We start from the raw sequence: 72,089 nt of genomic DNA on the forward strand, positions 1-72,089 counted from the left end.
ATGAAGTGTTGTATTTTCGTGAGCAGTAGTTTGATACACTAAGATGTGAATTTTTTATGATCATGTAATGCTTCCAAAGGTATCAAACTATTTTCTTGGTCCTTGAATCCTAGAGTCAATAAAACCAATATAGTCATGGCATGATTTGGATTGAAGAGCCTCCAAAAGAATTAGAACAAGTCATCCCATTCATAAATACACACATCTACACAAATAAGTCAATGTTGCCAAAGATGCTCATTAAGATACAAACCACCACCATAAGAAGACAAAAATTTCAAATGAAAAGATATTTTTGCACGTCTTTGCAAAGCCATCATCTTAGAAGATCCTCAGGATCTTCTACCCTTCACATGTAACCAAACGACACATCTAGCATTGAGGTCACCAACTAACAGCCTTATAAAGTCTACAAAAAAGCCCTCAATTGACTCTTTCAATTAGGTGCATGATATTAGTTAATGTACAAGTTTGCCCTACATGATCATTGCTGCCAAGAAATTTTACAATAGAAAACCATATTACATCTAAATAGATCCTATGGAGCATCTTTGAAAGCTAGGGAAGATATTGATTAACACAAAACAACACTACATTTAATGCGTTGCTTACATTGGTCTACCTCTACTTGCGAGAGGCTCCAAACTACAATTTCTTGCATATGCACATCCCCTCAAGACAAGAAAGCAATGCTATAGAGCAAAATGTATAATTTTGTGCATAAGCACATCCCCTCAAGACAAAGGAACAATTCTTGTAGAGCAAAAGGTGCCATTAGCCATGCTTGAGCTACAAACCGTTGATATTTTATTCAATGTAGTGTGCACACAAATATATTGCGTATAGTGACTTTTGCTTTGGCTAAGAGTGCCATCAAAGACAAGCTAACCAAGCTCCAAAACTACACATCATATGGTAAATCAACTATAACAAGCTAAAAGACTTCAAAAGACGATGCTTGCTCCATCTACCGTTCAATCTTGTTAAAAATGTGTTGAAGTTTGAGACCATGTCAAAGTGAAAACCTATATGAAGATATCATACAATATATTCTCATGAACTCACAAAACCGATAGGCCCCACTATGGGAATAAGTCTCAATGGATTCCATGAGTGAATCCCTTGCCGCACAAACAATACCACAAGTGACTTCTATGACATTGCATAAGAACTTGACATGCCTTGCTCCACAAGAGAAGCCACATATACATACAATGTCATGTGAAACAAAGGCTACTGTGCTAGCTCGTGTAAACTTAACATGCAACAAAGAATGCTTTGCAAGCACAAGCAAAACATTCACTCTTCTTCTAGTGTGTTTGCTTTTTTATTTTTACAATTAGACAAGTGCCACTTCTACACATCCCAATCTTGCTTCTCGTGGCTTGCAATGCCAAACCAACATAGAACATCAATGGTAGTTGATGCTAGAACTTGCAATAACTAGTTGTCTAATTGACATGCGCACAATCACAAGGCATAGGGCCACATAATGACTATTTAGCATTTAGCACTTTACACATAGAAACACATGGTTTAGCTTAAACATCAACCTTGAGTCCATGATTGGAAGAATCTTTACTTGTTAAAAACAGTGTCTTCACAAGTGAAGGTGAATGCCTTGGTACAAATAGAGGATGTTGAGTTCACACCACCCAATGAGAATACAAATATGCAATCCTCCTAACCATAAAAGTGACTAGACATTGCACAATTTCTCACCACAATCTCTTGCATGCGCGCAACACTCTTGCATAAGAGAAGCTCACCTAATTTGAAATAATTTGCTTTCAACAAGCACAAAACCTAGAGTAGACACTATAACTAGGCAACTTCTGTCAAATTCCTACCACTACACTAATAGCTTGGCTATCTATTGCAACGAACATATATTGCTCTAGAGCTACACTACCTTCTTGTTGTTAGGCATGGAGATGCTAGTAGCAAGTTTCAACACAACTAGTTTTGGGATGCACACCATATTCAATGTGTACAAACCCCAACAAAGAAAACTAAGCCCTCAGTGAGCACACTTACGTAAGAAACAAGTGACCTCTAGTAGGTAGACTTATCAAATATACAAGGGTTTCCATGCACACATCCATAGCACAAAGTATAGTTATTGGTGCACATTCTTCTCCATTTTCTATTTTCTTCCTATCACATGAGCGAGCAAAGTGCAATCGGAATGCTCATGTAATATGGCAAAAGGTCTTTAGAGTGCATGCATGTGTAATCACCTATACACAACATTAGACCTATTACTACCAACATTATATTTTTCACATGTGTCTGTTTTGAGCAAGTGGTATTGGAATGACGACTTGTTTTGCAAAAAGAAGATTTCATAAATTTTACGATCCTGTGATAAGAGCTTTACAGCATTTTGCTTTGGCGGAGCAAAGTAGATGGAGGCACCATCCAGAGAAGACATGGGACACGAAAAGGGTGGAGGGTGGCAGGGAGAAGAGTACAGGGATGAGAGAAAAGTCTCACACACACACACACACACACCATCCTTCAGATTCATCAGTAGATTTAAGCACTGGATTTACTCCATGTAGAGTAGTTTATTTTAGTGATCACAACCATCAACTCATACAGGCGTTAAGGTCAGATAACTCCTCTATTTGCAATGTGCTTTAGGCTACAAAACAAGCACCTGTAAGGCAAATCAGTTTGACAAGCTGGGGAATCTGTGGATGGAGAGTAGTGCCTTTGCATGCACCCAAAAAGTAGTGTTATATAAATTGAGGAGCATCCACAATCTCCACCCAAGGTTTCCTACAATTCCTTCCAACAAATGCTGGGCTGGGAGGTGCATTCAGAGCTTGATGATTCTCCGTGTACCTGTTTTCTTCTTTTGCTAACTTGATATGCAATGTTTACTGTACTGCAAAGTCAATCTACTCTTTAGCTTTTAGCTTACATATCAATACATTTTAGGAAGTAAAATCTACTTTACCTCAATGGTTAGCATTCCTGCTATATGAGAATCCAGTATTCTCTTTCGTATTTCTTGCTTGGCTGTAAGAAGTTTTAGCATTGCTCATCGGTGCTCATGTATACATCCACGTACCAAATTATTAAGAGGGCTCTCCTCTCATACTTTGGTATGTTCTTATTTTATCCTTGAGAGCACAAAATCTGAACCTTTAGGCTCTGAGAATTTTACTTCCAAGTGCTAAATGGCTGGATCTTCAGCTTCACTCTCGTAAAGAAGCAGCCATGCATAGCCACAATCATTTTGTATCTAAATTAAACACCAGTTTGTGACTTCTTTACCTTCAGAAAACAGAGCCATGTATTTACAATGACAACGTCCAAGTCCTTATCACTCACACACATTTGTCAAGTAAAGGAAGTTCGTTGTTCACTGTATTCAAAAGCATCAAGAAAAGCAAAAGGAGTGCTCTATTTGGTCATTCTCAAGCACACTGCTGTGTTTTTGGAACTCTAGTATCAAATGTTACAAGTTATTAGGAATGTTAGGTGAGGACCTCCTAACACACTGACTACAAAAAAACATCGGAAAAGAATCAAATATTAATGAGTATCATTGTAAGTTTCTGGTGATTGGTTATCATCATGAACAATTGAGTATTGTTACACTAGCAGCCAAGACTGCAAGTAGCAGAGAACTTGCTTTGATATTTCACTGACTTGAGCATTGCCAGCAAGGAGTGTAATATGATCACTGCATCCCATTGAGGGTTCTGTGTAGTGCACATGCCAACCTGGAGGGCATCTTAGAAATGGAAGCCCCGAAGTTCTTGAGACCGCAGCTTGTGCAGCTTCCGCCTTCAATTCTCAATTTCCAACCAGGGACATGACTACTGAAACAATGCAAGCCATTTGCAGTCAGGCATCAAATTTCCATGGAAGGACACTTTGAGATCCAACCGAGGCAACCTTGGCTGTTGAAGGGCCTTCCCAGTTGCGATATTCTGCCGTGCTTTATTGACTATCATACATAGTCCTCATTCTGCAGGAAGTGCTCGAACTTGGACCCTTTCAAAGTATTGTAGACTTCTTGCCAGTTTTCAATCTGATCCTTAAGTGGTTTTCTATGGATCTTTACGTGTTGACTATCAAGTTTCATTTGAGGGACACCTAAGAATGCCAGGACTCTGTCCAAAATCTGAAAAATAAATATGATGTGAAAACTTGTGATAGGAAGTATGAAAGAACAATGATAAAGGAAGTGTCAGCTGGTATCTTTCATTCAATCACTAAACTGGACTTGTATCTTTGTGTGGCTGCTAATTTTGTGAAATTGATGCTGCAAGCAAATATCCACCTTACCATGGTTGCAACTTGCTAGGTGCTGTAAGCAAATACACAGTGTGGTTTGGTGCAGTGAATCACAGCAGGCCACAGGTTTTATCATTAGTCTTTTTATGAGAAGTTGAATCATTTTCAACACTTAATTACAACCTTCATGCAGTCAAGTATGATGTTGCTGAGGATGTATTCTTTTTTACTACTAGTGGAACTATCAACTTCTCAACACAGCTTTACTAGTTTGTTCAACACAAAACGTGAATAATCAAACTTATGCCAGAAAACATAAGCTCAGAATCTCTTATGGAGAAGTAGAAATAACACATCTCAAACTCGCTGTATGTGAAAGGGAAAAGAGCATACCTCACCATCTTTCACAAGATCTTCATAGTAGAGTATCGAGTGCCGAGTGGTGTTGAATAATCGAATAGCATCATTAGTAACATCCTCAATCCGTTGTAAATGATCAATCAAAACATGTGTGTTGATCACGGGCCTGTAAGCAGCCAGCATCTCTGCCTGCAGCAATCAACTGTACACATCAAGAAAAGCTCTTCCTTGCACTCTCAAATCCCTCTTTCATCAAGAAGATTACCATCCTAGACTATACAATGTTAAGAAAAATACCCTAACACAGAAACACAAACAGAAACCGTATGACAAAGCATAGTTTGATAAAAAGAACACAGTTAGGGTTAGGGTTAGAGTAACTCAGAGACAATGAACACACTGAATAAATGAAATGATATGACTACTAATAATACGATGCTCATGCGGCAAACACACTATGCAGTGAATGAATACTGAACCTCGAACTCCTGTATCTCTAGGATCAGGGCAGTGTTAATGAGCTGGAGAGTGTGTCGTACTCCGAACGGATCCGGAATCGCAGCAAGGCAGCCTCCGGATGTCGAACACCAGCAAACGCAACAGTGAGAAGCTAGATCTGATGCAAACAGCAGTGAGGAGAGAGAAAGACTAAAAATGGAGCTTGCAAGAGAGAAAGACTGAAAACGGAGCCTGCAAGAGAGAGAAAGACTGAAAACGCAAGCAGGACAGCCTGCAGGAGAGAGAAATACTGCAGCGACTACAGACAGGAGAGAGAAAACTGTCAGGGTGGCAGCTGGAGCCTGCAAACGCAGCAATTTGCTGGCGTGGCAGGCTGTACGATAGTAGTGCAGATGAACAGCAGTCAATCGCCAGGCAGAAACAGCAGAAATCAATGTACGGAGGGCTGGAAGCGAAAAATCCACTTTATCCCGATGACTTTTTTGTGGCTCGGATGATCCACCAATGTCCAAGTCTCATTTCGGTCAATACTCTCTAACTCCCTTTCCATGGCCTCTCGCCATTGAGGGTGCTAAAGAGCCTCCTGCTAGATATGCTGAAATCAACTTCGAACAGTGTGTGATAGGATGGAAACAGGTGCCAGAATGTTGTAGACAGCAATGGCCAGCTTGGACTGCGATGTCCTCCGTGTTTGGGGTGTGGGCAGCAAGCTGAAATACCTGAAATCTGCAAAAACGAGATTGTTTTCTGAATGGAGAGTGATCAGCAACAGTCACTCTGCTGTAAACAGCTACAAACTGCGGGTGCCAGGCTGGAAACAGGTGTCAAACTATAGGGAATAGTGATAGACAGCAAGGGCTGAGATGTCCTCTGCAAACGGGGTGTGGGCAGCAAGCTGAAAACACCTGAAACCTGCAAAAACGAGATTTTGATGCAGTGGAAGAATAAGAGAAGTGGATGCCAAACCCGCCACCGGTCTTTGCCTTCACTAAAGTGGAGGATCTTTGCCACTGTTTGAGCAGATCTAGCTCTGATAACATGTCAAAAGATGACGTACCAACGAGACAGTAGGGTTTGCGGGGAGGAACAAGGAGTGAACTCAGCAAACGTGGAGAAGAGAAAAGAAGAGAGAAGAAACTCTGATGAATGGAATGATGGAGTTCCAAATCATGGAATGAATGTGATACAAGGGACCAAGGGCGCCGTAGCAGAAGGAAGATGATGAAGACAACCACGAACCACGAACCGCAATGTCCTCCTAAAGGGGTGTGAGGGTAGTGGAGATGTTGGTGACGTACCAGCGAGACAGTAGGGTTTGCGGGGAGGAACAAGGAGTGAACTCGGTAAACGTGGAGAAGAGAAGAGAAGAGAGAAGAAACTCTGATGAATGGAATGATGAAGTTCCGAATCATGGAGTGAATGTGAAGTGGAGAGGTTGGAGAGAAGAGGTGACGGACTGAATGAATCAGCCGTGAAGAATGAATGAGAGAGTGGCCTATAAATAGGCACAGTCAGTCTAGGATGGTGCCCCTTTTTGGGGCCCCAAACCCTAAATGCAAAACACAGAATTGCAAAAAGCGCAAACTGCGGGTGAAGGGTTTCTCAACACCGATTTGAGCTTGGTAAAGTTGTCCAAAGCCAAGTGAAAGCCGATTTTGAGTATGGTTATGGCCGGATAATGTTGTTCTAAGACTACTTCAGTAGTCTCAGTGTTTGTCTTGCGCTTATTTTCAGTGGTTTGAGGCATTCTGGAGAGATTTGTTACAAAAAATTCTGTCGGATAGGGTTTTACTGGCAAGATTCCATGTCAAGCAAATTGTTCTTCTTGCACCTCCATGAATCATAGTTGTTTTACTCAGATTTGGTGTTCTTGCTCTTAGCTGGCGAGAGCAGTTGGAGACAAGTACTTGAGCACTGTAGATCCATTCACAATTGTATTTGGATTGGCCTACTTGAGGGCTGAGTTTGGAAAGCTACTGACATCATTTAGGAGTTGTAATATCTCCGCACAATAAAAGTTAGTTGGTTAGTTCGAAAGTTAGTTAGTCAATTAATAAGTTAGTAAGTTTACTAACTAAAGACTAATTAAGGTAAAAACTAACTAACATTAATTATTAGTAATTTTTATTTAATTTAAAATATTTTATTTAGAAAAATCAAGAGTCATAAATCCGATATTTTTCTCGGATTGAAAAGGACCATAGTCACCCTTCACGTAAATTACAACGTGAACGAGACTTATGAGTTATATTAATCACTAAGTTCATGAGTATAGTTTGGATGGTCCAAAAACATTAGATTTTGGGCAAAGCTAGTATATTTTAGATATTATCCTAAAAGAAAAAATAATATGGAGATTTTAGAATTGGATGTCATTTAAAAGAAAAGACAAGTGATATTTTAGTTAGTTTGGAGATTTTATAAAAAGAAAAAAATAAAGAGAGGATTTGCGAAATCGCGCGCGCCGCGATCGCAGTTTACAAGCAGTGGACAACACTTTGAACAGAGAAAAGAAGGAGTGAACTAAGAGCTTTCTAACCAAGCATCTTGGAATTTTACCCCCCTTTCGGAGCCAATGGAACCATCAAATTTATGATCTGAGCATCAGATCACTGATCTTTCCAAGATCCCCCTCCACAAAGAGCTCAACTTCTCAACCACAAGCCCTCTTCTCTAATTCACTATAAATATGAGGCATGGGAGAGGCATAAGAAGCATAAGGAGACCCCGAGAGGCTACCAGAGAGAGGTAGAGAGGAGGATACTCCTCCAAGAGATTGTGAGGAAGAGCTTGAAAGAGAGCTTGAGAGAGAAAGAGAGAGAAGAGTCACCCCGAGAGGCTGCAAGGAAGAGAATTAGCTCAATTCCCTCTATCTCGATCCTCGACTTAACGATCTTCTCTTACGCTCTTCCATCTTGAATCTATTCTACCTTCTTAATCTCTTGAGTCTATTTGCGGATGATGGTCTCCAAGCGAAGAATGTCACGTGCGGATGATAATCCTGCAACCAGCAACAAGGCTTCGGGCAAAGGCATCACCGTCAATCCAACTGCGGTTCCGGTCGTAAGTAATATATTTTCAAATTGATAGATGCTTGCTTTGATTCTCGTATGAGATACGTTAGGTCCCATACTACGATGCATGAGTATAGGTCATGGGAAAGGATAAATTTCATCTCACCTACTTGGAAGATGGAGTTTGTGAAGTGCATATATCAAGGGAAGAGAATTGCATCTAGTTACATATGACTTATTTGCTAGTAGAGCAATTACAAGGAAGAATTAGTCAAGCGTTATGAATAGCATAGTCATCAAAAGAATGACATTAAAAGCTTGTGCATACAAGTGCTAGATTAAAATATAGTCAAGGGTTACAAATAGCACAATTACTAAAAGAATACGACATTAAGAATCATGAATAGAGAAGTACTAGTTTAAAGTTTAGGTACTTCAAAGGTACTTAGCCTAAGAGCCCAAATATTAAGAAAAACTAGATTCTAGCTCAATGCACGACCTATTGGAGTCTAATTACTTGAGATCATCTCGCACTTATCTTATTAAGTATTCACACGTTATGCCTATAACATGTTTGATATATGAGGATAATTTTCTAGTTGCCTCATGACTTGACTAAGGGCTAGTACAAGAAATTGATCATAAGGGTTAAAACTAGGATGTCTTGAGTTCCGTCGGATAACGATGACTTTTGCCAATCCAAACCCAAGGTTGGGTTGTCAATCAAGGTAAGTGACCTATAGAACTTACATCATGAATAGTGTTTGAACCCTTAACATATGCCCTAGCCAAAGGAAGGAAGTGTTAAGATCATGTTTGCATAGTATTGCTCTTAGATCCCAAGGGAAAGAGCAAATATAGGATGGAAATGTTATATCGTCTATTCTTGTATTGTTTGAAAAGAATGCAATTGGTTTTGTTGATTGATCGAACAACATCCTAAATGTTTTTACATCAACTGGTTGTTAGTTGTTGTTTGGATGATTATTCCAAGTGCTTGTGATTTATGGTAAATGCATGGCAAGGGTCTGTGATGACAAGTCGCCATGGGAATAAAGGAATGTTTTCTTGGAAAATGATATTAGGTTGAATGCCTTGTTTGTGCTTGATTCTTAAAGGATTTAATTAAGGAAGGATATATTATACGGGTGGATTACCTCCATGGTCGCACCGCATATTAACCCGAGAGGGCACTGCTCGATTCATGGGCCGAAGGTCGAGTGGTGAAAAGACCAACCACGAGAATGATGTTTCGCTCCTAGACAGCTTGTGGGTCAGTTGGAGCTCTGGACACCCCTTGCTAGGTCAAGAATGGAGTTGATTGAAGACCTCCGTGGCCCCCAACATCTGGGCATGTTGGGAGATCCTATTCTAGATAAAGAATTGAGTTTGTGGTGCCATGTGAATTGGACCAGTTACTTCTGCAGGGCAGAAGGGTTACTTCTGTTGAACAGAAGCGAAACATAATTTCTCCTGTATGGGCAGGAGACAAAGATTAACTTGAAGATAAGTTAAGGAACTTGTTTGATCTTGTTGGTCAATAGATTGCTTTGCTCTATTTTCGTGTCTGTGCTATAAGTTATGCGAACGAACCCTGTTCCTTAAAAGGCTTAATTAATGAAGCTGGCTTTAAGTGTCACACATAAATGTGGTAGGACCTAATTAGAAAACTAAAGCTATTAAGGGAAGCGGGTGGGCGGATCCCCCAACGAGTCCGTCCTACGGCAGGGTGGTCCCAGAGAACTGGGAGGCTTCTCACAAGTTTTATCGTCATTCGACTTTTAGGTATTGTTAGGTTAGAACCCGGTTCATGCCATTTTAGGGGACCGGAATGGGACTATGCCCTATGGGCAGAGAGGTTGAGCAACGCATCCCTCTCGTTTCCCATTCTCTTTGAACCAAGTGCGGCATGGATCTGCTTCGGATTGGGTATCTCTGCGTAAAGTAGGATGTCCAAAACCCGACGCTAGAATGCTAACAGGAGACCTTGACAACTAGGAACCCGAATTTCAGGTCGATCCTAGTGGGTTCGGTCGTGAACGTTCCGTTGCGAGGCGGATTCGGGAAACCCTAGGCGACAAAACTCGGAACATTCTCTGGGAGTGCCGGGCAGCGACGCTTAGATTTGTTTCTCAATAGACCGCTAAAAGAGTGCCTGGAAAGCCGATGGGCGGGCACCTCACAGGAGTAATAAAGAAATACCACAGGGGCACCAAGCTTGGGGGAGTATTCTAGCTCCACTAATTGATTCATTTTTTATTGCTAAATTTTTGTTTTTTATGATCAAGTGCTTGCAAGTTAAATTTCACTACCCTTGATTCACACAAGGCCAGTTTCAATGCTCAATATTAGAGAATGCCCATGACTAAGCAAGCTGCAGATATGAGGGCCAAGCACTAGGTGAACAAGAGTTTAGTGCTCCAGTATCATGTAGAAAGTGTGATGTGCTCCAAAGAGATCAAGGGAATAGAGAGTGTGAATGCAAACATTGTCAAAAAATTCATGTACATAGTGACAAGACCATGCCAAGCATAAACAAGAGAAATGAGGGTAAATAAAAAAACTAACCCTACTAAGTATACACTCATACACGTGTTTCAAAGTGAGATACCACATACTGTTACACAAGTGGACAGCACCAAGACAACAACATGGCCACGAGAAAGTATCAATGGAAGAATGTCTGACTATGTGGGAGTCCCGAGCAATTGCCATTATCAATTTCAATGCCATCTCATCATCAGAGCCAGAAGCAAATGAGATCACTATGGAATGTCTACATGTATATTGAGCACATGATGTTTTCAATAAAGCTGTTCAAGTTTAGTGTGAAGCATTGAGTAGTGAAACAAATCACTTAAGAGCACATATGACAAATACCTCCTCTTCAGAATGCACATGAGCTTTGTGTGTGCCATTGAGAAGCTTCATGTTTCTATCATAAGCATTAGCAAGGACAGAAACCAGTCGCTTCAGAAGATTACGCCTGAATAAGAAAATGATAGACACCCCTTTATCTTGAAAGTATGCTAATGCTTCCTTATTATACTCCATCAAACCCTGCAATAAAAAAGCCACAAAAACAGAATCAGAAGAATTTATGTTGCAAATAAGAAATGCACATCATGTACAAGCATAGGAAACCTATTGACAGCTAGTAATGGCTTCAACCACTCTAGTTACTTGGCTTTACTTTTGGACAGTTTTTCCCCCCCTGAAGTGAGACACACAAACATCCAAATACCCACAAGGCAGGGTGCTTCCCCCTCCACACATTAGCAAAGAGAGCAGGCAAGAGCCACGTTGGCATTTTTTGTATGCACAGATAGGCTAGCTTGCAAGCCAAATGAATAGCAGAACCTGATTGCATTGGGACCCTCTTCCCGGGTGACCCTACCAAGGAGGACAAACCTACTGTGGGAGTGGGTAAGAACCCAAGCTTACACAAACATATACGAATGTAGGTGTCCAACCAAGTGATGCACTCAGCAAGACTTGAAACCCACAACCTCGTGATGATGAGACCGAGTGTCAATTGCTAGGCCATCATCTGTGGTACTGCTTGGTTTTACAATTGAAGCAATAATATTTCCACACAGCGTGCAAAAGCATGGGTATGAAAAAAAGTAAACACTCTCTTCATATTGGCCTAACCTGGTTAAGCATCCACTTGAATCCAACAGCACTTGTGCAATCATTCTTCAAAGCACTGCTGACCCAATCAAGATCATATATCCTGTCCAGCGTGCCTGAAATGGTGGAAAAATTTGCTCGCCTCGATTTCACAGAGAAAATTTCACCATGAGAACTTATGTTTTGGTGACTGTTCAATAGTGTCTCAAACCAACCACTTCCTGACCTTTGCATGGACAATATCACAAAGTTGTGTACAGGTGTGCAAGAACATATACCCCTGAAAATTCAGACATAGAGAGAGAGATATTCAAAATCTCATAGCACCCACAACGTAGCAATAAACCAATACCGTCTTTGGATCGCATGTTATACTGTTCCAAGATGCATCTGTGCTTCACCCAAAACTGACATTTCAGGGGGTTGAGGGAGAGATGGTATAAGTGACACCAGGTACATGTAAGAATATAAGATAAAATTACATCCACATCAACATTGAAGGATTCAAAGTCTGCTGTTGACAAGAGCACTGATTATTACCTTCCATGTAAAAGGGATTTGGGATAATGTACAATAAATTCTGAACCAGTAATTTCCGCACACAAATCATTTATATACATTGCTACAGGTTGCCATGCCAATTTTTTATTGGAGAACTTGTAGTCGACTCCCATCCAGCACAAATAAATTCCACAAAATCCCAGAACTATAAGCATAAGCAACTTCCACACCGATGTACCTTTCTTTGACATTGCAACATAGATTCAACCTGTAGGTAATACAAGAACATGCAGCCAAAAGTCATGTCAACAATCACAACTTAATGATTTTGAACAAGTGCAAAAGAAAACTGAATAATCAATCAGTAACAAAAGGAAAAGATCAAGACTTTGTAGATCCTCAACTCATACATACTAGACGCTCCATGCCTATGACCTGTGCAAGCATGGGTCAGTAGGGTACTTGTAAAGCAACATTGTTTAAACCCTCCCCCTTTTCCCTCTCCCCTCCCCCCCCCCCCCCCCCCCGCTCTCTCTCAAAATATCTTTTCCATTAGCTATACCCTGAAACTTAAACTTACTTCACACGAATGCCGATCATTAGGGCTCCTGTAAACTCATTTGAGTCACTTTTTGGTTGATTACTCAATGGTTTAAAGGGCAACCGCCATATTTGCACCAATTGAACTATTCCATAATAAAGAGAAACACCTACATATACTCAACTTGCACTCATTGGGTGTGATCTTCACTTACACTTTGCACACTACTTGCACTTGATTAATGCTTGCAAATGCAAATCATGCATATAGATTGCTCCAATTTAATTCATATGAACTTTGGGGGGGGGGGGGGGGGGGGGGGGGGGGGGTAGTATTTAAAAAAGGTTTCAAATGCTTTGACTGCATGAGAGAGAGAGAGAGAGAGAGAGAAGAGAGATGAATCTATTAAAAAAGTAGAGAGAGAACCATAGGTGGTGCATATAGATTGAAGCAATGTTCCATAAGGTGGCCCACATGCAAGATTTGGGGTTTTTTTAGGGAGAGAGAGAGAGCTGAATCCATTAAAAAAGTAGAGAAACCTAAAAAAAACGAGATAATTAAAAAAAGGTTTGAGATGCGTCAATTATATGCACACATGCGTGAGAGAGAGAAAGAGAGAGACATGAGTGGTGTTCCTGGGTGTATTGTGACGCCTGTAACCCGAGGAGGGGGGAGTTTACAATTGTGTGGATGCCACCGGTCACGTGCATTGAGATGTGGGGCTGATTCGCTGCCTTTGCAGCGGCGCCCATCTCCAAGTCGCAAGTGGACGAGATCGTTGCCACCCGGAGGGATTTGGCAACTCTCCATCCTCGAAGTAGGGGAGACCGCATGAGGCCGGAAACGGAGCAATGCTACCCCTCGCTCCAGACAGTGGAGGGACAACGCCACCTTGTCTGCAGGCCGACCGTTGGCCTCCTCTCAGTCCCCAGTGACAAACCCTCGATCAAAAAATTTAAAAAAAAGAGACATGAGTGGTGCATTTAGTTGAAGCAATGCTCCATAGGTGTCACAACTCTATAGAAACAAAATTTGTATCCTTTTTCATTAATTTGTCTATATAATGATTTATTAAATTTGTTTTCTTTGCACTAATTAGATATAAAGAAAAGTGCATTGGAGCTGGCCACTGATGAGTGGTCACAGGTTATGGTAGACCCACGCGGTGGGTTAGAGTAAAGATAGTTCACACTTCCACCTATATGGCCCGATTGGGTGCCTGTGACCAGAACTCACGCATATCAGGGTTAGACTTGCACACAGAAAGGATTGATGCCTTGAAGTGTGGGCTAGATTTGCCAGAACAGATAGTTACAATCAACAAGATGGCATGATCATGAAATGCTTGTACAATGTGCATGTGTGGGCTGAAAGCTTGAAATGCACATTTCTTTGCATAGGAAAGTCACATGAAGATTCTGATACCGTTTTTGCGATGTACACGGAAAATGCTTTCATATGACACCCATATTGGGGGGTCCCTAAATTTTAGGATGTCCCTAAATTTTAGGATCCTCGAATTAGCCTAAAAATGCTAGTCCTAAAAAATAAGGATGTCATTCTAAAAATAGTAAATTCTGTACTCTAACTGTGCTTACTTAATTTGGTTATTTCTGTTCTTGACAATATTCAGCCCAAAAAGGAAGGCCATAGAGAAGAGACAAGTGTCAAGACACTTGTCACACAAGTTTCCAAGTGTCCCACCACTTGTCACATCTCATGACATGTGGCTGGACACTACTTGTCTTGTGCTACTCCACTTTTCCCTTTTGTACTACCTCTTCCCTCTCCTATAAATAAGAGCTCGTTTTTCTTCATTCAGCATCATTTTTCTTTGCTGTAAACTCATGTACAGCACCCACAGATAGCCAGAAACTGGCCCCATCCATCCCCATCATCATCCCCCACTTCTCCATTATCAAATTCCTCCATATTCCCTCTTCTATCACTGCTATTTTACAGGACAGCAAGCCTGTAAATTCATTACAGCACCTCCTTCTCGAGCTCTTTCTTCCATTTTAGCAACAAGAAGCAAGCCCTATCCATGTACTGCTGATCAACGATGGAGAAAGGCTGATTTCCCCTCTTTCTTCTCTCATACTGTAAAGAAATCAGTTCTTATCATTGCATAATAGATAATGCATGTGTGTTTGTACATCTTTGCATAATCTTGTGAGAGTGAGAATTACTTCTCCTCACTCTCAGGTTGATTGTAACTGAGCTCTTTCCTAAGGGACTTGGGTTGAGCAGAAATACATTCCTTCGGCGGGCGCGGGGGGGGGGGGGAGTTTGCCCATCTTCAACCCTCAATCTTGTCTCCGTTACCTTTATATTTTCATGGCTGTAATTTTGTGAGTAATTTTCATTTTCAGCTTTAAGTGTTCAGTCTCTTTCATATTAAATCTCGAAAATAAGCGAATATCATAATTGTTAAGCATACTACGTTGTTCGGCGCGTTTATAGCGGTATCAGAGCTTTGGCTCGGTCCTCACCCCAACACTGGTAGTGCTTACAATTATAAGTTTGTTTATTTTCAGCCCTTGCATTGAGTGCTTGAGCATATTTTCCTTAGAGTCTCAATGGATCGGTCGAGTGCTATCCTTCAAGCCATTCAAAGTCTTAGAGAGGAGAATTAGCAAATTCGTAAGCCACTTCTCAAACTAGAAAAAGTTGAGAATCCCAAAGAATTCAAGGAAAGAAGCCCATCTGCTTCAAGGAGACAAAGCCATACCAATGAAAGGAGCCGATCAAGAAGTCCAACTACTTCTAAGAGGCAGTCCCATTCTACTTCAAGACAAAGAAAGAGATCGCTTCGAAGCTCATCCTCTTCTTCAAAGTCATCTGGCGCCTACTCTGATGGACCCTCTTCTAGTGACGAAGAGTCACACCCTTCTCGTGGAAGACCTCATCATCGTCAAAGGCGTCGACATTCTTCACCCTCGTCTCCATCTTCATTCCCATCAAGCACTTCATCATCTTTAACCTCAAGATCCGGGCATGGACGAAGGCATAAGAAGAAGAAGAAGACTAAGTCACTATCTCAACTTGAAAAGAAGATCAAGTTCAGTATGTATGATGGTTCTCGAAATCCTAATCTTCTTCTGAAGTTTATTCATTAATTTCAAATTTTATATGATCGTGATAAGTATAAAGAAAAAGAAAAGATTAAGTTTGCAGCTTTACATTTGACCGACTTAGCCCATACTTGGTGGATGGGGTTGGAATATGATCATGCTGCCCCAAAATCATGGCGGTCCTTTGTTCGCATGATACAAAGCCAATTTCTTCCTGTTCATTTCAAAAGAGATGTAAAAATGGAATGGAATCGGCTTTGGCAAAGGAAAAATGTGTCACTTGGTGACTATATCAAGAGATTTTGAGAGCTACTTTTGAAGGTCCAACATTTCAAGAAGATCAGTAGTTCGGAAAAGCTTAGGAAGTTTCAAGGAGGTTTGCATTTTAAACTTTGTACTGCTCTTAATCATTATCATTGTTCTAGTCTCAAGGAACTCATTGACCATGCTGAGACATGGGAAATGGAGCACAATGGCAACAAATCATTCCAAAAGAATGATAACAAGAGAGTAGCTGATGATGAGGAGTATTCAGCCCCAAATGAAGGACAAAAACAGCGGCAAAAGCAGCCATCAAATCAAAAGAAGATGAAGCCCTATGCACCTTCTAATGCTCCTCAATTTCGCTCCAATCTATACCCACAAGCAAAGCAACTTTCCGAAGAAGAAAAGCAACGCTTCATGAAAGAAGGAAAGTGCTTTAAATGTGGACAAACAGGCCACATAGAGAAGCAATGTCCAAACAAAGAACAAAGCAAGGTTTCTGACAACAAGCCTAAGTCGCCAGTGAAAATCAATGCTATCAGTGATGTAGTTGCAAACACAACTCACACTCCAGAGATGCGCAAATTATTAAAAGCTTGGGGACAGTTGCAAGGTAAGCAAGCACTATTCTTGATAGATCTTGTGGCGAATGAAAATGTCATTTCCTTGCAATTAGCTAAAGAACTTGGATTAAAGAATGAAGAGATGGACACTCCGGCAGAAATTCGCCAAGCTTTAAATGCCGATGAAGGTGACACAATGAAAACTGTGACACCCTACATTGGCAAGCTCAAATTTCAATTTCAAGGCTACAGTGACAAAGATACCTTCTGTATCGGAGACCTTGATGGTTGCGATGTGATTCTTGGCATGCCCTGGAGAGTAGATTTAACCATCTTCTCTCAAAAAAATAAGGTAGAACTCACCAACAAAGGCAAGAAGTACGAGATCCAAGCTGGAGTTTCTGGAGACACCATACCTATGGTAAGCAATGTGCAAGTCTCTAGAGTAATTAAGGATTGTGTTTAATGTTCTTTGCTTTATGTCACTGATGTAAAAGATAATATGAATGCTGAAAACCAAGAGCGACTTCAGCTCTTGGAAAAGTATAAAGATTGTTTTTCGGAAGATCTTCCTTATCAGCTTCCCCCAAAAAGGCCAGAAGACCATCATATTGATATTATTCCGGGCAGTTCTCCTCCTAATATAGCACCATACCGTGTGAGTTGTCCTCAACAAGAAGAAATCAGAAAGCAAGTCGAAGACCTACTCAACCGTGGGCTAATTAGGCCAAGTAGCTCACCATTTTGTTCACTGGTTCTTCTTGTTCAAAAGAAAGATGGCACATTAAGAATATGCATTGATTATCAAGTCCTCAATAAAATCACTGTGAATAATCGGTTTCCTATTCCTAGAATTGACGACATTTTGGATCGTCTAGGAGACTTAAAGGTTTTCAACCGCATTGATCTAAAGAGTGGTTATCATCAAATTAGGGTAATATCACAAGATGTACACAAAATTGCTTTCCGCACTTCATACGGTCTTTATGAATTCTTGGTGGTTCTTTTTGGATTAACCAATGCACCAGCCACCTTTAATCGAATGATGGAGCGCATCTTTAGAGAGCATCGACAATATGTCGGTACTTTCTTTGATGATATTCTTATCTTTAGCAAGAATAAAGAGAAGCATCATCAGCACTTGGAGATTGTTCTCAATTACTTTAACAAAATCAACTCTTGGTAAATGGTAAAAAGAGTGAATTTTTCATACATAAAATAAATTGCCTTGGGCATGTCATCTCTTCTGAAGGGATTCAGAAGGATCCTGAAAAGATCAAGATAATCCAAGAATGGCCTCATCTTCATGATGTACATGAGGTGCGTCATTTCTTGGCTTATGCTCTTATTACCGCCGCTTCATCAAGCATTTTGCACATATGGCTTCTCCACTTCATGATCTTACAAAGAAGAAGACCTCTTTCCAATGGAAGGAAAAAGAGAAGGCAGCCTTCACAAGGCTAAAAACAACTCTTACTTCTGGACCTGTTCTTATCATTCCAGATTTGGTAAAACCATTTGTGGTGGAAGCAGATGCTTGCGGTGATTGTATTGGTGCAGTGCTAAATCAAGAAGGCCATGCCGTAGCCTTTGAAAGCTGCCGTCTAAATGATGTGGAGAAAATGTATAACATTTATGAAAAGGAGCTCTTAGCAGTGGTTCATGCTTTAAAGATATGGAAACATTATATTTTAGGCAATGAATTCCTTATTAAAACTGATCATCAGAGCTTAAGTATTTTAAGACTCAAAAGCATTTGCAGGAGAAACATGCAAAATGGAAAAATTTCTTGTCTATGTTTTATTTTCAAATTATGTACACTCCAAGGAAACAAAATGTAGTTGCTGATGCACTTTCTAGAGTGCCTCGCATTGCTATAGTGGCTCATCATGAAGATTTTCAAACGATGAAGAATACTTATGATGAAAATATTGATTTTGCAGCAATTTGGTCAAATTTACAGCAAGCAAGTTCTCATCCAGATTATTCCATCAAAGACGGTTACCTTCTCATGAACAATCGCCTTTGTGTCACTCTTCCTATTCGACAAAAGGTGCTTAAAGAAAATCATGAACCCCCTTGTGCAGGGCATAGAGGGAGAGCAGCCACTCTTAAGTGCAATGGAGCGCTACTTTTATTGGCCAACATTACGAAGAGATACACATAACTTCATTGAGGCTTGTCTAGTATGCCAAAAATCCAAGTATGATAGGCAGAAGACTCTAGGATTATTGCAACCTCTTCCAGTGCCCAAAGATCCATGGGAATCTATCAAAATGGATTTCATCTCAGGTATTCCAAGAACACCTCAAGGTAATGATATGATTTGGGTCATAATTGATCGATTCAGCAAGCAATCACATTTTATTCCATGTCATAAAACATTGAAATCCGCACAAGCTACAAGACTTTTCATTCAACATATCTTCAGATTACATAGTATGCCTTCTGAGATCATTTCAGATAGAGACTCCAAATTCACAAGTAACTTTTGGCGTGCTTTATTTGAGAATTTGGGAACCACTTTAAAGTTTTCCTAAGCTTTTCATCCTCAAACTGACGGCCAAACAAAGGTGATGAATCTCACTCTTTTGGATATGTTGAAAGCTTATGTTAGTGAACATAAGTCACAATGGGAGAAATATCTTCCATTATTGGAGTTTGCTTACAACAATACTGTGCACTCATCCACAAGGAAAGCTCCAAATGAAATAGTACAGGGTGAAGTGATTTTTCCTCCACTTATTTGCACTAAAGATAAGATTTTTGCTACTGATGAGTTTACTTCAGATTTAAAAACAACAATGGATCAAGTTCGAGCCACTATCAAAGTTACCGAAGAGCGACAAAAGAAGCAAGCAGATAAACGAAGAATACCTTTGGCTTTTTAAAAAGGTCAATATGTCTTGCTAAAGTTTGATAAAAGTAGGCTTAAACAAGGTTCCGGTCAAAATTCATCTTTTCCAAAGCTCTCCAGTAGATACTTTGGACCCTTCAAAGTGATTGAGAAAATAAATGAAGTTTCTTATCGACTTGAGCTTCCTGCTCATGGGAAAATACACAATGCTTTTCATGTAAGTTTGCTAAAACCTTATACATAGGACCAGAACCAAAGGAACCCATTACTGAAGATCCCCTAGAAGTTGAAGAAACAGAGCAACTCTTGGAACCTGAACAGATTTTGTTTCACAAGGATCGAACCACGAGAAGTGGCCTTGTGACACGAAAATTCTTACTAAAATTCAAGAATCTACCCACAACAGATGCACAGTGGGTAGATGAAAAATTCAGGAAGGATTACCCAGACATTCTTCAGCCATATCAAGAAGCTTTTCAGCTGAGGACAACTGAATAAAAGCCAGAGGGCTATTACAACTCTATAGAAACAGAATTTGTATCCTTTTTCATTAATTTGTCTATATAATGATTTATTAAATTTGTTTCCTTTGCACTAATTAGATATAAAGAAAAGTGCATTGGAGCTGGCCACTGATGAGTGGTCACAGGTTATGGTGGACCCACGCGGTGGGTTAGAGTGAAGATAGTTCACACTTCCACCTATATGGCCCGATTGGGCGCCTGTGACCAAAACTCACGCATATCAGGGTTAGACTTGCACACAGAAAGGATTGATGCCTTGAAGTGTGGGCTATATCTGCCAGAACAGATAGTTACAATCAACAAGATGGCATGATTATGAAATGCTTGTACAATGTGCATGTGTGGGCTGAAAGCTTGAAATGCACATTTCTTTGCATAGGAAAGTCACATGAAGATTCTGATACCGTTTTTGCGATGTACACGGAGAAAGCTTTCATATGACACCCATATTGGGGGGTCCCTAAATTTTAGGATGTCCCTAAATTTTAGGATCCTCGAATTAGCCTAAAAATGCTAGTTCTAAAAAATAAGGATGTCATTCTAAAAATAGTAAATTCTGTACTCTGACTGTGCTTACTAAATTTGGTTGTTTCTATTCTTGACAATATTCAGCCCAAAAAGGAAGGCCATAGAGAAGAGACGTGTCAAGACACTTGTCACACAAGTTTCCAAGTGTCCCACCACTTGTCACATCTCATGACATGTGGCTGGACACTACTTGTCTTATGCTACTCCACTTTTCCCTTTTGTACTAGCTCTTCCCTCTCCTATAAATAAGAGCTCGTTTTTCTTCATTCAGCATCATTTTTCTTTGCTGTAAACTCATGTACAGCACCCACAGATAGCCAGAAACTGGCCCCATCCATCCCCATCATCATCCCCCACTTCTCCATTATCAAATTCCTCCATATTCCCTCTTCTATCACTGCTGTTTTACAGGACAGCAAGCCTGTAAATTCATTACAGCACCTCCTTCTCGAGCTCTTTCTTCCATTTTAGCAACAAGAAGCAAGCCCTACCCATGTACTGCTGATCAACGATGGAGAAAGGCTGATTTCCCCTCTTTCTTCTCTCATACTGTAAAGAAATCAGTTCTTATCATTGCATAATAGATAATGCATGTGTGTTTGTACATCTTTGCATAATCTTGTGAGAGTGAGAATTACTTCTCCTCACTCTCAGGTTGATTGTAACTGAGCTCTTCCCTAAGGGACTTGGGTTGAGCAGAAATACATTCCTTCGGCCGGGGGGGGGGGATGGTTTGCCCATCTTCAACCCTCAATCTTGTCTCCGTTACCTTTACATTTTCATGGCTGTAATTTTGTGAGTAATTTTCATTTTCAGCTTTAAGTGTTCAGTCTCTTTCATATTAAATCTCGAAAACAAGCGAATATCATAATTGTTAAGCATACTACGTTGATCGGGGCGTTTACAATAGGTGGCCCACATGCAAACTCAAGGGGAAGAAAAAGAGAGGGAGAGATGAACCTTTTAAAAAAGGAAAGAAAAGTTGAAACCAGCCTTCCTTCAATGGATGGGTGGTAATTCCTTGATTACAACATGATTACAACACCAAGCATTTATTGCAAAACTAAAAAATACAAATTTACCTACTAACCTTTGGACAATGGACACCTGGTTGGCCCCAAAACTAGGACCCCTTTCGGTATTTTTGTAGCTTTATTGACGTAGAAGTTGATTTACAATGGGATTCTCTCAATCCCCTTCGCAATCCAAACTGCCCTTACTATCCAAAGTGACGAGCAAGTCTTCAATCTGATTTGCCCTTTAATTCGGGCAATCAATTGGCCTTCGCCCACTTCAAGAAGAGTGAAAATGTCCCGAATTTGATGGCCACCTGGTCCTCCACCTGATTTTAGCCGAAAATCACCTTCAACCCTGAATAATTTGGGTCTTGGAGTCTTCAATGTTTGGCATGCTTCTCAACCCAGCTACTAAACCCTAATATCCGCTGCAATTAGGGTTTACAGAAGAGATTCACCCAAAATCTCCACCTCCAAAGGCTGGATTGTTGTAAAACTTGGAGCAAAGTCAAGAAATGGTTGGAAAGAGAGAGAATGTTGTAGAAAGAGAAAATTCAGAGATTTGTCGCAAGAATTTAGTGAAAAGCTGCTGACCCAGTTTTCCAACCCCAAATGGATTCACCAATAGCAAAGCGAGCATCAAAAGCTGTAAACTTCAAGGAAAACTGCATTAGCAGCAATCATCAACTTCCCCTAGTCAAGAATATGCAACCGTCTTCACCAAAATGGTCTCTACTGGCTGAGAAAAAATGCACAAAAAAAAAACTTCTCCCTTCAGTGCCAATTCAACTTTCCCAAACTTGCATGGGCAAGTTTTGCCAAGTGGCAGCCTTCTAAACTGAATTTTCAACATTATCCACATTATTATAGTAATTTCTAATCTAAAATTGCTGAGAATTAATATAATATTTATTTTGGTGCCCAAAAAAATAGTTTGACCAGCCAATAATTGAATTGACTAGGCCACTTTATCTTCTAAGTATCCATATGCAATTTTTGACTATTAGATCAATGTTAAGTACCATTAAACGCCACATCTCTAGTGTCACCACAACTAACACTTATGGCCAAATAAATTAATTAGGTCAATAACTGACACTAGGTACTACCTAGTATTTGTGCAACTTAACTAACTACAACTTGTGCCTTTAACATCCATTGATTCCCTAGAGTCTCAAGCTCATTAATTTGCACTAACCTCAATTGCACCTCACATATGCAACATTTACTTAAACATGTGATTAAAAATTAATCCACATGTTAAGCGAGGCTTGCAAAATTATATGTCTTCATGGCAAAAGTAAAGATATTATTTTATTTAAAAATTTTGGAATGCATCCATTGCATGCCATGTAGACTTGGGTTTCGCTTTTGTCAAGTTTGGTAGATCCGAAAATAAGTAGTGCATAGATTTGCAAATATGCACCCAAGTAGACCTTAAGGACGTTTCCTAGACTTTTTAAGTCTGGAACTAGATTACATTAACACGAAGACCAAATCTATCTTCTTCATTCAAAACTCTTGGTCCTCTTCTTAATATTGGGAATAAAGGCTCACCGTGTCTTTTACCATGTTTAGGTGTGAATGCACCCTTACACTTCTTGTACTTTATATATATTATCAAAACCTAAAAAGTGGTACACTAGTCTTTGTACCGAACATCAAGTGTCGTGCTCACTCTTCTCTCTACTGCTCTCTACTCTCTCTATGTGTGTTATTAGTCCCATTCACTCTCAACTCAATAAAAAATCTCCATCAAACTGGCATCAAAGCTCAAGGAGTTCACGCTTCTCGAAGTTGGACATGCTAGTCAGGCGGCCTCAAGTGAGAGGTGTTAGCAGCAGTTGTCAAAGTTCAACATGTACATGAGATGCAGTCGGACCAACAGGTATAGTGAGCAGGGGACGAGCGGCAGCTTTGTCAACGCTTGCTCACACGACATGCAACCAGGCTCAGCGACACAATACAGGCTCAGCATGGACAAGACGAGCTCACGGAACGGGCGGTGACCTGTTCAATAGGTCACCTGTGACCAAATAGGTCACGAATCCGATTCGATAGTCAACGCTATCCTTTTTTTTAAATTATTTCAAATTTGTTCCCCTCCCACAACTGGGTGTTTGCGCACACATGCACAGTGTGCAAGCTTGACCTGAAAATTTGGGGCTTTTTCCAGATTTGGGGACTTTAATGTAGAACTAGACAATCTAACTCACAAATTGCAAAATCGGTGCACATTTGCCTGTGAAATTTTGGGGCTTTCCACATTTTAGTGAAATTTTTTCAATTTCACTAAAATTCATGCACACCAAACCCGAGAAAATTATGGATTTTGCAGAATTTCATAAATTTGTGCAAGAATTGCTTGGTATATGCACTTGAATACGTGTGTTGATGCAATCTAAACAGATTATCCTCTAAAATTTTGGGGCTTTTGATCAAAATTGTCAAATTTGTGCCCGAGAATGCCTTTGGAGCAGAAATCCCAATGAAAATTTGGGGATTTCACATGTAACTAGTGGCTTGGTCTCTAAATGTGTCAGAAATTGCTTGAGGAGTGCAACAAAAGACAATATTGGGATTTTCATTGTTGGTTGGTACTTTAGTATACCGTGGTTACTTGTGTCACATTTGGGCTTGCCTTTGGTGTGATTGATTAGTCAATTTGGGACTGCAAATTATGGCTAGAAACAGTGACAACAGTAATCTTTTGCACATTAAGAAGCTTGAGGGTGCACATAATTTTGCAATTTGGCAAAAATAATGCTACAACATCTTGGTGCAGAAGAAACATGCAAAGCCCATCAAAACAAAGGGAATCAAACTAACAAACATTGAACAAGACGAGTGGGATGGCTTAGGCGAGCTTGCTTGCTCTACCATTGAGCTCTCAGTTTCAGACAACTTGCTCTTTAACATTGAGAAGCTGAATTCAGCATATGCAATGTGGCAAAGGCTTGAAGAATTGTATGCTTAGAAAAGTGCAGCCAACAAGGTCTATTGGCTGAAAAATTTGATGGACTTTCGCATGAAAGAGAATACAGCCATGTCTGTACATTTGAATGAGTTTAACTCAATTTTTAGTCAGTTGATTGCTTTGGATTTCCATGTTGATGAGGAGTTCAAAGCTACTTTCTTGCTATACACTTTGCTTGAAAGTTGGGATACTTTCAGGACAACTTTGAGTAATTCGAATGCTCAATTGTTATACTCTGATGTGGAGATTTCTTTGTTGATGGAAGAACTCAATAGGCAAAATAACTCAGCAAACAAGTCTTCAAATCCATTACACACTAGAGAGGCAGATTTCAGCACGAGGCAGTTTTGAAAACAGAGCACGCAGTAAATCTTGTGGAAAAAATATGGAGTGCCATCATTGTAGCAAAAAAGGGCACTGCAAATGGGATCGCTTTCAATTGAAGAAAGAGAAGGGCAAAAACAAAAACACTGAAGCCAGCAAGGCTAAAAACAAGGACAACCAGCCTGCCAAAAAGAGCGATGTGAAAATAGAAGAGGTTAATGTAGTCACTCATGATAATGACAGTGATGGTGATGTACTTATTTCTTCTTCTTTGAGTGCACATGCATTGATTGCAGATTTTGAGGATGATATGCACACTTGAATACTTAATTCAGGTGCGTCCTTTCATGTCACACCACATCATGAGTAGTTCTCTGACTACAATGGTGGTGTACATGGTGTTGTCCACTTGGGGGATAACTATACGTGTAAAATTGCAAGCATTGGCAGTGTGAAACTGGAATTTCACTATGGCTCAGTGTTTATTTTGCATAATGTGAGACATGTACCTTAGCTCAAGAAGATCTTGATAAGCACATGGCAACTAGATGATGAAGGCTATCACACCACCTTTGGAGATAGTAGATGAAAAATCTGTAGGGTTCTCGCATTGTTGCCAAGGGGTCCAAAAGTGATACATTGTATCCTTTGCATGTATCTAGTGTGCATGATCATGTAGTCGCCATAACTGAGTAGCCAAGTGTTTCCTTGTGGCATAGCCGGTTGGAACACATGAGTCAATCTGGAATGAAAGTGATCTCTCGTTTGGGTTATTTACTATCTTTGAGGTATGTTGATTTTGAACAATGCGATCATTGTATTTATGGCAAACATGCTCAAAAGTCACATAAAAAATCCCTTTCTCTAAAGTCTTCACCCTTAGAGTTGGTACATTTAGATGTTTGCCAAATGTCAAGATTATCTTTAGGAGGGAAGAAGTATTTCATTACCTTTGTCAACGATGCCACACTCAAAGTCTCGGTTTATCCAATCCGTAGAAAAGACGAAGCCTTGGATAAATTTTAAAAAATTCGTGGCATTTGCTGAAAATCAAACCAACAAGACATTAAAATGCCTTCGCTCTGACAATAGTGGGAAATATGTGTCCAAAGCCTTTCAAGACTTTTGTGAAAACAAAGGGATTAAAAGGGAGCTTACTACCCCTCATAATCCCCCCAAAATAGTGTTGCAAAGCGTATGAACAAGACCATTCAAGACAAGGTTCGTACAATGCTGTCACATGCTGCTTTACCCCATGGATTTTGGGCAAAGGCTGTTATGATAACCGTACACTTGATTAATCGGTCACAAACAGGTCTTTTGGGGGGGGGGGGGGGAGTCCCTCAAGAAGAGCAGTCGGGCAAGCCACCTTCATATGCTCACTTAAGAGTGTTTGGCTGCGAGACATTTGTGCACATTCACAAGGAAGAACGCAGCAAACTTGAGCCAAAGTCCTGTAAATGTATTTTCCTAGGATATAGTGATGAAGGTGAGATGAGGTATCGATTATGGGATCAGTAGTACGCAACAATGATGTCATCTTCTGGGAAGATCGCATGCACAAACAGCCCGAAAGAACAGAGGAGGTCAGAAGGGTTGTATTCTGGGAGGATATACTAATAGGACAACAAAGAATGCCCGTTAGACAGCAGCAAATACCTGCTGTAAATGTCCTTGAAAATGCAGGGAATGATGCTGAAAATGATCAGTAGGATGATGTCCCACAAATTCAGCAAGAACATGTGTCTTTGGAACAACCTGAACCAGCTGTACAGCATGCTAAACTTGCAGAACAGCAAGCTGTTAATGCAAATTTGCATGCTAAACAGCCCGCAAATTTTGACCACTGGGTCCGCAGGTCCACCAAAGTGCAAAAACAGCCAGATAGATTTGTTCCTAGTGTAAACTATGTGGGTGATTATGCCATGTTAACAGATTGTGGTGAACCATCATGCTTCCAGGAAGCAATGGACAGACACGATAGTAAGAAATGGCAAAAAGCAATGCTATCAAAGATGGAATCCCTCATGAAGAATGGCAATTGGGATTTGGTACATTTGCCAAAAGGACAAAAAGTGCTACCCTGCAAATGGGTTTACAAAATGAAAGTCACTTCTGGTTCTTTGCCCAAGTACAAGGCACGCTTGGTTGCTAAAGGGTACAAGCATGAACATGGAATTGATTTTGATGAAATCTTTTCTCCTGTAATCAAAATGACTACTTTGCAAACCATCTTGGGCTTGGTTGCATCTGAGGACATGGAACTCATACAGATGGATGTAAAAACCGCCTTCTTACATGATGATCTGCATGAGGAGATCTATATGCAATAGCCTAACGATTTTGTTGCAAAGGGAAAAGAACACATGGTATGTAAACTCCACAAGAGTTTGTATGGGCTGAAGCACGCACCACTAGAATGGTATCACAAATTTGATACATTAATGCAATCTCAAGGATTTCATCGTTCTCAAGTTGATCATTGCTTATACACCAAGAAGGCAGCAGATGGCAGCTTTATTCTCTTGGTTTTGTATGTGGACGACATGCTGATTGCAGGCAAGGATGTTCATGCCTTGGACTCCTTGAAGCTTAGTGCAGATGGCAGCCCCACATCTGATGATGGAAAGGCTGAAATGGCCAAGATACCCTATGCTTCAGCTGTTGGTAGCTTGATGTATGCTATGGTTGCTACACGTCCTGACATTGCATTTGCGGTGGGAGTGGTTAGCAAATACATGGCATATCCCGGTAAAAAGCATTGGGAAGCAATGAAGGGTATCATGAGATACCTTAAGGACACAAAGGATTTGAGTACCTGTTTTAGTAAGCAGAAGTCAGTTGTTGTGGATTTCATGAATGCAAACTATGCTGGCCATCTTGACTGCAAAAAGTCTGCTTCAAGATATGAAACCAGCCTTTCTTCTTGGAATGGGTGGTGATAACCTAATTTAAGAGTTAATTATAGCAATAAATAAATGCACATAAAATAAAATACACACTTTACCATAACATTCCTGGATAGTAGACACCCTCTTGGCCCCAAAATTGGCACCCCTTGCGGTATTTCTTTAGCTTTCATTCAATTGGAAGGAGTACAACTTGAGATTCTTCAATCTCCTCCTGCTAACCAATTGCTCTTTCTGTCATAAATGACCAGCAAGCCTTTTGGGTCATTTGCCCCCTGATTCACCCATAACTTCTTCTCCAATTTGACCTTTGGCTGGCCAAATGCTGCCCCAAATCAATTTGGAATGGGCTGGCTCCTGAATTCCCTTGATAATCTTCAATTATCAACTGCTGATTTCAGTCCCTTGAGCATTCAATCTCTGGCACAGATCCCAAGGTGACTGCTAAACCCTAATTTCTGCTGTAAATTAAGGTTTACTGCAGAAATTACAGATCAGCCCACCAAAAATGGCTGAGATCTCCTCCGAATGGCTGAGAATTGCTGAGAATGGCTGAGCATAGGCTGAAGGAGATGAGAGAATACTGTAAAGAGAGAAAATTTTGAGATTTGTCACAAAGAACTAATCAAAATCAGTTGCTGCCCTGCTGTACCAGTCCCAAACGGATGCACCAACAACACTAGGAGCATTAGAGACTGTGATCTTCAGGGGGAAGTACATCAGCAGCAATTGTCAGCTTCCCAAGGTCAAGAATATGCAATCTCCATCACCAAAATGGTCTCCAATGGCTGGGAAATGGCCCCAAAAGCTGGCAGCAATAGTCCAACACCTCTATCCAACAGCTCCAAAATGAAAAAACAAGATTTCCCTCTCCCTTCAGCCCTTTAGCCTTTCTGCCACTTGCATGGGAAAGTTTTGCCAAGTGGCAACTTTCTTAATCCATTTTCAGCAATTTTCAGCCATTTAATTAAATTTTCAGAATTAATTAATTCTGAAATTTAATTCAACCCTTAATCCATGCCCAAAAAATTTACCTTGCCCATCCAAAAATTAATTGGCTAGGCCATTTGCAACCCAAAGTGGTCCTATGCATTAATTGACCCTTGGACAAGCATTAATCCATTAATTAATGCTTAGTCCCTAGTGTCACCACTGACACTTAATGGCCAATTAATGTTCCTAGGTGCAGGCAAACTGACACCAAAATTCACCTAGAATCTAATAAGTGTAACTTGTTACAACTTTTGCCTTTGACACCCATCTTTTTCACAGGGTCCTTCGGCCTTCAACTGTGAAAAAGTAGCTTGCACCTCACATGTGCATCTTTTAATTGCACATTTGATTAATCCTTTAATCAAATGTCAATTAAACATAAGCAAAGCATCAAATTTTCACGTCCTCGTGATAGGATATGTGTTCATGTTCATAGGAGGAGCAATCTTGGATATCTAGGCTGCAAAAGTGTGTTGCATTGTCTACTACAGAGACAGAATATGTGGCTACCACGGAGGCATGCAAAGAGGCTTTATGGCTTTCACGTCTGGTGAGAGAGCTTGGTATTACAAAGGTTCCTATCCTCCACTGTGACAGTCAAAGTGCTATCATGCTAGCACAAAACCCTATCTTTCATGCAAACACAAAGCACATACAGATGAAGTATCACTTTATTAGGGATGTACTTGACAGCAAGGGCATTGAACTTGTCAAGATACATGCAAATGATAATCCTACAGGCCTTCTCACGAAGGGTCTCCTAGCCGAGTGGTTTGCTCATTGCCACCAGATTATGGGGGTTGGATAGTATATATGTATTTCAGCTTTGCACATACATAGACTTAGCTAATTCTTCTCTCTCCCTTCAGGCACGTTGCCTTTAGGTGGGAGGTTGCTGGAAATAAAGGCTCGATGTGCCTTTTACCATGTTCGAGTGCGAATGCACCCTTACACTTCTTGTACTTTATATATACTATCAAAACCTAAAAAGTGGTGCATAAGTCTTTGTACCGAACATCAAGTGTCGTGCTCACTCTCCTCTCTACTGCTCTCTACTCTCTTTGTGTGTGTTATCAGTTGCATTCACTCTCAACTCAGTAAAAAATCTCCATCGCTTAAAAAAGAGATATTGTATATGTATGTCTCAAGCAACTAAAGTAATGGTAACCATGAGACGTGTTCTGCTAGGAGTGAAACGTTTCAATTGTTAGCAATCTAATCAGGTCATGTGTGAGTCTGGGATGTGCTAAGCATTCCTAAGTTATCTCGATGTTTTTTAGTGGTCATTTTGATGGTGATTTATCCATTTATTGATAGCCAACCAGCATTAAATGCTAGCTACACTAACAACATCGGACACCAATCCCACTGATATTTTGGGCTTCTTTCTTTTAGAATCTCCCTGATTTCTAGTTTTCCAGATTGCTGCCTATTGGGACAATCCCTTGCAATGTGACCCTCTTGTTCACAAATAAAACATTTATTTCCAGCCATCAATTTCCTACGTTGTGCCTATGTTTTCGAGTCCTTTCTTTCTTGTTTGGACCTCTTTTCAGACCGATTTTCAGATCTGCCTCTTTTCTCAACCTTAAACAACTTTTTATTTGGCTTCTCCCCACTATCTAGGAAGCCCAAATCCTTCCCACGCAGTAAAGCATTGGCTATAGCAGCAGCAATCTCTATGAGCTGAGACATGCTAGACATGGTGGATTTAATGCAAAAATCCCTGATTCCTTTGGGCAGCCCACCAACATATTTTGCCACTTGCTCATGAAGGAGTAATAGGCAGCAATGCATCCCAAAACTTCTTATTATATTGCTCCAAATTCTTACATTCCTTAGCATCCAACTTATTCCAAGCTATCATGATGCCCACCTCAAAGGTACTTGTCAACCAATTCGATGCAAACATTCGTTGAATTGTACCCACATTGACGGTGCTCTACCTTTCATAAAGAGAGTGGACCACCACTGTAGTGCATTCCCTTTCAAGAAAGTAGCTACCTTTCAAATCTTTGAGGACTAAGTGAAGTTCCCCCTTGAATACACTACCTCAAACTGTAGAATGAAAGTTAGCTTTCAGCCTATCTTGTGCACCACTGAAGGACTCAAACTTCACTACTTTTCCACCCTCATCAGGACTCAAACTTCACTACCTTTCCACCTTCATCATAGTCTTTTGCTGCCCCTTTGGGTGTCAAGTTATCATACATTGGCTGCTGCAAAAAGGGTGCATTTGCTGAACTTACATCAAAGCCAATGCCAAACGTGCCCCTTTGGGTGTCAAGTTGTCATACATTGGCTGCTGCAAAAAATATGCATTTGCTGAATTTACATCAAAGCCAATGCCAAACGGAGCATTTGCATGACCAGCATTCATTCATTGATCCCCATAAGCATTCAAGGGTGCAAATGTAGTACCAAACATGCTACTTTGTGCCCCATGCATCAAACCAATGCTATCATACATAGGGTTTTGCATATTTCTAGCCATACCCGAATACATTGGGCCTTGCACACCATGCATTGGTTGTTGCATACCATAGGGATTTGTGTCATACATTCCCAATTGCAATCCATATCCAATCATAGCATGAGAAATTGTACTTCCACCAAAATATCTTGGCTGCCCCATCATAGCATGCACGCCCGCCGACTGTCTAAGATCCATTAGATTGGCACTTCCACGATGGCCTTGCATTTGCATTCCTTGCCCCATAGGTACCAACTGTTTTGTTTCATAAACATCTTTGGGAGCTTCAAATGAAGGGTTTGGCATTATCTTCGGTGCACCTTACTGTCCCAAAGGTGTAGAAGAAATATTTTTCTTTTTGTCTTTGCTATCTTTCACAGCATTCAAAAATCAGATAAATTGAGGATCCTTTGCCAATTCAGCAAAGAGATTTGTTGTTGTCTTCATCTAATTCTTGAACAAGTCATCAAATTCCTCTTCACTTCGCTGGTCATCGGCCTCCTTATACCCCATAGGCCATGCATCTTGCCCAATGCAACATTTTCAACTTGTTGTCCATGGTCTAAGCTTTTGTCCAAGGTCAGGCATTGCATTTCCTTCATTCCCATGTGAATGTTCATACTGAGAGGCATCATCACTACTCGAGTCCATCTCACTATATGAAGACATATTGTTGTAATTTCTCAATTGAGAGTAAAATCAGTATTAGCACAAAGCTTCGACTTGCAATCAAGTGCCCACTAAATCAAGGGATTGAGTGGTATCCCAGCAATGGAACCATGTAACCAACCTTCCATGGATGGGTGGTAATTCCCTAATTACAACCTAGTTACACCAGCAACATTTATTACAAAACTGAGAAATGCAAATTAACTTACAATCTTGGATAATGGACACCCTGTTGGCCCTAAAATTAGCGCCCCTTTCGGTATTTCTTTAACTTAATTGAAGAAGAAGTTGTTGTACAATGGGATTTTCCACATCCCTTTTGGTAATCCCTTGTTGTCCGAAATGACCAACAAGTCTTAAATCTGATTTTCCCCTTGATTCACGCAGTCAATTGGCCTTCATACACTTTGATGGAGATGAAAAATGCCCCCAATTCATTGATTTGCTGGTCCCTCCACTTGAATTTGACTGAAAACAGCTTAAGCCCTATTGAATCCAAGTCTTGGAGCTTTTAATTTTTGGCACACTTCCCGAAGCTGCTGCTAAACCCCAATTTTTGCTTGCAAACTAGGGTTTCCAGCAAAGAAATCTGAAATTTCTTAGCCTCTGGCAATCTCAATGTTGTAATCTTTGTAGCGAGGCTCTAGAAAGGCTAGGAGACTAGAGAGAATGTTGAGGAGAGAGAAAATTCAGACTTTCTTCGTGAAGAACCGAAGAAAGTCACTCATTCATTGTTGCTACCCTATCTCAACAACCTGCAAATGCTACCACCTGCTATTGATTGGTCTTCTCCAGCCCCTGGCTGCCTTAGAATGTCCTCCAATGGCTTCAGATCAAACCAACATCTCCTCCCTCTCTTTTGCAGGCTAAATACACTAAAAAATACCTCTCTTCAGACTCTAAAGACATTTTTCAATCTTACATGAGCATTTTTTACAAGTGGCAGTCTTTCCAAATGGTTTCTCCAACATTATCCATAATTAAATATTACTTTTTAATCTTTAAATACTAAAAATTAATCTAATAATTATTTTAGTACCCAAAAAAGTAATCTAGCTCGCCAATAATTAAATCGGCTAGACAACTTTCATTTCCGAGTGTCTCTGCGTCATCTTTGACCATCAAATTGACATTTGGTACCATTAAACACCACTTCTCTAGTGTTACCAACTGACACTTATGGTCAAATGAATGACCTAGGCCAACAACTGACACCAAATACCACCAAGCACCTGTGTGGCATAATTTATAGCAACTTTTGCCTTTGACATCCCATGATTTCCTCAGGTCTCGAGTTTGTAAATTTACTCTGACCCTAGTTACACCTTATATGTGCAACATTAACTTAACCATGTGATTAAAAATTAATCAACATGTTAAGTGAGGTTTCCAAAATACATGTCCTGATGACAGCAAGTCTTCAATTTGCTTTGCCCCTTGATTCAAGCAGTCAATTGGTCTTCACTCACTTTGATGGACATGGAAAATACCCCAAATTCATTGATTTGTCAGTCCCTCCACTTGAATTTGATTGAAAATAACTTCACTCGTGTTGAATCCAAGACTTGGACTTGGAGTTTCCAATTTCTAGCATGCTCCCGAAGCTATTGTTCAACCTTGATTTCTACTGCAGATTAGGAATTACAACAAAGAAATCTGAAACTTCTTAGCCTCTAGTGATCTCAATGTTGTAATCTTCGAAGCAAGGTTGTAGAAAGGCTAGGAAATGAGAGAGAATATTGAGAAGAGAGAAAAACTCAGACTTTCTTCACAAAGAACTAAAGAAAATCAGTCAATTACTACTGCTGCCCTATCTCAACAGCCTGTAGATATTGTCACTTGTTATTGATTGGTTTTCTCCTGTCCTTGGCTGCCTCAAAAGGTCCTCCAATGGCTATAGATTAGACCAACAGCATCTCCTCTCTCTCTCTTGCAAGCTAAATGCACTAAAAACGCCTCTCTCTACCCTCTAAATACATTTTTCAATCTTACGTGGGCCTTTTTTACAAGTGACAGCCTTGCCAAATGGTTTTTCTAGCATTACCTATAATTAAATATTAATTTTTAGTCTTTAAATACTAAAAACTAATCTAATAATTATTTCAATGCCTAGAAAAATAATCACCTGGCCAATAATTAAATTGGCTAGGCAACTTCCTGAGTATCTCTGTTTCATTTTGACATTTTAACCATCAGATTGCCATTACCATTAAACGCCACTTCTCTAGCGTCACCAATTAATACTTATGGCCAAATGAATAACCTAGGTCAACAACTGGCACTAGATACCACCAAGTACCTGTGTGGCATAACTCATAACAGCTTTTGCTTTGACGTCCTGTGATTTCCTCAGATCTCGAAATTGTAAATTTACTCTAACCCCAAGTTACACCTCACATGTACAACATTTACTTAACCATATGATAAAAAATAAATCCACATGTTAAGTGAGGCTTGAAAAATACATGTCCTCATGACAAAAGACACCGCCATGATAACATCAAGAGAGGCTGCACAATCCACCACGAGAGGGAAAGTCTCCATACTAGTAAAAGAGTAAAACTCCAAGTAGATGGAACCATGAAAGAAATGGCCCTCATCTCCCATCTTGAGCAAAAAACAAAACTGAAAGTAAAGAAAAGCAAAGTAAAGTGCAATGCAATGAGTATGTATGTATGCAATCGAAGTCTAAAAAAGGGAAAGGCTAAGGATAGATACCATCGCATATGCCAAGGTAAGAAAGTGGTCCTAGAAGGTGCAGTGGATGCCCTAGGAATGGATGCGTAAAGTGCAATAGGAGTCACTAGCAGACCAATCAGCTAATCCTTCAATAGTGAAAGATATAGGTTGTTAAGGCTGTCTGCGTGCCACATGTCCAATAGCCACTGGAACAGATGGAGCAAATGGTGCAGCACAGCAAGAGGCGTAGCCCCACTGGACTAGCTAGCCAATGCGAATGTAATCACAGCAGTCTGTTGCGCTTTTCTAAGCAAAAGACCCTGGGCCTTGGTATGACACTCCTTGTCCACATGGCCTAACCATTAGCAATGTATGCAAAACCTATTTTTCTTAGGAATTTGTTGCCAAAGGGATTGTGTTTCTTTGGGTCCACTCTTGATTTTCCCTCATGCAGAAGAGGCAACCAACCCCCTCCGCTCTGAGTAAGGATGTACAGAGGCTTTCTTGTGGACTTGATCATCCAACCTTGTTTAACACAAGAACTCATTGAAACTCGTAGAAGATCCGCAATCTATATAGTGAGATAATGTGCTGGATAAAATGGAAGTATTTGTCGAGCAACTTGTCCAAGAAAAACGTGACTTGATCATCATTTGACTTCAAGGAGCCAATAGTGGCAAACTCAGCTAGTAATCATCGATATTCATCCAATTTTACTTTCAAATCATCCCATTTCTTAATAGAAAACTCCTAAAGCTCAAAATTAAGATTGATATGCCGAGTGCAATCTTGTGCCGCATAGCAATCAATAAGAAGACTCCGAAGCTTATATGCGAGAGGAAAATGTTGTAATTGAGAGTGGAACTCAAAAAGCAACACCTACATTAACTCAACATTGGTTGTGGCATTGCGGGCTCTCCATTCACGAATGTGATCAAGGTGAGCTAATCAAAGGTCTAGCATAGGCTCAATACCAACAACAAGATCCCAATGTCCTTGAGATTCAAGCACTTGTTACATGAAGTTTGACCAAGTGATGAAATTCGACCTATTAAAATGAGTCTTATCCATGAAGACATTCTTGGCTGTTGCAATAGGAGTGGTAGTGCTAAGAGATAGAGAAGGTATTTAATTGGGGAAGGGTGGATAGGGGAGATAGGGTGGGGTAGTGGAGTACACTTGGGGAAGTAATCCTAGAGTACCCAATACGAGAAGTGTGCACAGTGGTTCCAAATGTGGATACTAATGGACTAGGTATGGGCATAGTAACCGAATGAGAAGCCAAGGGTGGAGGAATTGGGACACATGGAGCAAAGAATGGAAATTCCTACGTAGGAGTGACCCAAGGGATGTGTGAGGAGAGTCCATAAGCAAAGGATGGATGTGTCTGAAAGGTTGTGTTGGGAGGGGGGGGGAGTGTCCGGAGTAGTGAGAGGGATGCCCATCATAGCCATCCCAAAGTATAAGGATATGGTTAAGTGAAGGTATGTGGAAAGTACAATGTTAAAGGGTGGCATGACCCCTAACAATGCACCATGAGCTGTAGTGAATTGAGGATAGGTAGATTGTGGTAGAAAGAAAGAGAAAGTGCTAGGAGCATAGATTGAAGATTCAACCATTAGTGTGCTTTGAGCGGAAGTACTTTGAGCAAAGATTGAAGATTAGACCCCTAGCGTAATCCAAGGTTTTGGAATGAAGATGTAAGTAGATCAAAATGTGGATAAGATAGTGGTGGATTGGGAAGAAATCAAGAAGTGTTGTTTACTTACTCAAATGAAACACATGGTAGAGAGATATATCTAATGAAATGCATTTGCTTCAAGAGCCTCCTCTGTTAAAGTTAACAAACAAAAAACCATCTACATCCTACACACCAAAAGAAGAAACAAAAGAAGGTTTTCAATTTTGCCTCATATGACTCAAAAGAGTTATACAAACCCGACATAAGACATTGTGATTAAGAAGATGGATCACCAGACGCGCTAAATGTCATGGTTTCTCCAAGATTAGAGAGATGGCCAATCTCACCAATTGGTCCAAGTGTAGTAGTAGCACTCATTGGAGGGGCATAAACCAAACTATACGTAATGCGCAAGTACTCTTCAAACTCTTCCTTTGTAAGGTGACTAAAATGTGGAGAAGAAGACGGTACAGGTGAAGGTGTGTCTACCTCCTCCTCGAGACCATAATGCCTTCTCAAAGCCTCCAATGATGGAGAAGCCTAAAAAGGCATCATAAGATCCCTAGAAGAAGATACCTAAGACATAAGTCAACATCGAGTCGTGTGTGAATCGCATGAAGACTATCCTCCACAATCACCACAAGATAACTCTTGAGAAAAGCACCGGTTCTAATACCATGTGAAGATATACTAGGGTTTGCACTAAAGAAACATAGCATATAAGACCACGACTGAAACACAAACTCAAATAGTGACAAACAAAACTCAAACCCTAAGTGCAAAGCACAAACACAAAACTCAAAACTTAAACACAAAGATAAGCATAGAGATTAAAAACTGTGAAGTAAACAAATGTTGTAAATAAATGTAAGAGTGTACAAAATGCCCAAGGACAAAGCTATGGAGTGTAAGAGAGTGACGTCCATCGCAGACAAATTCCAAGTGCTGTGACTACCAATCGAAGTGACAAAGTGAGAAAAACACCAAATACTCGTTATCAAAGTGTAAGAAGACTGAGGCAACTATAAAGGATGATGGTTGACGATGTGGGCGACACCAAAAAGCTACAAATGCAATAGAGGATGAGCCGCCAAAAGGATGGAGAAGTATGCTAGCTGCCACCAAGTGAGGGGAAGGCCAGACACAAACAGCAAGTCACCTGAAGATGTGAAAGGGCTGCCACCTGACGCCAGGGATTGTGGAGTCTAAACACAAGCAACAAGAGGAGTTGGCGATGACAGGGATGCCATACGCCACTAGAAGGAGGGCGACAGATATGGAAGAAGGTGCCACACAGCACTAAAGGAGCTGTGGAAGGAGTGGCGGTAGTCGCGAAGGTAGAACCACAACGTGGATGAAGGCTAATGGGCTGAAAACTGCACACAAGGGTACAAACTTGCACAAAAAGAATGAGGCTGAACGGTGGGCTGCCTGCCTATTTATAGATGTTGAAGGGTGCCCCTAGAAAATTAGATTTTTGGGGGACCACTGAAACTCTCTCGAGCCACGCCCTTTTTTAGGGTTTTTCATTAATTAAGAGTGTTTTGGGGCTATTTAAGGATGCTAATCAGCTGCAAAGCATGTTTTAGCTCAATAAAAAGATTGCGAATTTAAACCTCTATTTAGTACAAAAGAACATATCTTATCAACTTCCTAATAAAGCTAGTCTAAGAAAATAGATAATGAAGTTTACAAGCCATATTGATAGTCATCTTCCTATATGGTAGTCATCTTCCCACTTGCTTAACCTATAATCATGATAGTAAGCTTAACATATTACATGTTCAAAACTTTAGAATTGAGTATCACGAAGAGGAACTCATACTTCAATTTTGTAGTCGTGTCATTTAACTAGTCCAATAAATAACTCTTAGCTTTGAGTGTCTGATCTTCCTCACTCTTAAGACCTAGACACATAATCCGAGCATTCATGTTTGTACAATAATTTTGACAATAAAGCTCACATGTTATATTTGTTTATCTGCTATATGTGAATTGTTTACTTGGAGTTGTTTATATTTAGCTTCTTTACAACCACAAGCACTAACTTGCTCAACATTATTTAGCCATTTGTAGTTACTAGCTCTATTAAAATGCAAGGGCCATCTTAACCTAGCTTTAATTATAATCATACTAAAACCCAAGGGATCAAGGTCATACGCACAATACACTATTGAGAGGTGCGCACTATCATTTTATGTGGTGTACAATGATTCACACTTAATCAAGTTGTGACAACTACTTTTGTTCATCTTTAGTTCTTGTGTCATGGATGACTCGATTTTTGTATCATTGGCGGTATTGGTGATGGTAACCATTATTTCTATCAATCTCTATTTTTCTCTTTGTCTATAGTTCTTGTATAAAGGACAATGCTAGTGACAATAAGGCTTATTCTTGACAATCTTTAATACTACATGGCTTTTTTTATGTTCTCATTATTCATGTTCAAATGCACTTCAGTTATTCTTCTATTGAGTAATAGCATTCTAGCATTATTGTTCTTACTAATGTTAATGCAGTCTCTGTCATTGAACTTTCTTTCCATAGCACCAATTGATCATTGCAACTTCTTTTCAAGATACATGCGTAGATGATTCTTGCAGTGGTCATAGAATGATACAACACTTCATTTCCTTGGATCAAATCCTACTTTCTCTTGGTGTTGCTTTTTGGTAAATAAGACCTCTCTAGAGCTAACAATGTGGTGTTGTCCATGAGAGAATAGATTGGGTTTCCTATACTACCAAGGCCCTCCTTAAGATGACTCTACATCAAACCAAACCCATGGGCCCTTCTATGTCTATTGAGATATGCTAGGGTTTCCATATGAAAACACCTAGTATATGACTATGACTAGAACATAGAGAACTCAAACACAAACACAAAAATGCAAAATGCAAAAAACACAAGCAGAGAAGAAAGATAACTCTAAAGTGAATGAATGAACGTTGTAAATGAAGGAAAGAATGTACAAGATGCTCAAAGGCAAAGCTTTACAATAGTCAGTGGCTCTTGTGAGAGCTGGCTGAGGGAGGTGTTGATGTGTGTCATCCACCTTGGAGACAAGTCCCAAGTTCTCTAACCATCAGTTGGAGCAGAGGCTAATGAAGAAAAGTGCTAGAAATGTTAAGATGGCCTGTTGTTGCTGCAGATACAAACGCAAATCAGGCCAAAGCTGAAAAGTGCTCTAGATGAAGAATAGCAGCAAGGCAGCCTGTAGGGATCAAAATGCAGCAGTCCATTAAGTCCTAATGATCAAGGCAGCAGCTGGAAACACTACAACAATGGCTGCAACAGTTGAATAGAGGGTTGGAATGATGGTGACAGCAGCTGGAATCAAACACGTGTGTGTATAGCCTTCGGATGATCACAGCAGCTGGAGATGATGAGGAATGAGTGGGCAGCAGCAGCAAGAGGAGCTGGCAGCCATGTGATGATGAACTAGGGATAACCTGCAAAACAAGGGATGGGCTGAATAGTGGGCAGCTTGTGTATTAATTGATGAGTGGACCCTCCCAAATTAGAGTTTGGCTTATGGGACACAAACAGTCTCTAGGAAAGCGGTCATTTAAAGACACTTTGGTAATATTTTTGTTTGGGGGCTATTTAAATGAGCTAATCAGTTCATAATGCATTTTTTAGCTCAACAATGTCTATTGTCTAGCTGGACCAGCTCTCCTGCAATGGGAACTTTCTACTCTATTTATAGCTAACAACTCTGCATGAACCCAAGCTCATGGGCCCCTCTATATCTACCATCTACCTAGACTAGGTCTCCCACAATGGAATGTTTCTATCCCTAATTATAACTTACAGCTTAAATCGCTTTTATGCATATGGTCAATGCTACAAGTTACCTCTATACCTAATCGTCTTTGAACATCTAACCTTCCCAAGCTTAGGGTGTCCAAACATCAGTTTGCTAGCCCAGAGTTACCAAACTATCCCTTGCCATAAGTACATGTTTCATTAGAAATGCAACAATTAGATAGACTCAGTAGCTGTTCTGTTCAACCCTTCTACCAGTCCATATAAAAACAGCAAATAGGTTGCCTGCTGACATTGGTTAGCAATCAGTACCCTTATTTTGTTTATCCTTACCCAGGCCAGTAGTGCCAACGGCAGAAAAGTAATCTAATCAAGAGCTCAGAAACTGCCACGAGTTCCCACATTATCTTTATTCCTGCTTGGGACAGCCTAAGCAGCTTCATAGTAGCTCAACTCTATAGAGTCATGCCTTAAAGATCCCCAAGTTGTAAAGATTTGGTCAGATAGCACCATTTTTGATATCGAATCTGATTAACATGTAAAATGCCAAAAAAAATTGCTTGTATACTTGAGACAAAATTCTTCCCATTATGTACACAGTTCACCACTGCTGACAATCTGCTGTACTGCTGTTCTTGTTGCACCTGTACATCCAGACAGTCCTGCTTCAGATTCAGATCCATGGTTACGGTCATACTTACTCCAGACTGCACAATCTGACTCGACTCTGGTGTATGCAGCTGCCAGCATGCAGCTTTATCTAGTTCAGACTGCCCAATCAGACCTCAGTCTCAGTACATCCTTCCTGCATCCAAATTCCGTACTAGTTTGGATATCCGTTCGGCCTTCCATCACGCTATTTTGTACACACGTTACTGTTCTTGCAGGAAGCATTGTCCAACGTGATATAAATGAAGCTACAGCACACACTTTATATTGCAGGTGCCACATTCATTTTCTTGTAACAGACTCGGGAAATCCTCCCCTCACAGAGAGAAAAGAAACGTACATTTCTCCAACAAGCAAGAGACTGACTGCAGAATAAAGGCAGGAGCTAGCGGCATTGTCTTACATGCTCGAAACAAGCAGTGCTTGGACAGGGAAACTGTGATTACACAACAGATGTCGCCTGAACAAATTGATCTCTTTAAATCAGAAGAGGAAAGGAAAACACACGCGCACGCATAGAGAGAAGGGAGTGAGTACCTGGCCAGGAAGAGCACCATGCTGCGTTGGATCTGCCTGCTCAGAGAGTGATGGATCAAACAAAGACAGTGGATATGTGGAAAGGTGATCTGTTCTATAGGTAAAGGAAAGCTCCTGTCAAGAACTCCATAATCTTCCTCCTTTTGGCTAATCTTCTATCATTCAATCTAAGGGAAGTTTGCTAAAACAACCTTCCTATCTGACACATTCTTCAGTTTCAGTTGCCTGTAATAACTCTCAATTTCTTAAAGGAAAGCTCCTGTCAAGAACCTCACATATTCTTCACCCAGCGCCCCCCCCCCCTTTTTGCTAATCTTCAAAGGCTTCCATCTAAGGGAAATTTACTAAAACTCTCAATCTCTTAGTAGGACCAAAAAAAAAAGGTCTCAATTTCTTCAAATTTCTCAAATAGCCCTCATATTTGCCAAAATTTCCTACATGCCCTCATTGTTTTGCAAAAATTGTTTGACATACTATATGTTACAATTCTATGCGGACACTCGTGTTTCATATATACTAGCCTAGATAATAGAATTATGGTTTTTTTAAAGGTATTATATACATCAGACATCCTAATGCTTATGATTTATGGCAACAAATGTCACTATACTTGAGCTTAGTCAATGGTGATTATTGTTTTAAACACTCAAAGGTAGGTCCTAGATATAGAAAAGAAGGGATTGGGCAAATTTGAGACCAATTGGATGCATGTGTGTGTGTGTATGTATATATATGGTACTTTGGCAATGATGAGGTTGAGGCTTTTTAGATCAATGCATTCATCCCTTGTTGTCAAGATGTCACCATCCCTAGTTGTCAAGGTGTCATTGAGTAATTCAATGATAGTTTTAGAGCTTTGTCACTTGTCTTTTACAAACAAGTCTAAAATGCTTCCACTTGGCAATCAATCAGGCTATTGTGTTCAATGGCAAGCATATTTTAAATCCTTTTAATGGGGTCCAAGAAGCATTACATGTTCCAAAATGTCTCTTGAGTCTTAGGTGCAAAGTTATAGTTTGAAATCATGAAATATGATTACAATCATGTAAGTGAAAGAGACATTCACAATAATCACGTGCTAGGATATCCTTGCCCAAGTTGAAGTCATTGTTCTCCTTCATTTATGGAAAACACACACACACACACACACACTCTCTCTCTCTCTCTCTCTCTCTCTCTCTCTCTCTCTCTCTCTCTCTCTCTCTCTCTCTCTCTCTCTCTCTCTCTCTCTCTCTCTCTCTCTCTCTCTCTCTCTCTCTCTCTCTCTCTCTCTCTCTCTCTCTCTCTCTCTCTCCACACCCACCCACCCATTGGTGTCTCATGTTAAATCACTAAATTATACCCACATATAAACTAAAAAATTCGTGATCTTTTTCATATAAACATAATAGTGAACCTTTACCTCCATTGATAAGTCTTAGAGACTTGTGAATTCATATAATTAAAGTTATTCTCTCCCACATGATTTTATCAATATTTATTTAAAGGTTTGAATCCTTGTCAATAATATCTTAGAAATTGCAAGGACATGTGGTGAGTACCTAGGACAGACTTTCAAGCCCTAAAATAGACATTAAAAAGGTTTCTATTATGAATTCTTGTCTTTCCATACGTGTAGACATTGCATGCCCCTTGTTTTTAGGCCAAGGCTAACAGAGGTTAGCCTTTAAATGCTCCCATGCTCATATTTGTTAGCATTACCCTTTAGGGCATATGATTATACACTGTTGCACAGACAAGGTGTTGCAAGTCCCAAACAAAATACCCAGTGTTAACTTCAGTTAAGTGGTCCAATTAGCCCTGAATGTGTGGATATCTTGCCATTCAAGAAAGAAGAGTTTATTTTAGGGGATCGAAAAAAAAATAATAATCTCTCTCTCTCTCTCTCTCTCTCTCTCTCTCTCTCTCTCTCTCTCTCTCTCTCTCTCTCTCTCTCTCTCTCTCTCTCTCTATATATATATATATATATATATATATATATATATATATATATATATATATATATATATATATATATATATATATAAGGGGGGGGGGGGGGGGGGGGGGGGGGGGGGCAATGTTCTTGCACGAGATAGTGCGCCCTTGTATATTAATACTTCTTATTCTTGCATGTTGGTAATGTATCCACAAATTATGTGATGTGTGTATCTCATCCACTACCAAGCATCCTAGAGATGAAAAAGTTTAGACAAAGCTCAAATATGAGATAATAAAGTTCTTTGTCCAAGTTTTATAACATTGAAAACTTCACTTTTTAGCATGAGATAGTGATTAGGAAAAAAAATTGGAATATATTTCCTTACACTTGTAATGATAAAGAAGATAAGAGTGGATCAGGTATGTTAATTTATCATGTTGTCTTTCCTATTTAGATGGTATCTAAATGTTGTACTTTACACAATAGATCTACATTTTTATGGTATTCCATGTGCACATGGCAAAGTGAGATTAATAATTAAGAAAATCATAGTTTGCTAGAGTGACAAGATATTGCCCATATTACAACTCCAAGAGTATAAAAGGAAAGAACAAAAATTGCTCGCCGAGTTTTCTAGTGACTACTCATTTAATCATTTATGAAGGAACCCATCAAAATGAATGACTCGACCAGCTCACTCAAACAAGCATATCAACTAATCTTTTGAGGCATTGTAAGGTTATTTTCCCACCTCTAACAAAAAATGTACCAATAATGAAAAATCATATGCACAACCACTACTTCATAACTACCACAATTAAAAGGACAATTGGCATGCCATGATGAATAAGTGTGGGGGGGTTAGTCCTTGCAATGGAAATATGACTTAAGAAGTGGCATGATGGAGTATACTAGTAGAAATATTATTTTTGGTGATGTTTGTTGGGGAATTTTGCCAGTGATGATCCACATCAACCCATGCATGCATATGCATCATCACTCTCCATCCCACAAAGAGGCTTCTCAACTCATCACTCCATGCTCATCCAAGAGGAGATGCGCCTCCTATTATGACACTTTCTTAGGATTCCAGCATATAAGGTCTCATTTGGAAGCTTGAGGAGAAAGTTTCTTGAGATTAAACTAAGTGGTAGAAGGCTACCCTAGCTTGCCAACTTTCTTGATGACCCCCTCTCCAAGTCTAGACTTTGGCTTCATAAGCTAGAAAACTTTCTTGGTGGGTCTTAACAATAACTTCAAGTGAGGCAAGGGCTACTTCCTCCTACCCATACACATTAATAATTTGTGGATGAACTACTTGAGATACAATATAAAGGTGCAACTATAATGACTAGAAGGCCACTAACCACTCCAACCAAGTTTAATACAAATGGAATTGTATTATTTGTATCATCTTAAAGAAGATGAAATCAACTATACAAGCAAAAACCTACAATCACCTCACAATTAGACAAAAATATGATTATTACCTTGCAGTGCATTACATCTCGAAAGAGACAAGCTAAACTTAAGCAACAATTTCCTAAGAATCTTGAAGGAAACATTGTTATTTCCTGTAAGCCCAAACAACATACACAAGTCATCTTTCAATTGTGACATGAAAAAAGGCAAATAACTCCCCATCTATTATTTCTATTCCTAGACAAAACTTCATTCTTGCAAACCCATAATGCCCTACAAATAAGAGCTCTAACTATTACCCATATCCTATGTTCCTCATTTATGCCTCCTTTCACCCCCAATCAAACAGTTCTCTAGCTCAAGGAATGATGTGGAGCACATTTTGTCAATGCTCTCAACTCGAAAATGTTGCCCACGTGAATATGCCACACTATAGATTTTATACTATACATTGAAATGCCTAGGTTAGTTGTTGCATACAATTGCTAAATACAACAATAAAGAAAGCACGTGATTACCTTCAGATTGTATCCCCTTGAAAACTCCCGCTCCTCCCTAGAGACTTCCTCCCGTTGACATGAAGCTATGGTCAAGGCATCGTGCAACCACCTCCTAGCCATGAACTGTGGCAACTCCTTCATGCCCTCAGGATCTCAAACTGGTTATTGGCGTGTACCATATTGAAATTTTGATAGCACTAGCTCCCATTCCCTTATGGCCTACTCATACCTACCTAGCCACATCTCCATGGATGCATGGTGTAACATACAAAAACAATTCACTTTCTCCTCCATGGTGTTGCCCATCCTCTTCTTTGTCCCATTTCCAAGTACCACATCTCTTATTAGTCTATCGTTGACCTTTGGTGTCCACAACATCCTCTTATTTGAATCCACCATTCAGTAGCCACCTTCAACCATTTTGCCCTTTGGACAAGCCTGTTATCGCACAAAGCCTTTCAAGGTTTTCATGAAGCACTCCAATAAGAAAATTCATTGGGTATGGACTAATCATGTAATCTCCACTTCATCCACAAGATGTATTAGGAGGTGACCCTGTATCGTGAACATGCTCGTGGTGGGTACATACTTCTCAAAGAGACAGACAGTCTTCATTGCTCCTTGCCTTGTGGATTCAATGGAGGATATCTTGATCTCCTTCTACAAGATCCACTACATTAAGTTCGACAACTTATAAATCACCAAATGTATCTTTGGAGTGAGACACTTTGCGATCGCGATCGATAGCATGAATTGCTAGAAATTTAATGCATTACAAACTATATATTGATGCAAAGTAAAAAATATATTGGTTGTACGTACTCAAGTCAGTACTATCAAGGGTGGGACAAACCTTGCATATATTGTGCCAATCGCGAGATTTTAGTCCTCTTAATTGGTCATCTTTAGAAAATGCGAGCTTGAGAGAATGCATCATGCCCGTTAATGTACAAATAGACCTAATCCTCTTTAGTGGATAGTATTGAAATATCTAAGTGACAGCATGAGAAGGTGTGCATGAGAGGGAGAGAGAGCTCAAGTACAAGAAGAAGATCTTGCTTAATGAGTTGTTCACAAGTATAAATGGTACACTCTCTCTACCTTTGAGAGTGACCTCTAGGCTATTTAAATAGCCTCTAGATGGTTAGGGTTTAAGGTTTTCCTTGCCCTCTAGTCCATTCATACTCATGTATCCTTATCCACCCTTGAATACATTGGGTTCACATGCCTATCTCTCAACACCCGTCTCCCCCCCCCCCCACCAAAATGCCAAAGTGGCATTGGACTATAAGACATGTTACTGTTTCCTCCTTTAAAAAAATGGGATGCCTTTATAAATCAAGCTATAAGGGTGCTTCTAGGTAGAGGATTTATAGAAGAGTCGATCATCAAGTGTTGTGAAGATAAAGTTGGCCTCCAATTCTTTTGGTACTTCAAGAATGGTAGGGCATTTACTAGCTATATGCCCTGTCTTCTTACATTTTTTGCACTTCATCTTATTAGGATATTTTTTCCAATTGTTGCTTGCAATATGTCCCTTTTTATTGCACCTTTTTATTGCAAAAGGAGCATTTAGGGGAAACGATATGAACTAAGAGTTGCTCATGGGCTGTTGAAGTAAATGCCTGACTAGTGCTGCATTCTTTCTGATTTCTTTTCTCCTCATCCAAATAAGATTGGATGGTGCTTTCCAAGGTCAGATAGGGATATTTATAAGAGTAGTTACAAGGGCTAGAAACAACTTCTTTACAGCTTTCAAGAGGATTGCAATACATCTTCATCATAAATTGGACCTTGAATTGAGGATAATTGTGCCATGAGCCCCTTCATGTCGTGAACTTACCCCGAGTCTTCTCCTTGCTTATACTCTAGGCTAAAAATTCGATCTTGAGAAAATTTTAGAGCTCTTTTCTCTAGCCGCATAAAGCTTTTCAAGCTCGTCCCATTTCTCCTTGCTAGTGGAGAGTTGCTCAATGTGATGAATCAAAGATTCATCTAGATGAAGCATGATTATGGCTTGGACTCTTTCATCATCTTCTACATCAATCGGGTTGGATAGGTCAATAACTTTGGTCCCTTTGATGAAGGGCCAGTAGCCCTACTCCATCATTTTGTACTTTAGTAATACTTGCCATGAATGAAAGTCTTTTTCATTGAACTTATGGATTTGAGGTCTAACATCAACATAGGCCATGGCCATGATAGAAAGGTCTTATCAATTGCACCATGCAATGGCAATGTCTAATCCTTTAAACAATGGCCAATAAGTGTGGAAGAAAATGAAATAATACTTACATTAATAAGTAGCAAGCTCAAATGCGATATTTTACAAGATGAGATAAGAGATGATGACAATGGTCTATGCGTTTATAATTAACACATAGGCTCACACTAGTCAATGAGATGATGATACTTAGACACTTACTGAATCATGCTTAAGGTCTAAAACTTTTCAAATTTCTAAAAAATAATTAGTAGGAATTGATAGACAAATTTATTATTAGTGCTAAGAAGCATCATTGCCAAGCATAGGTGAAGCACTTAACATTAACTCAATTATAATTGGCTTAAGGAGTCACCTTTGATTGAAGATGCTCCGAGTGTAGAGCTTTCAGTCTACAATAAACTCCACAAAATATTAGTCAGTGATTAAAATCACTATTGATGACTTCAGTGAGTAGAAAACTAAAAAAACCAAGCTTTGAAGCTTTGGCTATGGCTGCCATAAAAAACCACAGTTAGGGTTTTGCTTGGTATGCATAATAGAGGAAGAATTTATGTAAGCCCTTTCAAGTGTAGATAGCCCAATTAGGGGCTACAAATATCATATGAAAGCTCAAGGGATTGTACCTTGTGCTGCCCGTGCTATTGCTCGAAGTATATCATTGCTCAAACTATGCCAAATTTGGAAAAAAATGCAATGCCAAGTTGCTGCAGCCCCAATTTCGGGGTTTGAGGTACTAAGATGCTGTGCCACGAGCTAAAAAAGAAGTGTCCAAAAGGAATCAGGAGTAGATATGGCCTCCTTTGCTCACATCAACTCCTCCAATGGAGGTAGTTCTGAACTAGCTATGGTGGAAAGAGGGATAGGTTAAAGAAATGGAAGTCTCTTATGCACTTAAGCTAATACATGCACAATGATAGGTTGAAGAAATGGAAGTCTCTTATACACTTAAGGCAAGATGTGCTTGTCCAAAGCTCAATGGATCAAAGATGGCTCTAAGACCATGTTGAAATATCAAAGTGACAGCATGAGAAGGTGTGTAGAAGAGGGAGAGAGAGCTCAAGTACAAGAACAAGATCTTGCTTAATGAGTTGTTCATAAGTACAACTGGTACACTCTCTCTACCTTTGAGAGTGACCTCCAGGTTGTTTAAATAGCCTTTGGATGGCTAGGGTTAGGGTTTCCCCTTCCCTCTAGTCCATTCACACTCATCTACCCTTATCCACCCTTGGATACATTGGGTTCACATGCCTATCTCTCAACAGATAGGACCGAAAGAGCATGAGGTAGTTGAAATTGACCATCAGAGCTTGTTTGTGGCCAAAATGCCTTCATCTTGCCTACCTCCTTCAAATCCATTCATGTCTCATAATGTCTCTCTTTCCTATGATATGGTCCCGTAGCAAGTTGTCAACGTTCTTGAAAATGTGCATGGGATCCAACAAATGGCTAATCTATAAATGAATCCTATATGGCAACTCATACAAAACTAAGAACTGTTACATTCCGCTTGGAAGCAACTCCTTGTAGACCATCTTCCACTCATACCAACTTTGGGTATTCATCCGTGCAGGGGGTCATTCAACAAATCTTGCTCTCAAATCGTGGCCCTTTGACAAGAGTGTGGCATGCCCTTGATAAAGCATCTTCTTCATGGTTTGCAACCTTTAGGAATCCAACAACTTTGGTCCACACAATGGACATGCATGGTAGCCTGAGGTGAATAGGCATGCCGCAATATCCATATACAATCACACAAATATAAATATGCCATGTTAGATACTAGCAATGAGAACAGAAGCTCTTTTACATGAGCACTCCTTAAACCTCAAAAAGTCATGCTTGGTCCACATAAGAATAGCTTGTATATGAACAGACCGCCACTCAATATGCTTGCTTATGCCTTCTGCAATAATTCTCTCCTCCCACTAAATCTTGAGCTTGTCAACTAATGGATGGAGATAGACATCCATATTCGTTACTTTGTAATGCCTAGGAATGAGCAAGCTAAGGATCAGGTGTCATTTCTTTGTAGAAATTCATGGCGGGATATTGTAGTTCACAAGGACTACTAGCCACACAATGTAAGAAGTTGAGCAGAGTCTGAATGGATTCACACCATCCATAGCAAGACCGAGTCAAAGATTTGTTAGCTCTCATGATGTAAAACCTGAAAAAGTGGAATCAATGTGACCCTCCCATGTTTGTGAGTCTTGTAATATTCATTGGATTCCATCTATGGACCTATTTTGCTCATGCCACGTTGTCAAGCTCGTTGTGCATGAGGATATACAATATAAGCGAAAAGTGTTTAAGAACCTTTTGAGAGATGATTTGTCCCTACAATTCTTGTTGATACCTGTGAGCACCGCACTTTAGATATGTTTCCATGGACTCGTATTCTTCTTGAAAGAGCACATACTCATTGACACATGTATCAATGTTGTTATAATCCATACCTAGCTTCCGCAACACTTGTTGTACATTATCAGAAGACAAACATCGTGTTTCCAACAAATGGCAGCATGTGACATTTTAGTAGCTTGAAAAAAACCCAAATACATTGAAGAAATAAAAAACTTTTCTTATTTATGCATCAAAGACAATGGAGTGTAGTATGTACCTAAATAACTATAGAAATTACATGGCACAATGGACAAAATGTGAGCAAGGAGTAGAGAACACACAACAAATATGAGAAGAACAGAGATTGCATTAATTTCAAACAAACTAATACAAAGGTGGCTTTGTCCACTCATGTGCTTCCAATGTGAAGCTTAGATAGTGATCTAGACAGATGATAGGCAAAGAGTTTAACGGTAGCTAGAAGAACTCTAACTTGTGGATTGATGATGGCGTTAGAGGGGTCTTCCTTTTATAGCCCAGGAAGGTAGTTTGGTCGGCATGTTCGACCATATTATGAATCTTTCCCATTTGGCTAGGGAATATTCCCTTTATCATTACCTTGACTTGCTACCAACATAACTACTCTATCTAACCCAATGGTTAGATCCACAAAGGTCACCTTTTTGCCATCTAGCCACATAGACCTCATCTAACATACAAGTCACGACCCACCCAATGTCCATGCTCGCACATCGCTTCTCCTCATAATGGGGGCCTTACAACCTAGAGCACCATGGATCATTGGTGGCACCTTAAGAGGGTGGGACATTGAGCATATCTAACAACAATTTAGTCACACTTGCATTGCTCCATCTATACTTTGCTTGTATACTTAGGAGCATAAGGAGCACCTTTATGTGAGATACTCGACACCCATCATATAATGGTATGAATGCCTCCTCTTTTAATGGATCAGATGACTTGGCATCCATGGGTAGTAATACATCGATCATTACCTCCATCTCAAGCTCTAAGATTTGAGAAAGATCTGGAAGGTCTCCAATATCTTTTGATGTCAAGGATGCATTAGACAGAGTGCCCTCCAGTGGGTTTATCGACTCGAGTATTCCTTCCATTATATGCCCACGAACTCTTCTTATGGTCCATAATAGATACATTGCTTGGGATGGACCAATATCTCTTTGTGGACTTTTTTTTTACACCTTTAATATTATTGAAATTTATTCCTAGAGTTTGATTACAAAGTATGATTGGTACACAATTTTCTCATCATTACTCAAAGTCTAAGACTGCTTGATCAATGATTTCCAATTAAAACTCATCGAACTATCGCACATGGTCTATAGACAAGTGACTTTTTCATCAAATTGCAAGCTTGCATTGAGTGCAAGGATATATAAAATGTATTAATGCAATAATATAGTAAGATACTATTAATACAATACATATATGGTATTTATTACATAATTTGTATCTTATTTAATTATTAGTGTAATAATATCATAAAGCATGTTATTATATTACTATGTATTACTATAGTAAAGTATGGGCTATCAATATGAATAATGTAATTATTATTATTATCATACATATATCCTATGAAAGAGAACTATTAAGTCATTATTATAATACAATATTTATATCTTATGTAATTATTGATATATGAATACAAGATTGATCAATACAATAACTTAATAATGCTTTAGTAATGTTATTAATATAACACATCAATAGTTACTAATACATTATCACATTATTATGTATCAATATATATTTATGAACACATTATTGCTACATTAAGTATGTATATAGTTAGTATATATAATATTTATAATATTATGTATACTAAATAATTATGTATCTTTAGAGAGAGAGAGAGAAAGAGAGGGAGAGAGGGAGAGAGAGAGGGAGAGAGAAAGAAAATGAAAAATTAAAGAAAGAAGAGACAGAAGAAGAAAAAAAAGAGAGCGCAAAAAAAGAAGAAGAGAGAAGCAAGATAAGAAAAAAGAAGAAGAAGAGAGGAAAGCAAAAATATCAGAGAGTTGTGTGTGTGTGTGTGTGAGAGAGAGAGAGAGAGAGAGAGAGAGAGAGAGGAAGAAAGAAAAGAAAGAAAGTTATATTAACGTCTTCTAAAGACCAAAACTGGCCTATGAGACAAACTGTGATACAACTGATGAGGTCCAGCTATCCAAAATAAAAGTGCTGAATGAAAAGCTAAAAACTGGAAACTGAAAATACGGTGCTGTGAGTGTGATAAGTGTCGTGTATGTGTATGTGTGTATGTAGCTCTGGTACTCCAGATAATGGCTACAAAAGGGGAACAAATGTCGGCTGTGATAGGGGAACAACTGTCGGCTGTGATAAAGTGGTGCGATGTGTATATGTAACAAATGCAGGGAGATATACTATCCTGGGATGTAGTAGTAGTCGTCGAAGTCGCTAATAGCAGGTGATCCCTCCTGGATGCAGGATGTGGTACATCGGTGGTGGAGAAAGAGCAAACTGGAGATCCGAGATCCAATGTGTCGAGTGTCGTCGGATCTCAGTCTGCTGTCGATGTAGATCAAGAATCCTCTGGATCTCCTGTCGGTGTGGCTGTGGGGTCCGAAACCCACGGATCCTCGTGCGACATCAGGTACACTAGTCCTCAGCCTGCTGTAGTGTGAGCCCGGAGGTCTAGCTGGAGGCTGGTACAGTAGCTCTCACTCTGTCTGTCTGATAGAACTGTGTAATAGTCGTCTAGGTGGGCCCCTCTCTGACTAGGGCCCGCTGTGTGCTCTGCTCTCTGATGTGCCATGCCTCTCCTAGAAAACGACCAAATGATCTCTGATCCATATCAGTCATACATCCCTGAAGTGAGCTGCTCAATGTGTATCTAGATCTCCAATTTGAGTATGCCGGGCATTTGAGAATAAAATGCTCCTCACTCTCCACCTCTGATCTGCAAAGGGGGCATATCCTCTCCTCCCGTGGGATGCCACTGGCTCTGCCACTCTCAATCATAAGCTGATGTGATGATACCCTGAGCTGTCCAATAAGAACTCTCAATCGATGTGGCATATAGATCTGCATATATCTCGGAATCTCTATGAATCCCTGCTCTGATATGCTCAAGAACTGTGTATAATAATGTGCCATCTTCGATGGCAGTGGCTGTGCAGGGCTGACCCATGTCCTCTGTATATAAATATGCCATATCTCCTGTCTGGTGACTCTGTTCCTCTCAGAGAGAGAGAGGGTGTAAGTGGGAGCCTGAGTATCATATAGAAGAGGTGGGAGTCTATCAATCCCTAATTGTTACAAACATTGTTGTTAACCCTCGGAATGACACAAGGCGCAAAGAAGTCTTAAGAAGAAGCATAAGATAACAAACCGATGAAAAAGGAAGACCAAGAAGTATGGAAAATTTTTGAAAATCAAGAATAGGGCACATAAGAGATAAAGCGCATTTTAGTCCTTTGTAAAAGAGCACCAAGCTCCCTCCAGTGCAAATTGTAAATGAAAAGGCACATGTAAAAGAGCCACAAGAATAGGAAAGAATAAGAAAAGAGTGGAAAAGAGAACTAAGGCCGAACAATCGGTCATGGAAATGGGTTGGGTGCCCAAGGGAAGAAGGGCATGTATAAAAGCCAAAAAGTGAATGGATAAGCTCATTCTTGGTACTATGCAAACTAGCTCTCTTCTTGCTCTTGTTCTTGCTTCCTACTTGTGCATGAGAGAGGGAGTGTGAGAGGGAGAGTGTGAGTGAGCAAGAGTGAGAGCGAGAGACTATGGAGAAGCTCTTATTCTCCTCTTCTTATCTTCTCCTTATTCTCTTCTCTTCTCTCACATGCACGGCTATGGAGGTTGGAGCATGGAGATGGAGCTTGCTTGAGCTAGCACCTTGAATCATAGAGTCATCGAAGGATTCAAGGATGAGGACTACAACAATTGGACTCAATGGTAAGCTCACTACATCCTTGTGTGAGAGTGTGCATGGCTATGTGAGAGGTAGCCATTACTATTCACTTGAAAAACACTTGACTTGACAAGTAGTCCATAGGGTCTCGGCAGTTGCTAGTGATAGCAATGACATTTTGGTTCAATTGCTAGGAAAAACAGACTCAAGCTTGAGTGCTTGCACTCTCCAAATCGAGCAACGAAGTAGGAGTTCATCTTCGAAACAATGATTGTTGAGTGTCATCATATTCCTCCCACACTGAAACGTGAAGCGTCCTCGCGAACCTTGTCAAAGAAGAACCACTTTCTAACACAAAACACTTCCAAAATTGTTAGTAAAACAACTTTGATCACAAGGATGAGGCCTAGCCATGGTAGGGTATGGGACTCCAAATCCATGACCACCAGAGTAAGGGAACTCTTGCCTATGTCATACTTGCATAGTGAAAAGTTTGCATACTTGTTGAAGGATAGGGTTCAATCTTTCACATGGATCATGAGCACAACTCCTCCATTCCAATAGGGAAATAAATAAGACTCCATCATGTAGCTCCAAGGATACTTTGGGAATAGGGCTCGGTTGTTTCTCTTGAGATAAGTTTTCTTTTTTCTTAAAGAGTGTATTTTTAAAAAAGGTTATTCTTTATTAAACCTTTTCTTGCGCTTCCTTGTGGTTGTTGCCAATGCAAGATGAAGGAAAGGAAAAGCAAGGAATGGTGGGGGACAAGGGGATTTGGAGAGAATGAAAGGGGGAATATATTGGGGATTCTAAGTAAGGTGGTAGGTTGTGGTTGTTGAGATGTTTACTCTAGGGAATTCGTTTGAGGGCCAAACATGGGATGGCAAAAGAGCATCCCTTTTTCAAAGGTGGTTTATTGAATTAAATAGACATATATTACCGATTTTCTTTTTTTAAAGGTGAAAGCCTTAGGGTTAGGGGAAACAAGATGCTGCATGGAGAGGATAACAGAAGGTTAGAATGGGTGAGCTGTGGGATTTGAGGCCAACGATAGCAACATTTAGGTAAACCCATAGGAGGATAGGAAGGATAGACATGAGGATCACCATGTGCATACAGAAGAGACAGATGAAAGGTGGTGAGGAGCTTGGTGAGCTTGCTACCTAGAATTGTGACATGATAAACATGCATAATCTCATAGCAACATGCTATGCCACTGATGCACAGTCGGAGCAAGACATCAACAGAGATCTGACCAAGCCTTGCAAATGCACGGAAATGAGGTCGATGACGAAGGGACTTTCATTATTTTTCCCTTCCTTTATGTTTATGGTATGCACCTATGTGATTGTTATGGCAGGAATGGGGGATGGTGAATAGAGGTTATTAGTGCATTCTTATACTGCTACACCAAGAAAACCATGGTCTTGGCTATGGCAGATGTAGGGGAGCAGGACGTGTTTGGGGCGGGTGCATCGCTGTTGCACATTCTTTCTCTCTTGCCTCTCCGTTCCTCTGATGCATTTCATGATCTGTTACTACTTTCCATCTCTCTCTTCTGTTTTGTTCTTCTCTTATGGCTGTACACTGTAGATGCCATGGCATTTTCCTGGCAGTTGGAATCCAAGGTCAAAGTTTCGAAACACTTGGGTACAAATCAACATTCGTGCGTGTTGATAGTTGAAGGAAGGGGTATTTAATCATCTTCTTCTTTTCTTCATTGTTTGCATGTCCACATTTTGCCTTGCGGAGGTGATAGGAAGGGACATGATAGTTGACATTAGATCTGGAGAGGAGATGCAATACAGTGTCGGAAAATGGGTGTTCTTCATGGTGAGGAGTCACCAGATTTTTGGGGTCACATAATGAGGTTGAGCAAACAGGATAGGGTACTTGATGGTGCATAGGGAATCCAAATGGTGGAAAATGCATCCTTGTAGGCAATGCAAGGGAGAGTGCCATTGACAAGGAAGAGATGGGTGGAGGAGCACACTATTTTGAGAAACTATCAAATGCATCTTTTGACCTGTTAAGCTCTCTTTAATGACATGACCTCATCCTCCTCCTCTTGGTGCCTCCGATTACAACTTGCAGGAAACCTGCAATTTTCCATTCTCCCTCTTTTTCTTTCATAGAGCCAAATGACACTAGCGTAGAGCTGCTCTCCTTTGCCAGGCGAAGGGAAAGGGGGTGGAAGTATATGAATCATGTATAATTAGGAGCAAAACCCTGTACTGCTACCACAGATTCTCTTTCTCTTGCCTTGTCTTCTTCTTTTTCATAAGAAATCTGCATCCTCCTCCTGCTTCTTCTTCTTCATCTTTACAGAAATTCTGCCTTCTTCTTCTTCATCGTGTCCCTATCTTATCCCTATCCTCTTTGCAAGAACCTCCCTTCTTCTTCTTCCTCTCACCTTCGTTCTTTTGCTTTTGGCCCTTGCCCATCCTCCTCATCTAATTGATAGCCACGGATGATGACTTCCAGGTATCCACCATGGATGTTGAAGGTCAAGGCTTTGAAGTAGTTGATTCGCTTTATCGATAACACAACTTTGAAGATATGGATTGATGGCCTCTCTCTCTCTCTCTCTGCCCATTTACACTCCCCTTGCTTTGAGGGGCCCAACCTGCTCCTGTGAAGCCTTGCCTCACCTTTCATCCGCTTTGGCTCACCATAACCAAAACCTATTGATAGTTTGGCCACATCCAATTGTATGCTCTTATTCTATTATAATCCATTACAATCATACTTTGGTTGTTGAGAAAGGAATTAGCAAAAGATGATCTCACCAAAACCTATTGATAGTTGGCCAAGCTAAAAGAGATGTTGAGAAGGCTAATGTGACCCCATGTGCAATGTGTGCATTGTGGTGGGAACCATCTTCTAGCTAAATATCCTGAACCTAGATCATGGCCTTGTGCTAATTACGATAGATTTGGACACGACGTGATGCATTGCCGATTGCCAAAAAGGCTCCCATACTTGCAACCCTATAGTCAGCCCTACTATCTAGGAAATAGGCAGTCCAAGTTTGGAAAAGGAGCTCCACTAGCTCTACCAGCATGCCCAATGACTCGCGGCTAGCTGCCCTTGGGATTGACATCAACCCCATGGTAATTCCTAGGCCATCTAGATCCATAGTGATCCATCCACTGAGCGATGCCTGATACACTTTGTAGAGGAGCCATTGGAGGATGAAACATATGTAAACCTCTATATCTCTAATGATGAGGAGGGCAATCCTATATTGATGGACTTTAGACCAATGCTGATTATGGCTTTAAGTAGGGAAAGAGGTAGAGGTCTAGGAGGGGGCCCAAACCAAGAGCCACTGACATGTTGGACTTGTGGACATCTAGGGTACATTTCATCTCGTTGCCTTGAAAAGGAGTAAGGAAACAAGGACAAGACCGACTTGAGATGTCTAGAGTGTGGAGTTACACATTTGTATGCTAATTGCCGGTGGAAACCCTCCGCTAGTATGGCAATTGTGCCATCAATACCACTTGGGCTCTTTAGTGTTGAAACACTTGATGATGAAGCCACATTGATCCCACTAAACATCATGACCCGAGCTCAAATGAAGTGGGCCAGTATGCCATTACTTGGACCTAGCAACTTAGATGCAATATCTAATGGAAAGAAAAGCTACAAGGGAAGAAGGAAGAGAGTGGACACCAAGATGACACTAAAAAATGAGAGTGCCACCACACTAACCAAAGAGAAATAGGTTACGGATGCAGAGGTAGAAATATCTACTTCTAAGATAGTGAAAAAGGGAAGTGCCAAGGTTGGAGAATACCCCAACTCAAAACACCAAGTAGAAGTTGTAGGCAAAGTCAAAGAGTGGGTGAAAGAAGCTTAAGCACACCTGTAGGATGTAGAACATGTCATGGAGGATGAGTTTAATGAGCTCTCTAGTGTGAGTCCACTAATCTCCCCTACGTTCTTGAGATTAAGAGGCACATCAACACCCCATGCATCACACAAGTAGAATTAGATGCCTTGGATAGAAGAATTGCCCAAGAGCATTGGTAGAAAGGCCTTGAGTTAGAGGAAAAGCAAAAGGTTGGTTATTTGCTCATGACACTAATATCAACTCTTGTAACCTTGCTATTAGGATAATTTCTTAAGCAAAACCCCATGCTATGGCAAGTGTTGAAGTAATGGGTAGAAATATCCAACGGACATGAAGCGATCGACTTACTGGACCATGATGTAGAGATGCATATAAAAGGTTAACCCTAAACCCATTGTTTGAATCTCTACAAGTGAATGCCTTTTGGGAGGGCACGAAAATGCACATAGTCGTACGTATTATTGCATTAGGTGATGCCGCACATAAAGGAATTGCAGACATAGGAGCAAGAGTTAGTGTGCTTAACCACGCAATTCTGCAATCTTGGGGAAACCCACAAGTGGAAAACTACACGGTTTAAGGTTACACTAGTGAATGGAATAAAAGTCCAAACCATTTGGAGTGCTAAAAGATTGGCCTCTAAAGATGGCATGAATCTAATTCTCACTTAACTTTATAGTCATGAAGAGAGTAGACTACGATATTAGGTAGGCCATGGATGAGAAATGCTCAAGTGATAGAGGATTGGGGTAATGGCTTGCTATTCTTGGGCAATAAAATAGAAGTAGTTCGAGTAGAGATGGATACTTGGAAAACCTCACCAGTTGACCTTGATGCTATCTTTTCAATACTAAAGGGTGACTCGCAAGGAAAGTGCGAATATGGACTCTTAACCAAGTATATTCCTTGCCTTGAGGATGCACGTCATTGGATGCATGTATTGACAACCATCAACTTGCCATTCTCAGATGATGAGAATGACTATAGACAAGTTGTAGAAGTAGTTAGTAAACCCAACAGAGTCATAACTTCTCATAAATAAAATCCTAGTGACTATCCTAACCAAGGTGGTCTCTGCCTCACACAGTGACTGGGACAGTAAGCTAATGATAGCATAATGGGCTTACAAGATAGCCTACAAAATGGCCATAGGATAGACACCATTCAAGCTGACCTATGGAACTAAAGCTATCTTACCAGTTGAGTTATTTGTTCCAAGCTTGAGAATAGCAATCCAAGAGAGATAGGATGGCAAGGAAGCATGGGAAAGTTGCCTAGTAGAACTAAAACGCCTACCTGAAACCTGACTCATTACAACCCATGCCCTAATCTGTGAGAAGGCATGATGCAAGATTTGGTTTGATAAGCATGTTGAACCATATGACTTTGAACAAGGAGACTGTTAACCCCAACACGAAGAAAGCAAACGAAGTGGAAAAGACGCAGGGCAAAGGCGGAAAAAAGGTAGCCTGACTGAAGAAAGAAAAGAAGAAAAGGCCAAAAGCGCAAGGGCAACCTTAAAAGTCCAAGCCAAAGGCAAAAGGGGAAAGACACATTTTAAAATAAAAAGGCGCACCCTGAAATCTTGTAAAAGAGCGCGGGCTCTCACTTGTGCAATTTGTAAAGGTAGACGGGTGGTGGACAGGAAGCTAGGAAGATAGAAGGACAATGGGAAAAAGGGCCTAGGCTATGGCCGGCCATGTAAAAAGGGAAAAAGGGGATGATCGCCCAAAAGGGAAGTAGGGTTTTGTATATAAGGTTGAAAAGTGAATGAAGAGCTCATTCTTGTGTGTGGCCAAAAGTAGCTCTCCTCTTCTTCTTCTTCTTCTTGTTCTTGCTTGCTTGAGCTTGTGCTTGAGAGAGGGAGTGTGAGAGTGTGAGGGAGTGAGTGTGTGAGGGTGAGGGACCGAGGAGGAGAAGCTCTCCATCTTCTCCTCTCTTCTTCTCTTCTCTTCTCTTCTCTTGTCTTGCTCGCGGCAATGGAGCTTGGAGCGTGGAGCTTGAGGATGGAGCTTGCTTGAAGCTTGCACTTGGATCGTGGAGCTACCAGAGTGTGCGGGAGAGGAGGTAACTCGAACGACATCAAGGTAAGCTCACTACACCTGTAAGGTATGCATTGCGCGTCAGTTATGTGAGAGGTAGCCATTAGTGCTCGGCTTGGAACGCTTGAAACAATAAGCGGTCCGTGGGTCTTGGCGGTTGAGTGAAAGCTCCCACATTTTGGTTTCGTTGCCGGGACCAATGGATTCAAGCCTTGAGCACTTGCGCGCTTTGAATCGAGCATCAAAGTAAGGGGTTTCCCCTGAACCGGTGCTTGAGATAGATAGGTAGGAAGCGAGGGGGTTGAAGATGGTATTCAATGTCCTTGGCAAGTAGGTTTTTTGCTTTCTGAGATTTATGTTGTGGAATGGAGTAGCGTAGGTATTTACTTTGTGTTTTGGATGCATTTAGAATAGGAAAAAACAAAGAAAAAGAAACAAACAGTAGGGTTTTCTGTTGCTGTATAATAGGCTAAAACAGGGAAACAGGGGACCAGATTCAGGTTTTGGGTGAGAACAGGGACAGGAACCTAGCTGTAAGGTTCTGCAATGTTGGGAAAGGACCTTAAGAGGCCTGGGAGGCCAGGACGGACCTCATTTCCTTGGTTTGCCTTGTGAGAGAGAGAGAGAGAGAGAGAACTTCTGGTTCACAGGACGAGGAAACGCTGCCCCGATTTCTAGGCGCCGGTGATTCCTGCTGCTCCAGGTGAGTCTGGTGTTTTTCAACAAGTGCCCTGATCAGATCTAGAAAGTCTGTGGTGATTTTATGCACCAGGCAGTGAGGAGGGGACAAACGTGCGGGAATCGCACCCCCGCCGACGCACTCGGACCAACTCGCTGTGGTCCGATTCCCAGAATCCGACCACCCGAGTTCGGGAGTCAGACAGTCCGATTCCCAGAATCGGACCAGCTCGATCGGACGTGCCACGTGGCACTCGGACCAACCCGTCCGATTTTGAGAATCGAACACTCGGACCAATCCGTTCGACTCGGACACTCGGATGAGTCCATAATCGGACCACTCACAATCAGACCAGGCCATTCGAGTCCCAGACTCGGACTAGCCAGAATCGAACCAGCCAGAATCGGACCAGCTTAGAATCGGACCAGCCAGGATCGGACCACCCTGTCCGATCCGATTCCTAGAATCGGACCACTTTTTGATCCGACTCCTAGAATCAGACATGACCAAAAATCGGACCACTGGTCCGATCGGACCCAGCCAAAATCGGACGTCCGATTTTGATAATCGGACTCCTGAAAATCGGACATCTGAGAATCGGACAGAAAATTGTCAAAATCGGACACGTGTCTAGAACACAAATTTTGATATATCGAAACCCCGAGATTGACCCCTAAGGCTACGTAGAGCTGAAGACACATCACAGATCCATAACCGGGCTAAAATTTAGCGCATGTAGTTCAAAATTTGGCTATAAACGATCCTCCAAATTGCATATGGCATCTACCGTAACGGCCCTGCGGGCCGAGGAGGACTGCCCCCCCGGACCCCCGCAGAGGGAGCTCTGCCCCCTCCACACCTCCCCCAAGTAGGTTGGAGAGAAAACTCGTGCCGTGACAGGTCTTCCAAGTTGGACCCTAGTGAGGTAATGGCTCTACACCAGCATGGAGTCTCACTTGCAATAGAGCAACCAAAAGCCCATACCCGAACAGAGAGAAACAAAGACCCTAGAACATCAATGGGCCAATCTAGCCATCAAGGGCAAAAAGGCCACACCATGAGAACACAAAGACATTGTGTTCAAACCGTGTCTAGTCAGAGCAAAATGCAACTTCAGCAAGCTACAAATGCGAAGATGACTAGACATGACACTCTTGACGAGAGATGTACCTTGAATAAGCACTGCACTGACGATCCAAGACAGTAGTGGAGAATCCACATCTGGTCGTGCAGTTGAGAACTCAAGGGCATCTGTCAGAAGGCTTAAATTTACAAGCCATGACCAGGAAGATGAAGACATAGTACCACCTGCTTATCTTAGGGTCAAACTCACCGCGAAAAGAGAGCATACTATCGATGCTCTGATTGATGAAGGAGCAGATTTTAACATCTTGACCTATGAATCATGGACCCTACTAGGCCAACCAGAGCTCACACCGACTAGTGCAACTCTTAGCCCTTATGGGGGACACCCACAAGCACTCATGGGGAAGTGCAAAATCCTTGCGACGATTGAAACGGAAAGCTTGCCTATCCTATTTCATGTTCCTCCAAAAAGTGCTAGCTGCAGGAAAGAAACCTTCCTAGGAAGACCCTTCAAAAGGGCGACCAAATGTGAGGCTGACTATGTGGCACAGAGGATACACTTGACACTACCGGGTGTGAGGATAGTCACCACCTTTAGCAAGGGTGACCTCATCGAACCTCAAGGGAAAGGCAAGGAAGGTGATGACATAACAATCAACCCTACAAACGAGGGCAAGGACTTGTTGAAAGAATTGATAAAAGCACAGGTCGAACAACGAGAACCAGTGAGTGAGGCCATGCCGGAAACAAGAAGGTCAAGAGATAAGGCCAAGGACATGGTTTGGACTCACAAATATCGTAGAAGACTACGAAAGAAGCCCAAGTCTTATAGGCGAAGGCATCGATGGAGAGCTAGCACAATGCCGCGATGGATATCCAAAGCGTTGCTTCGGGCTCAAGGGTATTATGCAGGCAACCGATGGATTTGGGTGCCAAAACCCCTTGCCAAACCTCCTTGGTCGACTGAAGGAGAGAATGCATCAAAAGCATGGCACAGGAGGAAATCTAAGAGAAACTCTAGGTCTCAAGGAAAGAAACCAGACATGACTGTTCGAAGGAAAAAGCCCCAGCCTAGCATGCTAAATAGACAGATGTCATACGTAGCCATTGAGCAGGCACAAAAATCATTAGCGCCCAAGGAGCCTTTGATTCCCTAAGGGGAGAACAAGCATCATAGGCACAACATTGCTCAAGGCAAGGCTGATCGCTCAACAAAGCAAAGGGCACAATCGTCTAGTAACCTCGAGCAGATCATTCAGCGAGTGCCAAGTCCACCTAAGAGTCCTGGATCTCCTACATCCTCTTTTTTCAAAAGGACACAGGAAAGCACAACAGCGGTTGTCAAGGGAAACGGCTCAATTCCAATCTCTATCTCCATCTAAGTTTCCAAATGTCCAAGAGGTGGGACATGACGCCATCTGTAGCTCTTGACTCAAGGATATGCATGAGCAACCTAATGTGACTAAATCAACTCATGCTCAATCTACACAGATGAGTGCTCAAAGGCCAACAAAAGACATAACCACTTCTGATCGCCCTAGGGACTTGACACCGCAATCCACCAAGGGTAGCCAGCCCACTAAACTAGCTGCTACTACTTCCAATCAGGGATCACAGCAATCACAGCCCTCGGTCGTGACAATACCCTATGTGGAACGTGTCCTTAGAAGTTCACCTATGGAGGAGGTGTCGCAACCAAATCCCTCGGCAACTCCATCACTTTCAAAGTGCCTAAAGCCTAGGACGGAGGAGTCAAACGCAAGGGAGTTGGTTGAAAAGCTAGACTCTTCGAAAAGAGCGGCAGTTGTGCCCTCACAACCGGGCAAGGCTATTCAGCAAACCACGGCTATGTCCCATAAGGACACACTAGAGAAGGGAAATGCTGAGGGCCGACCAAGCACATCAATGGTCGATATAGCCCAGGGTCCTGAGTTGTTGAGAGAGGCACCTTCATTGACCAAGAAAAAGAGGAGAAAACAGAGAAAACAGCAACAGATGCAGGTGGTTGTGGACCCAAAGAACATTGAGACGAAGGGCGCTGGAGAGCTAATGAATAAAGCATCGAGTTTATCCACCAATGAACCCACTGATGCCTCTCCTAATAGCGGTGAAACCCCAGACACATCTGTGTGTTCTGAGAAACCAAAGCAACCGTTGCCATCAACAGTTGCTTGCAACACTCTATCCACTGACAATAGAACTCACATTGATCAATCAAGAGTGGATACAATGCTGTCACAACAGGGTGACAAATCTATGCCAGTTACATCCGAGAAGAACCATGACGAAATAACAGCAAAACCTCAGGAGAAACGTGAGAACCCCAAGAGCATAAGAAAACCTAGCGTGGACCAATCTTGCTCATTTAGGCATGAGCCCCCAGCCATGCTAAAGCCTAAGGAAACCCTTAGGACCTTGCATGAGATAGCAACCGAGCAAGCCCTCGTTGAACATAGAAGTGTCGCAGAATGCTTAATTGAGTTGGAGGCTAAGCTCAAAGTGGTCACACGTGTCTACGTCCTTGCGGACATGGGCACGATCCCCAAGGAGCAGCTTGGAGATTACTTGACCTTTCCTCTATCATGGGAAGAATAAGAACATCTTAACGGGCACTACGACAGGCTCCTGCATGAACATATGCGACTCATCCCGGACGAGGAGGCTGACGAACTGCGCTTAACCGTCATGTTCAATGAAGTGCTCTGCCGATCGAATCTCATAGACATAGAGCTACTAAAGCGACTGTCAGCAGGCCAGAGTCAATTTGAGCAGCGTTGGTGCAAAAGCCGCATTGTAATGGCCAAACTAGGGGCTCAGATCATGACAGTCTCTGAGGAGCGATTGGCCAAATGGCGATCCCAAAGGGACCCAACCTATGTGGCACCAACGTCCCTTCGAGTACTCACTGACATTCGGGGTACGGACTTAGCTGGGATGAGGCTTCAAAGCCCTTTGATTGATAAGGTTCTCACTGAGGAGGAGTTACATATTGCCAGTAGACTCGGTCAAGGTTCCATGCTACTCGACGTGGCAAAATATCTATCAGTATTAAGTCAGTTGCCACGAATACTAGATGCGTGTGCCACGCTCCGGTACAACCCCGAGTTCTACACTTGGTTCTTATCCTCGTGATGTGACATGGATTCATAGATATGTATATAAATAAACACTGATTTTTGTGTCGCCATGTATAAACAATATCAACACACACAAGCAATGATAGTCAAGCGCAGGGAGAAGAGTCGGGTTGGACAGGCTAAGCTCCTCAGGTCCTCCTCTCATCACACTTTTGAAAGTCGTGTGACCAGCCCCACCTCCAAGTGAAGGGCATGCAACCCATATTGCCGCCATAGGAGGCCTTGACCAACAACTCTGATGGTGTAGACAAGGTGTAGTCCCTTCCTATACACCTTCTTCCCTTTTTGGTCTATCCTTACGAGGATGTACCCTGTCCCACTCCACGACAGATCCGCTAATGACTGGAGGCAACATGAACATCATCATGGGGGCTATTCCTCTACAACAATCACCGCAGGCCTCAGCTCTCCCCATCTTGTCATATGAACTTCATAAACCACACTAAAATCCCTTCCATGCAAACAGTTGTATCCTATATCAAGGTCTAAACCCTTGGATTGCGTCTTGCAGGTTTCCTTTTGCGGCGGAATGCATGGAAAATCATGGGGATCTAGCATGCAAAGACGCTCTTCGCAGAAGGCGGGAGTATGTGGCACACACCCCTCCACCAGAGCGCTATGTGCCCACCATCAAGAGGTATGCCAAGAAGCGGGGCCCTAAGCGACATTGCCCAGGGCGAAGGCCGAAGAACCCTCGAGTCAAGAAAGTCAAGACTCGAAACCCACAATAGGCCGCAGCACTAGTGGTACGCATTCCCAGCTCCCGCTCGGGCCCTAGACGCTCAAAGGCAGAAAGGGCAGCTCGGGAAAGAGAAGAATTTAATGAACTATTTAAAGATATCCTAGAGACGGTAGCGTGCCGGGATTACACCATTCATGTCCTGGCCGACATGTTCCCTGCTCACCCCCGTGGGAGCCCCACACCAGCAGAGCCCCAGTCACCCAGCCATCCAGAATCGCTTCGCCTCGTACAAATCGAGTAGCCCATAAGGCATAAAGGGCTTATCAAATGATAACTGGCCAGGACTTTTGGTTTTTAAATGGTTAAGTGTTCCCGACTTGTTAAGTGTTGACATATTCCTGACTTGTATGAACTTATCATATCTGCATTTAATATATGCTATGCTTTTAGCAAAAGAAAGAAAAAAAGCTAATTAAGCGCAGGTGATAAATGTCTAGTAAACACTATAGAATTCAAAAAAGTGATGTCTCCTTACGCCATACACAATGCATATGCTCTCATGAAGCAACAAGTGGATGTAGGATAATACAGATCCTTGTGTGAAAATATTCAATGCCCAATCACCGCAACACCCACAACCCCACAACGAGCCGCGGCAAAGCCACGTTGCCGAAAGCACCCTTGCCAATCGCCCACATTGCATGGCCCACAAAACATTCCTGGGCCACGCCCTGGGTCAAGCTCTATAGTTGGCTCACGGCAGTCGTTACCTCAATTGTACCCACATCGCATGTGCCGCAAGGTGGGTTGCAATATCTCAAGTGTATCTCCCCCTTTCGCCAACTACTTCTCTAACAACGAGGCTAGGGCACCATCATCATTGTACTATTCATTTTCTGAGCCTTCGAAGCTTGACACTTTCCAACCCATTGAAAGGCTGATAGCCTCAACATATTGTAATGGTTGTACTCAGGCAAAAAAAAAAAGAGAAAAAGAAAAGAAAAAGAAAAGAAAAGAAAAAGAAGTGAATGGGAAAATAAGAAGCACCCACGATCACAACACAACACCTAGGGGTCCTCAAATTAGGTACTCTGGTGACCTTGGTCGACCGGCTTCGTCCCTAATCCCCTAGCCCCTTACACTCACCCACAATTGTTCAGGGCACATCAAGGGCAGGACATACCTGGGGAGCTTGTCTCGCCTAGGGTTAAACCTATCACCCTGACCCACTTGCACAATTTTCTTTTGCACTTTGCCTACGTACCATTGCAATCAGTGGTGATAAGCACGCACCGCAAGATTGGCCATGAAAAGTATACCGTACTCATCAAGCAAGTCCAATGGTTTCCCGCTACTGAAAGTGCGGTGTCCTTGTATTCCATTATGCTACATCGTGCAGTCACAATGCAAAAGATGTCTCATATGCCTTCACGCGTACTCCTTCTCCACATGGACAACTTTGCTTCATCCACGAATTGTTATGAGAAACTAGCCCACGGTCTTCTAACTATGTAATATCTAAGTATGCACGAGCACTCACATATTATTTGCACCAAAGTATATCCACGGTTTGGGTCCTCAAGTGCAGGACAATACTCTAGGCTTGCTTAGCGTTCGACCTGTCTCCCAAACTAATCAAAATATGTCTTGTGCACGATGAGAAGCCTAGCACTATCCCTTAAGGAGAGACCACATGTGAGGTTTTCCAATTGCAGGTATAAGGTGTTGTTGCTCTTCATCAACACTCAACTTTGAATGCTGGTCCCTTACCATCCGACAAGCCCGCAAAGAATCATCATGTGTAGAATCCCCAACAAACCAACACTTGTGCTGGCCATCAATGCAATCCCCAATACAACATAGCCCTACCACCAACTCCAACAACCTTCCACCTGCCACCTTGGCCACCACCAGGCCCCAGGACCTTCTGCCACACCACCACCAACACTCCTCCACGGAAACCACAGGCGTCCTTGTCACCCATGCCTTCGGTGCATGCTACAGCCTGCTACCTACGACAGTGAGTGCCATGGGACTGGCACTTGTCTAGGAGGGGGTAATGTTAACCCCAACATGAAGAAAGTAAAAGAAGTGGAAAAGACGCAGGGCAAAGGTGGAAACAAGGTAGCTCGACTGAAGAAAGAAAAGGAGAAAAGGCCAAAAGCGCAAGGGCAACCTTAAAAGTCCAAGGCAAAGGCAAAAGGGGAAAGGTGCATTTTAAAATAAAAAGGCGCACCCTGAAATCTTGTAAAAGAGCGCCGAGCTCTCACCCGTGCAATTTGTAAAGGTAGACGGGCGGTGGACAAGGAAGCTAGGAAGATAGAAGGACAATGGGAAAAAGGGCCTAGGCTATGGTCGGCCATGTAAAAAGGGAAAAAGGGGATGACCGCTCAAAAGGGAAGTAGGGTTTTGTATATAAGGTTGAAAAGTGAATGAAGAGCTCATTCTTGTGTGTGGCCAAAAGTAGCTCTCCTCTTCTTCTTCTTCTTCTTCTTGTTCTTGCTTGCTTGAGCTTGTGCTTGAGAGAGGGAGTGTGAGAGTGTGAGGGAGTGAGTGTGTGAGGGTGAGGGACCGAGGAGGAGAAGCTCTCCATCTTCTCCTCTCTTATTCTCTTCTCTTCTCTTCTCTTGTCTTGCTCGCGGCAATGGAGCTTGGAGCGTGGAGCTTGAGGATGGAGCTTGCTTGAGAAGCTTGCACTTGGATCGTGGAACTACCGGAGTGTGCGGGAGAGGAGGAGTAACTCGAACGGCATCAAGGTAAGCTCACTACACCTGTAAGGTATGCATTGCGCATCGGCTATGTGAGAGGTAGCCATTAGTGCTCGGCTTGGAACGCTTGAAACAATAAGCGGTCCGTGGGTCTTGGCGGTTGAGTGAAAGCTTCCACAGAGACTTAGTGTTGTTGTACTCTGTAAAGGGTTACAAACAAAAGATGAATTTTAGGGGGTTGGGACCTTTCAAATTTCGTAACATTAGAAGAATATGCAATGTGGAGCTTGAAACCCTAGAAGGAGAGGGTATAGGCTTTTTCAATGGTAGTCACATTAAGAAGTACTACCCTCCATCACACCTACTACATGAGCCTCCAATGATAACACCACCTATGAACGTTAGAGTGGAAACTATCACATGCATAGAGGATGAGGATGAAGAAATAATAGCACCGGCCTACTTGTGTATAATGGGTGGTAATTGCCCAAAAAGTACACACCTTTGATGCATTAATCAACAAGGGAGTTGACAACAACATCCTCACATATGATCATTGGACCCTCATTAGTCAGCCCCCCCAAGTACAACCGACTAATACAAAACTTAGCCCATTTGGAGGGACAATCCTATCAACTACTAGGAAAATGTAAGGTAATGGTTTCTATTGAGTCTGAGAGCCTCTCGATCAACTATTATGTACTGCCTAACAAAAAAGGTATTGGCAAGGAATCACTTTTGGGTCACTCTTTCAAGAAACAAAATCATTGCAATGTTCACTACAGCTCTTAGTGCATCCACCTTGCCATAGGCAATGTTAGAATAGTCACAACTTTTAGCAAGGGTATCATGGCTTCGCCAAAGCCCACAGTGCCACTGGTAGTTAAACCTAGTGTCAACCCTAAGGAGGGGGCAATGAACCCACACAAACATCTAGTGTGAAATTCTTACAACACTTAGAAGCCCCAACCAAAGCTACAGTCTAAATAACCAAGTGGGTTTCCAAACGTAAATTGCAGCCTACTAAGGACACATCCACAAGATCTCATAACTTTTGTGTCCCATACACCAGACCTAAAAGAAAAAGTTGGTGTTACATGAATAGGCAAAGGACCAAACCACAATGGATGCCAAAAGCCCTATTGTGTGTCCAAGGCTTCTATGATGGCAACACCCTAGTGTGGTTGCCTAAATCCATGAATGGCACACTTGCCCATCCATTGCAACCTCCCTACCAATATACACATACCCATAATCTAGCAGGAGGTAAAAACCAAAGCAAGCAAAGAGATGCTCAGCCCATGACCACTCAATGGGTCTATCACCCAAAAGTTAGACCCATTACTGATAGGCATTGCCCTAATACCTCCAGTGCATCACCCACACTCCACAAACAAAGAACCACATGTCCCTTGAATCACAAGCTCAATCATAGGCAGCATATAACAAAACACTCCAATGACCACCTCGTAATAGCGGAGGCAACCATAGCTAAATAGTCCAATTGGGTCAAATTCCAACCACCCATAGGCCTTAAACCATCTTGTCAATGTCGATCCATTCTTGAATTGGCATTCGATATGGCCATGAACATGGGAGATGACTTAGTGACTCATATTAAATGATTGGACTCAACTTTCATGCTATTTACTAGAAGCTATGAATGCTTGGACCTACATCTGCTTGATGAATGAATAGCAAATGACATACGCTCCTTGCCTTGTTCTTGAGAGGACTTTGAATTCATATTCAGAAAAACTCCCATGATTGCAGAAGAGTTGATTTCCACCCATTGAAATATTCCAAGAACAAGCCTTAAACCAACAGTTAATCACATCCTTCAAGAAAACAAGAGTTCCAATGTCACGAACTTGATGAGCTAAAAAAGCTAGTTGAATTCAAATCCAATTTGCTACGGAAGTGGTACACTCTCTACATCTAATGGGAACAAAAGGCTCCTACTGTAGCCCTGTGACTACATAAATGCATCAAACTTATGATACCACTTCCTAGGTGCCTGCTTCAAGCCATAAAGACTTTTCTTCAACTTGCATACTAGGTGCTCCTTGCCAGGTTCTACAAAGCCCTTAGGTTGCTTCATGTAAATCTCATCATGCAAATCCCCATGCAAGAATGTAGTCTTGACATCCATCTGATACATGTCCAAGTCAAGCTATGCAACTAAGGCCAAAACCAAGCATAGGGTAGCCACCTTGACTATAAGAGAAAAGACTTCATCAAAATCAACTCCATGCTCCTGTTTAAAACCCTTAGTAACAAGTCTTGCCTTATAAGCTGGCTTGGGGTGCCCAGGGGTACTTTTCAACTTATATACCAATTTGCATGGAAAAGGCTTCTTGCCCTTAGAAAATGCAACCAAATCCCAAGTCATATTATTATGCAAGGAGTCTATCTCAAATTGCATAGCCCTCTCCCAAGAGTGGCTATCACCCTTGTGCATAGCCTCATCATAAGTGAGAGACTCTCTTACATTTGTAACCAAGACATAATGCATCGAGGGCTCAAACCTATTAGGTGGATGTCTATCTTGAGTAGACCATCTCACGACAAGCTCTGCTGCCTGTCCAACATCCTAGCTATGTGTACCAATTGCTACTGCAGGCTGACTATCTGGCTCTGCAGGCTGTACTGGAGCATGTGGCTCCTCCTGGATAAACCTTGCATATCTCTACCACCTTCTCAGGTTGTCGATGCATCTTGTCTTTATGGAAGACTACATCATGATTGTGGATGACTTTCCGCGCATGCAAATCCCAGAGGTGATAACCCATCTCACTTGTATATCCATAGTCAAGGAAAATGCATTTGACACTTTTAAGATCTAGCTTACTACGCCTTTCCTTGGGTACATGGCAGTATGCTTCACATCCAAAGACACGTAGATAAGCATAAGACGGAGGTTTCCCAGTCTGTACCTCGTATGCAACCTGGAAATCCAAACCACTAGAAGGTGATCTATTTATTATATGCACAGATGTACTGACTGCCTTAGTCCAAAAGCTCTGTGGTAGGCCTACATGGCTAAGTATACTACGTACATGCTCCTGGGTGGTTCTATTCATCCCCTCAGCCAAACCATTTTGGGGTGGGATATAGGGGGCGGTCAACTGACACTTAATACCCCTCTCGTCACATAGCTGCTCAAAGGCACATGACACATATTCTCCCCCATTGTCAGTCCTAAGGCATTTTAACATATGTCCAGTTTGGTTCTCAACCAATGCAAGCCATATCTAAAACACAGCCAAGACATCTGACTTAAGCTTAATGGGATAAGCCTAGACTTTACGCGAAAAATCGTCAATAAACATCACAAAATACTTTGCAGCACCCATAAACTGACATGGCATGGACCCACAGACATCCGAATGTACTAATGCCAAGGGCTCACTCATGCGTGTCCTACCAGACTTCTTATTCGTATTCCTAGTCTATCTACCATAAAGACAATGCTCACACGAATCAAAACATGCATAGTCAAGGGGCGGCAAGTACTGCAAACCAGAAAGCATTTTCATTCCCTTCAAGGATATATGGCCCAAATGGGCATGGCAAAGAGATACATGTGGGATGGAACCCACAGACAAAACATGATCAACAGAGGATTCATCAACTACAAGAGGATAGAGGCTGCCAGCCTTGGCATCTCTAGTAAGCACAAGTCTGCCACGTATGATCTTCCAGGCACAATCCCCAAAAGAGACATGAAACCCATCATCATCAAGCTGCCCTGTAGACATAAGACTATGTGTAAGTGTAGGTACATGATGTACATCCTGTAATAGAAAAGTACTACCAGTAGAGAACTGCAGCCATACATCCCCAATGCAAACAATAGCAAGTGACCTATCATCACCCAAGCGAATTGAACCAGAGACAGTGCAATAGGAGTGAAACCACTCATGGCATGGTGTAACATGAAATGAAGCACTAGAATCCAAAAGCTAGCACTGTGCATACATAGAGTGAACCTCGATCAATGGCATAGTATCACAAGAACTAGCTATAAGTATGTACTCCCCATCGGAGTCCTCAGTCTACATGACATTTATTTCCTTGATTTTCAGACTGGATTTTGTAGGCACCATGCTGCGATCAGAGGACTTTTTCTGTACTTTGTCTTTCCCCTTCTCTTTGCGCTTCTCGTTGCACAAATCATGACATTGTGGGTATATATGATCCTCCTTGCCGCAATGGTAACATGCCACATTAGCATTTCTCCTAGAGACTTGCTGTGCGACTTACCATGTGACTTAGATCTAGACTTCTGTGA

At 41.4% G+C, this 72,089-nt stretch overlaps 1 protein-coding gene and 1 pseudogene across 6 annotated transcripts; one reads left to right on the forward strand and one right to left on the reverse strand.

The window, feature by feature from the left end:
* Window positions 1-3,347: 3,347 nt before the first annotated feature.
* LOC148015542 (uncharacterized) lies at window positions 3,348-41,549 on the reverse strand. 6 transcript variants are annotated; one of them, XM_087665128.1, is made up of 7 exons: window positions 41,271-41,549; window positions 41,074-41,169; window positions 12,261-12,489; window positions 11,742-12,000; window positions 10,968-11,147; window positions 4,648-4,803; window positions 3,348-4,141 (listed from the first exon to the last, which is right to left on the reverse strand). In XM_087665128.1, the coding sequence occupies exons 3-7, from the start codon at window positions 12,470-12,472 to the stop codon at window positions 3,968-3,970; spliced, it is 981 nt and encodes a 326-aa protein (XP_087521254.1). In that variant the 5' UTR covers window positions 12,473-12,489; window positions 41,074-41,169; window positions 41,271-41,549; the 3' UTR covers window positions 3,348-3,967. The 6 variants fall into 6 exon arrangements, with proteins under 6 accessions (XP_087521254.1, XP_087521255.1, XP_087521258.1 ...); XM_087665129.1 differs by having other exon boundaries at window positions 41,074-41,193; XM_087665132.1 differs by lacking the exon at window positions 41,074-41,169 and having other exon boundaries at window positions 4,653-4,803.
* Window positions 13,412-13,654, forward strand: LOC148015543 (signal recognition particle RNA; annotated as a pseudogene).
* Window positions 41,550-72,089: the final 30,540 nt, after the last annotated feature.

Source organism: Lygodium microphyllum, chromosome 24 (assembly GCF_053477565.2).
Source record: "Lygodium microphyllum isolate KBCC chromosome 24, Lygodium_microphyllum_v1.1.10, whole genome shotgun sequence".
Classification (NCBI taxonomy): domain Eukaryota; kingdom Viridiplantae; phylum Streptophyta; class Polypodiopsida; order Schizaeales; family Lygodiaceae; genus Lygodium; species Lygodium microphyllum.

Excerpts from the sequence above, each read along its gene's own strand:
- LOC148015542 (XM_087665127.1), bottom strand. The coding sequence starts at position 12,472 with ATGTCAAAGAAAGGTACATCGGTGTGGAAGTTGCTTATGCTTATAGTT. Across the intron at positions 11,148-11,741 it reads TCAAGTGGATGCTTAACCAG|GGTTTGATGGAGTATAATAA; the intron begins GTTAGGCCAATA and ends TTTTTATTGCAG. Across the intron at positions 4,804-10,967 it reads ATGTGCATTCTGAAGAGGAG|GCAGAGATGCTGGCTGCTTA; the intron begins GTATTTGTCATA and ends TGATTGCTGCAG.